This window comes from Nothoprocta perdicaria, unplaced genomic scaffold, assembly GCF_003342845.1.
Source record: "Nothoprocta perdicaria isolate Ctin4 unplaced genomic scaffold, notPer1 scaffold_16, whole genome shotgun sequence".
Taxonomy (NCBI): Eukaryota; Metazoa; Chordata; class Aves; order Tinamiformes; family Tinamidae; genus Nothoprocta; species Nothoprocta perdicaria.
Window position 1 is genome coordinate 2,792,411 of NW_020454760.1, and position 72,089 is coordinate 2,864,499.

The 72,089-nt window shown below is 42.3% G+C and overlaps 1 protein-coding gene across 1 annotated transcript; it reads right to left on the reverse strand.

The window, feature by feature from the left end:
• Positions 1–23,563: 23,563 nt before the first annotated feature.
• Positions 23,564–49,504, reverse strand: RAB12 (RAB12, member RAS oncogene family). The gene is made up of 6 exons (XM_026035396.1): positions 49,264–49,504; positions 35,795–35,855; positions 29,567–29,705; positions 28,945–29,034; positions 27,067–27,171; positions 23,564–25,612 (listed from the first exon to the last, which is right to left on the reverse strand). Exons 1-6 carry the CDS (start codon positions 49,502–49,504, stop codon positions 25,499–25,501), a joined length of 750 nt encoding a protein of 249 aa, XP_025891181.1. The 3' UTR covers positions 23,564–25,498.
• Between the last annotated feature and the right edge of the window lie 22,585 nt (positions 49,505–72,089).

Sequence of the window (72,089 nt, forward strand, 5' to 3'; positions counted from 1 at the left end):
CGCCCGGCTCGCCTCGATGCGGCTCAAGTTGTGATGCAGCGCGCAGGAAGGGGGAAAATCCCTCCCTCGGATCCGCTGCGGAGGGCAGGTCGTGCCGGCTCGCTCCGCTCATCCCGCCGCTGTCCCCATGGCCCCGCGCTGCCCGCCCGGCCCCGCCGCCTCCTGAAGCAGCCGCGGCCGGGGCCGCTCCGCTGCCGCCCGCGCAGGAGCCGCGCAGGAGCCGCGCAGGAGCCGCGCAGGAGCCGCCCCCGCCGCGCGCTGCTCCGCGGGGCTGCCGCGCTGCCGGCGAGCCCCGCTCCCGGGAGCTGCGCACCGCTGCGCGCCCGCCTTTATTCCGGTTATTCCTAATTTTATCCGCGCAGCTCAGCGCACGGAAAGGCTCTCGCTCCGGAGCCCTGCAGCAGCCGCCGCGTTACCGCGCTGCTCAAGGCGGGCAGGGCGGCAGCAGCCGGGATGTTGGCGACTCCTCCGCTCGGCTACAGCGAGACCTTGGGCGAGCTGCGGGGCTCCCCGGCGGGCTCTGGCACACGGACGTGGTATAATAAGCGCCTGCTTATCTCAGAGCGTCCCTGGGAGGCTTAATTCAGCCGAATCGCGGAGCTCCGAATGCCGTGGTCGTGCTGTGCGCCGGGCAAGCGCAGCCCCAGCACCCTGGGGCGCAGGGTCTCCGAGCCTGCACATGTAGGYGCAAGGCGTTACCCCGAAGGGCAAAGCCCGGGCCCTGCTAAAGCCCAAGGGCACTGGGTGCCCTCACGGGAACACAGGACGTGGGCCGAGGGTCAGAGCACTGCCCGGCCTGGCGAAGGGCTCAGAGCCCGTCTGGGGGCGGCAGCCACRTGCGATACGTCGGGGCCACAAAACGGCCCCGTTGGCCTGGCCGGGACAGGACGGGGGCAGCGCTGCCACCCCGGCACTCCTCCTCCTCCTCCCAGCGAGAGGTTTCRGCGGGCGAAACCGGGTGTGCTGCCGAACGGCAGCGCAGAGGCTGCCCCATCAGCACGCCACACGTAGCCATTAGCCGTAAAGGCTGCAGGGGTGAAAAATTATTCAAATGGCAACTGCATTACAGGCCCCGGGAATTGGGAGCAGCTCCTCGGCACCTCCCTGGGCAGCTGGCGTGGGAAGCGGCCGCATTGGAGCTTGACCGATGACAGGGTCTGGGCAAGTGCCAGCCCTTCGGCGGCCACCTGCATCCCGACGGTGACACTCCGTGCCTGATGCCGGCCCGGCCCCCGGGACCCCAAAGTTGGGAATGAGCTGGGGCATGTCCCGGCTCCAGGATCCTGTGCATCCCCTCATCGGGGAGCCTGCTGCTCCCAGAGAGTGGCACGGTCCTTCCACAGTTTTCCCTGCCAAGCTGTTGCAGGTTTTGTTTGTTAGGCAGCCCATTACTGGGCAATCTGAGCAACTCTCCTCTTCCTAAAATTCAGTGTGAAAGGGATGATGCTTGCTGAACTTCATCCTAAGAAATATTAATAATTATACATGTCACTCCAGATGATAGGCATAAGAAAAGGGTGTTTGCCATTGCCACTCTCACTCGACATTTGTTATAACCTTTAAGGGTAGACAGGAATTCTGGCTTCATCTACCAGATTTTTTWAATGTTTTCTAGTCCTCTCATGGAGAGTAAGGGCTCGGCCATAATTTATGAGTGCTCTGTTTTGACGTAGTTGCTCCCTGAACACAAAAGTTCAATTCAAAAGGAAAATAAAAGGAAGAAGAATGGCTCAAGATAAGCCACTTTCCTAAGAACAATAGCAGAGGGACAGTGCCAGGCTTCTCTGCACTGGAGGGAAAAGACTTAGGAGGCTTGAGAAAAGAGCCCCTGCACAAAGAGCTGGCGGTTATCTGGGGCAGTTAATCTGCGAGCCTGGGTGCCTGGCAGAGCCCCCTTTGCCTATGTCACCCTGCAGACCTGACATCACAAATACAGGCACCCAGGGTTGTTTTTGTGTTATGTGAGGACTCTTTTTTTTCTTCCTTTTATTTTTTTTCCCCACTGCATGTTTTGCTTGCAGCTACTAAGCGCTTTGCTTTAGAGACGCCTTGTTGTGTCGCTGTGCATTCCTGGGCACGCGTTCCCAAGGGCAAAGGCGAGGAAAGGACCGAAGCCGGGGCAGCCCCCTGTGAAGGTGCCCTGGATAAACACAGACTCTATCCACCAGWTAACTAAAGGCCCAGGAGCCAGCAGGGCCACCTTGGCCTGGAACGGTGGCCCGCGGGGAGCAGAGGCCTCTGCACGGGGTTATCTTGGCGCTGCGTGGGCCTTCCTCCCCCTGACCCACGCCACGAGTTGTGCCGTCCTCTGCACGCACGGGCAGCGCCCGCTCCGCTCCCCATCGCCACGAGGGACTTGTTGACATCGGTCCTCAGCGAAAGCGGCAGTCGGGCTGCAAATGCACGACAGCCAAATGCCCCGGGACCGCGGCCCGTCGCGCTCCGAGCCCCTGGCGTCGCTCCGGGGGCAGGGAGGGCCGCACAGCCGCGCGGTGTCCGCAAGCCTCGCTGCGCCCGCGCCGAGCCGGCTGCACTCGGCAGCTTCCGTGCTCGGAGCCCAGCTGCAGGCTCTGCCCCTCCGGCACCCCCCATAGCGCCCTTGGGAGGCCCATCCTTGGGGGGCCCAACCTTGGGGGGCCCAACCCCACCTTTGGAGCCCCCWAACCAGGCGGCGCTGCGAAGGGGCATGGTGGGAATGAGCCCAAGACCCCCGTGTGAAAGCCCAGCGCATGCCGCAGACACCTCCGCGGGGCCGGGCAGATGCCCGCCCAGGAACACTGCTATCGTGTTTCCTATTTATTTATACCGAACGGTCCCTCCCTTCCCACCAGGCTCGCCAGCGGCTCACGCAGCGCCRCGCTGCCCCGCGCTGCCCGTCGCCCTTCCCCTCGCTTTGCCCTCCCGTTCCTTCTCTTTGCTTCTAATGTTCGATTGTGGTCTCTTATCTTAAATTCCTTTTACAGCCCTGGTGGGGGAACAGTTCCTTGCACGCTTGTGCTGCTCTTAACATAATAGGACGTCTGGGTGCTGGCTGAATAATAYGGATAATCAGACATAACACTTCTACAACAGATTTATTTTGGCAGTGACGATGCCCTTTGTCTGATATATGCAGACGTTTGATAACCACGTTGTACTCACACAAATAATTATGAAAAGTAGATGCTAAGCCTGACTATTTAGATTAGCTTTCCAACCTTTTACAAAGCATAAGGCACGGTTTGGCAGCACAGGGCTCCCTAAATTCCTTTCAAGGGCTGAGGCACAGGAGAGTTTACAATTACTTAGGGATGATGTGAAGAGACTCAATCTAAATGTAAATTTGTCCCTCAGAGAGCCCAGTTTACAGTAAGCTAAGCCTAAGCTGTTATTTTCTGCTGTTCAATGGGATCTACTTCAATGACACCATAAGAAGAGCTGTCTGTAATGKCCAGGCTCCGAGTTAGGAGGCAGCGCCGATGTTTAGGAATTGAAACAAAACAGGAAGCGTCAACACAGAAGTTCCCACGTGTGCAGATAGAGCAGCACACATTGGGTTGATTSCAACATTTTTCCCCCTTTATAAGCTCCTGTGTGGCCACGTGGTGCTCAGTGGTCATATGGTCCTGGAGGGATCCTCAGCAGGGCCAGCGGGCGGTACAGGAGACAGCAACAGCTTCACCAGAAAAACGGGTGACTTTTCATGCTCAATCTTTACACAATCTCTCCCTCAACCATTACTTCTTCTTGGAATCACAGAATCACAGAATCACAGAATCACAGAATCACAGAATCACAGAATGGTTGAGGTTGGAAGGGACCTCTAGAGATCACCTAGTCCAACCCCCTGCTCCAGCAGGGACACCAAGAGCACGGGGCACGGGGAGATCCAGAGCCCCACAGTCCTCATCCAGGCTTCAACTCCTGGTCCCTTCAGTTTGGCTGGACTGTGATGGCTCGTTACCCATTTGTACCTCAAAAAACCAAAACTCCCCCAAAACAACACATCAGCYCACCAACCTCTTGCACGTACCTGGGATCTTGTTATCAAACCAGGTAAGCTGGGCTCTCGGTGGCACAGCACCACCTACTACTCACTTCTCTGCTCCCTAACTCTGCAGAGATTAAACACCAGGTCTTAACAAGTCGGCCTTTCCAATTGGAGTTGACAGAGCTCTTCTATTTCTGGTTCACTCCTACATGCTACAGGTGTGRCTCAGCCCAACCAAGCACTGCTGTACGAAACTGGACCAAATCAAGACTTGCACAGCCATGAAACACTTGTCTGGTTTGAGCATCTGGAGTTTTGGTGACGTTTGGAGGTTCAACCGTCAAATAAGTAGAGAGTTGCTGGCAATCGAAGGCTGGCTGGACCCAAGAAATGTGCTCTGTGCCTTTCTTGTAGACACTGTGGAGTCCACGTGGAACAGGCGCATAAATCTATCAGATATTCAGGGAGGAAAGAGGAAAAAGAGCTYGTGTACTTGCTAAACACAGATGCTTTTCATAGATTGTGGCAGCTGAAACTGATATGCCTACTGGAATATGTTGTTGTAAGTTACAGTTTGATACTGCCTCAGCACCAGAAGTATTTCATGCACTTATGAAACATAGATTTTAAAAGCCTAGGAGGCAGATTAATAAGATGACCGCTGTCTGGCAGTGTTAGTTTGGATATTCTGCAAAGGAAAGTGTCATCTACACACTGAGCAAAAAATCAATCTTATAATATGATAAATTTCCCATTTCTAATGTACAGTTGGCTGAGGAAAGCTGCAGAAAATATATTCTACACACACAAACACCTCTGATAACTAACCAATATCCAAATATAGCAAACATTCAATAGGATTAACTTCCTAGATATATCCATGCCAAATTTAGCAATTAAAGCTTCAGTATTTTTCCACAGTTTCATTCCCACTGTATTATTGTCCCTGCCCCTAGCACCTCTTCAGCTCTTTTTCTGACCATGTTTATAGGAGACAGATCCCAGGAGAAAATAAATCCTTTTTTTTTTTTTTTTTTTTTTTTCATTCCCACTTCAGCTCCTTCAGTTCCTTAGATTCTGTATTGTCTTTGAGCAGATTTACTGTATTTTTTTTTTCCAGAGATCTATTTCCAATTGATCCTAAACCTTTAGGACCTCAGACCTTAGGGCTGGTTTCCCACAAAGATCTGGCCAGCTTTGAGTTGAACCTGGCTTTGGAGACAGCTGCTCCCCTGCTTTTGTGTCTGAGCCAGCCCAGAGCAATTGCTCTTGCCCATGTCCTGACTGAGACAGGTTGGGGGTGGCTCTGTCCTGGGCACCTGCTCCTCCTTAGGATCCAGGGAGCCATCGGAGCAGCTCTGCTTCCTGGACAGTGTCTCCAGGTGGAATTTCCTGTCCAACGCTCCCACTGGAGCTTGGGGCTCTTCACTCCATGCTTGGCGCACGGCAGCCAAGTGCTCGGTGATGCAGGACCTTGGCACCGGAGTACGTAGTTCCTTCCTGCAGCCTGGCCTCCTCGGAGCTGGCTCCACAACCGGCTGAGAAATCAGTGATTTTTAGGGAACATGTAAACTCACCCCCACCTGCCAGTGACTGAGTGCTGAAGCATAAAGGCACAKAAGACAGGAACCAGGAATGCCTAATTCCCAAAGAGAATTCTTGCAGGGAGAAGCAAATGATACTGGCTTCCGTACCTCTGCAGGATATTTGGAAATGGATCACTGTTTGAAGAGGAGAAGAGAGGCACAACGGAGCTACAATGGTGTGTAGGATGCACAATGTGCCCAACCAGGCTCCATACTCTCCCAGCAAAGAGGTCATTATTTACTTTAATTTGCAGATTCAAACCAATGCTGCCAACAGCTCCTCTTCAGAAGCCAAACATTAGCCTTGCTTTCTTTACAAACTTGTCTCACRGTTAATACAATTAATGCAACACTAACAATACTTGCAGCATATTGCAATCTTTATGGGAGCTGTGGAGGAACCAATAATGTCTGTTTTCTTTTCATCTGGAGCAAACAGTTCAGCAACGAAGCTTTTCACTAAGATAGGCAGTCAAAAGTCCACCAACAATATTTCAGATCAGCAGAACATTTGTTACTGTACTGTATCGAGAAAGAAGTGTCCTTAATACGTATACTGATTGAATAGCATTCAAAAAGAAAATTAAGTAATGATACTACTGTGATATCTTTTCTGAACTTTGCCCTATTCTGATTTCAGGATGGTTTGAAGCAGTTAAATGGCATTTAGCTTACATTTATAAACGGAATTGCTCACATTTTATAAAAAATAAGGTACAATCTGATAATTAATTAGTGCATCTCAGTTTGCAGGGTTCATTTCAGAAATACGCTGAGGAGGGAGAGTGCAGGAAAAYGTGTATTTATCTTACCTTGCTTGAACTCTATTCTCCAGCTCCTGAAAGCAGAAAAAGCCTTTTTTCTTTTTTTTTTTTCAGTTTCTTGCCTGGTAGTGGAACTACAAGCCTGAATATTTTCTATATATAATAGTGAGCTTACAGCATGGTGAAAACACATGGATGTTAAACCTGTCGGAATGCCTTCCATAGGCATAATTACTCCAGTATTCACACAAAGACCTTTTTTACATTCAAAACAAAACAAAAACGGAGATTCTTGGATATGTGTCTTGGTCTGGGAGGTAATCACAAGTTCCCTGAACTTTCTTATACTAACATTGGGCTAGCAACTTCCCGATCTAACTGAGGGCTGAGGAGAGGCCCCTTGTGCAGGAGCGTGGGTCTGGGAGCCCTGCTGCCGCCCCCTGCGCCGTGGGGCGAGCCTGGCAGCGCCCAGGGGGTGACTCAGCCGCGGCTCCCTTGCAGGCGCTCGTTAAAAACAGCAGAACGAAACCAGGGAGACTTCCACAGAATGGGTAACACGCTCCTAATGTGCCCAGAAATTTATGAAGTGCAAGGAAACAGCAATTGCCACTTGTTTTTATTTTATTTTATTTTATTTTATTTTATTTTATTTTATTTTATTTTATTTTATTTTATTTTACTTTACTTTATTTTATTTTGTTTTATTTTACTTTATTTTATTTTACTTTACTTTACTTTATTTTGTTTTATTTTATTTTATTTTATTTTATTTTATTTTATTTTATTTTATTTTATTTTATTTTATTTTACTTTATTTTATTTTACTTTATTTTATTTTATATTTTATTTTACTTTATTTTATTTTATTTTACTTTACTTTTATTTTATTTTATTTTATTTTCTGCGGCATTTTGATAAATCTCTCTTAGAAACTCATCGACAATCTTTCTGGTAAAGATTTGAAAACTGACTGCACGGTGAGGAGTTTGTGGGGATAACTGGCAAAGGTGGGAAGTGGTTAATAGCGGAAATTTGCCAGGAAATATTACAATACAATTGTTATTTTCAATCTATGTATTAACAATTAAGACGTGAATGAAGGAGCAGTAAATTTGCTCAAGTCTGTCGGGCTCCAGGAAGATCTTAATGAAATTAGCTAAGTGGCCATTCTATAAAAAATTTTACTTTAGGTCTGTGGAAGACAGTAGATAAAGCTGAGTGACTAATTTCTAAAATGTGTCAGCTATTTTTAGCTTCTGTATATGTGTGTAAATCACTAAAGATGCACTTACGGTTTTCCAAAATTCATTACTTACTTCAATTATCTTCTATTCATAAATTGTGTATGTCAAGTTACGTCCACTGGAGCAAACAGGGCCTCAAAACTCGCGCCCTGATTCCTGCTTCTGGGTTGCTGGAATCTGGAAGCAGCGACACACATTGATTTCTGTGCTCTTAAACCCAGAGTAACCTTCACTTATGCACTGATTAACTATGACAGAGACTTCCAAATGTTTAGAATTAGCTTCATTAAGAAAAGTGAAAAAGAAATGCATGATAGAGTAGAATATGTAATGACAAGACAAGTAACATGAATTATTTCTTCTTCTCTCTTCCATTTTGTACCAGAGGGAACTCCACAGAGTTTTAAAAAACAAGCTGAAACGTATACTCTACCCCATAGCCTCAGCTCCAAGGAAAGCTTGGTTAAAAAATTCAAAGGAACATTTGGGGAATTACAGGAGCAATAGTGAATTGGGGGAATAGATAATTAATAATAATAAAAATGGAATTGTGACAAAAATTCATAGAAAGAATGCAGTGAAGCTCAGACAACCTGTAGGACTCAAGATGATTGAACAAAGATCACTGGGGCAATTTTTTAGTGTAGGAATTTTGTCAGGATTGTCAGGGAATTTTTCAGTAGTTAGGAATATAACCTTAGTTTGCTTTAAAAAGGAACTGCTCTGTGGGTTAAAAGTAAGAAAATTGTGTTGGGCAACACCACCTAAAAAAACCCCAGATATTCGGGAATCTTAAAATGTGTGTGCTGAGAAAAGTTTGGATATGAGAAGTTTGCCAGCCTTCTGTCACTGTGGAAAGACCTGAGCTTGAGAGTTTTAGCAGTGTGTAATACCTGCTGCCCATTTCAGTGCGCCRTCCTAACAGACCCATCCCACACATCGCGGCCTTGGTCGCACCAGCACTTTGTGTCTCTCTGCACTTTATGTTATCGGAGGAAGAAGCCACTTATCCCTTAATGGGGAAAAAACATCATTCCAAAGAGCACCAGCATAATGTGGCATTTAATGGGGAACAGGGCACTGCAGCCTGATTTTAACAACAGCAGGTTTATATTTGTTCCACTTCTCATTTTTAATTCATTGTCACAAATGCATTAATTTTGCATCGCTTGCATCATGCATGAGGCCCTTCCTGTAAAGGGAACACTAACAGTCCATTATTTTTATCTTTTTTCCCCCTATTCTGTTTCAGTGTTAGKCACTCTTGCTTTCCTCACATGAATCAACGCTGCTTCTCCCCCAGAATGAGTGCGTGGGACTCCTCAGGAAAAAATGCCGATGCTAAAATTGGGGCACTTACTTCCCTGTAGTGCTGAACCCTGAGCAACAACGTGAAGCAGCACACACGGGGCCCTCGCTCCAAGAGCAACACGCACCCGACCGACTCGCTCACCTCTCTGCTGCCTGCCACAAGTGTGGGGTCCACGTCTTGCCCTGTTTCTGCGGGTCACACGAGTTCCCCCCTCATTTCTTTCGGGCTCTCGCAGGAAGGAKCTCCAGTGCCGCCCTCCAGAGAGATACACCAGTTTTTACACCACTTCTGTTCTCTGCTGAAGCGCAAGAAAAGTCTTAAATGTCTGTTAAGGTGCCAGTTCATCACTAACCATTTCTGAGCTCATCATCCCTTCTAAAGTTAAAGCTCTGTGCAGTTGCTTTTCTTGTAGATTCTGCACACTGTGCTTTTTCGACTAATGAAAAGAGCTTATAATCTCAACAGGCAAAGAGACTGTATTCTGTATTATTCTGTATTTGTATTATACATCAGAGATATATAGTCTGCATTATTTATGTATGTATTATTCATTTTCTCAAAGAGACAAGAAAATATGAAGCGAATGCTGCAGTGTAGGCTAACATTTAACTGCGCTAAGTGACCTCATAAAAGAAAAGAACATTCAGCATACAGAAAAACCAGACTCCCTTTGGCATAAGGTTTATCCTCCTTTACTGCTTTTTCCTTTGAGCATCCCCYTGCCTTTGTTATCTCTGCCTCCTGCTTTCTCATCTCACCCGGCTCTTGTTCGTTCACTGCACCAAAGCCACGCTTGCCCTTTGGGCCATGGGACTGCTCTCTCCAAATCCTCCTCCTTGCCTGCAGTGTATTTTTTAAGATCTTATCCTATCATCTTTGTGGGTTTGCTTCTCTCCACACATGAAATATGAAAATGCTGTGCTTCTGATCAGCAGGGGAGGACGCTGGAGGCCTGTCGAGTTTGAACCCACTATGTTTAAGTCTGGCACTGGGTTAGGACAGAAAAATACTGTGCAAAGTTGCATTGGGGTAAATTGGGGTAAATATTGGGACCGCATAAGCCACCAGTTGAAATCTTGTTGTGATAGAAGCCACAAAATACACCATTAAAAACAGAAGGACACAACACATCGCTTCAGTGTCAGAAATGTCACATTTGGGACACTTGTCCTTTCAGAATTTTCAAGGAATGTACTAATTAGCTTGATGTATAAGTATATAAATACTAGGAAGCATAGCATTTTTATCAGCATTTACGGCTTCCTCTTTAACAATGGAATAATACCTGCCCTTCGCACTTGGCAAATATTAATTTTATGGCATGCCCGGGATAAATGAGGTTACAGCTCTGCTGAGTTATTCATGGCTCCCGCAGCTAATCCCTGCKCTCGGACACACTAGGACAGGAGCCGCGGTTAGGACAGCTCCCAGGAAGCAGCGGGTCCCTGTGGGACGGGGTAAATCAGCTCCTGGCTTTCCCCGGGGAGGTGGCATTGTCGCTGGTGACTTCGGGGACCGGGGCCACCTCCGCTGCAAGCCCTGGGGCTCGAGGCCGCCCGCTCTCGCCTGTGTCCCTTCGCTCCGGCCCCAACAGCCCTGCGGCCTCAGGAAGCAACAGCCAAACTACAGGCGGAGTCTCCGGTTGTGTCTGGCCTGCTTGGCAACRCGCTGCATCCGTAAACCTGGGAATACAGGAGAAGTGCAGAGGGTAACACAAGCTGCGAGGAAAGCRCTACTGGGCGGCACGCTTCGTTTTGGTTTATGTTCTTGGCATCTTGGTGAATTTGACCATCGGGGTTGTTACTTCCAAGCTTTATCTAAAAGGTGGTGCTAAATAATGATACTSTTCTTATTTTTTATTCTCAGTGTTCCAGATTTGATATTCTACATTGTTTTAAATGAATACAATTCTCCAGGCAAAGCTAGCTAGTGTAAAGTTAAGAACTGAAGTCCACGTTGTTAACTTGAGGCTGCGACACACTAAAAAGCAAAGCCCTTTACAGAATACTACAACATATATTACAGAACTAAGCTTTTCAAATCAGGATATTCAGGATTAATGCAACATTTAAATCCAAACATCATGAATGGAAAAAAAAAATATGGCCTGGCATAACCCCCCATCTGACTGCCTTATCCTAATGTTATGTAAGAATGTACATAAGGAAAAATATCATCCCTTTTGTCCTGTGGTGACATCAGGAGGGAAAAAAGCTATTTTAAAACATTAAATCATTTTCAAATTTATATCTTTATCTCATCTGAGATCCTAAACACTAAAATACTCAAATCCAAACTGTATGGCTCTAGTTATCATCATAGCGGAGAGCTCCTTTTGTTGGGATCCTCAGTCCTGCATTTTCCGTTTTGGCACTCGCATCTTAACTGACATCTGAACTCTCACATTTGGCAGTTTGCACCTTTGGAGATGCCCAGGTCCGTGACCCTTCTGGAATAACCACAGCCCCGCTGCACTGTATTTTGTTTGTTAGTATGTGACAGATATTCTCAATGCTGGCTCGGTCTTGAAGTTATTTGCATTTTGGGGCAAAAATGCCAAGATCATATTGTCACATGAGACAGCATCTCCTCTCCTTTGTATGTCCTGTGCCTTCTTTGTAACAGCTCAGCACAGGGACYGTGTTTTACACAAAGCAGAGTGCGTAACCAATGCCCTTATTTAGGAATACACCACGTTCCCATTCCGTCCGCCTGCAGTGCCCCGCAGCAGGACGGGATTTACTGGAGAGCCTGTGAGTGGCAGCACCACAGCCTCGCACCCCAGAGCACCCTTGGGATCGCGGCCCTTCCTGTCGGAAAGCAAGAAGGGGCCGCTCAGAGCAGCCCCGGGTCTTCCCACCCACCTCCTTCCCGGGATGGAGGCGCGGGAGGCGTCACGGCATCCTCAGCTCCGCTGCTCCCATCCCTGCCCAAGCTCCYGGAGAAATGCGCTGCCTTTGAAATGCATGGGCCAGGATATTATTGAAGGACTGATGCCTCCCGACTCCTGGCGCGGTTCATCCCGCTTCTTTGTCTAGCTGGCAGGGAGAGGGGGGMCTAGGGGGATGCTGGATTATCCTCAAAACCCAGCAACAAAAGCCAGAAAAGCTCTGCCTTAGGCATTTCATAATCCACATTTCTAGAGAATTACTAAGTATGCCTGAATTATCTCCGGGAAAAATCTGGCCCGTTTTAAAATAGTCATTCATAAAACTTGCAAAACATTTCACCTCCAAACAGTTTCAAAGCCAACAGGAGTTTTAGTCTGATCTGGTACCTGCTATGGCCTAGCAAAACAAAACTAAAAACAGCAGGCCACTGAATTAGTAGAATTAGCTAATATTTACACTCCCTAAAGCTTTGTTTTACAATCATCTGCTTTACCTTTACACCACTAATGCTACACAGATAAAACTAGTATCTAAGTACTACTAGAAGCACTATGATGGAAGTTTGGACAAAAGGAGGGAGAAAATACAAGTTTTTGGTCAAGTGAATAATTATCTTTTAATACGAAAGACCTTTACAGCTGGAAGAGAACTAAGGAATTTGCTTCTATGAGTATAACACGGGAGAGAGGGATTTGGGTATTTGTTTATTGATTTATTTACTTTTAACAAAGGAAAACAACTAGCTAGTCCTTTCTCCTGCTACCAGCTAGATAGCATGCGATGGCTCAAAATGCTGATGTGCTAAATTGCATTAGTCCCCTCCCCTCCTGCTAAGGGAATTCAAGCTTCAATGGCAAATTCAACGTCCTAATGGGATTACGGGGTCGTTCTCAATAGGAGCCCGTAGGGTGGCAATAAGATGGGCGAGGGAGCCCCATGTGTCCTTGGTGAGTGGCTGAGTGGTTAACGCCGGCAAGGGAGGGTGCAGGGAGACATCAGTGTGAGGGACAGTGCTCCATCCTGCAAAGTCCAGCTGGCTGCTGAGCGAGGCATGAACAGTGCCAAGCGGYGGCCACGGGGAAATTGCCCCGGTTTTAATCTCTGTGCCTTCCAGCTGGTGTCAGTGCAAGGGGGACAGGACAAAGGACCTCACGCTGAGGCAAAGATCATTAAAATGAAATGTCAGGAGGCCGTGGAGATCACTGTGCCATCTATTAGATATTATTTTCAGTTGAATGCAAATTTTTTTCTTTGTTATGCAGTTTGATACTACTATTATTATTCGACCCTTCATCCACTACAYGTCCTTCTATAGCTTGATTCCCTTTTTATCCTGCTTTCATAATGAAGGTGCCTTCTAGTCATCTCCACCAGCTAATCAAATTGCTTTCTCTTCATTACTCACATGGAGGCTTCTGAGGCTAGCTGAAATATATGATCTGGACTTGAATCCCATGGAAGAGTTGAAGCTATGCCAGAAACAAAGTGTATTGCTACGTTATTCTTGCCGTCATACTGAGACCTGATGACACATTTCATAATAGCAGGCATTTAGTCACAAATACACTCAATTACTATACATACTATATATAAGATGTGTTTGTTCTTCATACACTGACTTCAGTGAAAAATAATAATAACTTTTTATGTCACTTATCCATCCAAATTGTGTCCACTGTAGGGCCATATGAAAGAGAGAAAGTTTTTGAATGAAGACAAGAGTTTGTTTTATACAGTATTTTTTCCAGGGCAAAGATATTTCTGAGCCAGAGGACAACACCACCCATTTAAGCAGTCTGCAACCTGCCTGCGCTGATCCTCTGGGCCCAGTTTAATTCACAGCAGTTCCCATCCAGAGGATTTCCATCGGAAGCAGTAACATCAGACTGCCATGAAAAATGTTTACACAGGCAGAAGGGCCCACAGTGCCCTGAGACTGCTCGTGTGAAGCAGGACAGGAGAGGCGAGCCCGCGCCTCAGGTTGAACATGACTGCTGCAAACACGGCCGGAATGCCAAAGTAAGGGAAAACTTACCTGGATCAGCGGGTATTGGTGGTGGCTGCTTGTCCCTCTGGCACTCGGCTCCTGGGATGGTGGCACTGCCGTGTCCTGGTGCAAGGGGAAGAGGGAAAGGACAGACCATTACAAAATGAACCCAAGAGAAGCAGCTTCTAATTCCTCCCACACACTCTAATTCAGTACAACTGCGAGCGCAATCAATGGCTTAAATCTTTCCACTATTTCTAAGTCTTAGGGAGCACATGGAAATCACATTTTAAAGGGAGAAACTTAATTATGTTTCCTCAGAGCTAGTAATTTGCCAAACGAGAAGCGACAAGGTCAGGTCCACATTCCTTACCTCTTTCCTCATCCGTGAAGGTTTCTGGTGTCCACTGCTGGCCTGTCAAACCCAAGCTCCATCCCAGCAGTGTTCCCTCTGCTCTGGGTCAGCCKGTGACGGCTCCTGGCAGCTCATTTCGACACAGCTGCTCACGGAGTTCAAAATGGAAAAATCAATGGGTTTCTCGTTTTGGTTTGTGTTTATGTTTGTTCTCCTCGRTGCTTTTGGGAGGCCTGTAATTCCTATAATCACCCCCCGACCCCGGCTGCCCCGGCGCTGTGTTTTGGGAGCGCAGGGCGCTGTAACTGGCGGCACCAGCAGCGCGCGGCTGGTCTCACGGAGCCCCGTCCCCATGGAAGGGCTCCCGCAGCCATGGAATGGCCTCTCCCAGCGCCTTGGATGGCCTCGGAGAAGGCGGGAGCCACCTCCCTCCCTGCATTGGGCCCTCACAACGCGGCGCCTTGGGGCCTTCGGCCGCTGACGAGGTGCAKGGCCGGGCTGGCTCGTTAGGCYGGGCTGGCTCGTTAGGCCGGCCTAGCTCACGCAGGTTGAGAGGTCAGCTCCAAAGGCAGCAGTTACTGTCGAGGCTGTCGGGCACATCTGCAGCTCATCCTTTAGCTCTTTATTTTCCTTTTCTTCCATGAGAAATCATCCTTCTCTACTTTCTTGAACTTTGTTTGTTGTTTCTTATTTCTCTGGAGCCCCAAATAAGACATCCTGATGTACTTGTCAGCAAGTTCAGCAGGTAAATAAGTTAACAGCTTAGAAAGTTAAAAGACTGTGAAGGAGAGAGAACCTCAGGACCTCTTTTGCTTTTTCTTTTTTTTTTTTTTTCCTTTCTAAGTATTTTTCTTTGATACAAAAATTAGAAGCCTCTAGACTCTTTAGACTCTCTAAGAGTGAAAGAGAAGAGTCCTCCTGAGAATGATTTGATGTAGGAATCTAATTTAGGCATCCAGATTTGGATGAGTTAAGTATATGATGCAATGACTCCTTCCCACTCCTGTTCATTTTTCCACTACTCACATGGGTAGGAAATTCAGATGGACGATACTACTTTTTTAGCCACTTGATGCGACCCTTTATTTCTAATGAGAAGAGACTAACCTTCTGAAGTGTAAGGATGAAATTACACTCTGCTCAGGATTAGAGCCATGAGCTAATATAACCACATATAGCCTCGGAAAGGCCTGTGCACACACCAGAATCCCAGATCTGAAATCTGCGCCTATAATGACAAAAGCAGAACCTGGGCTATTTAAACGGGCTCAGGATCACAATCCCAGTCAGGCCTGATTTGGCCAGGAACAATGAATAGCTGGAGAGCAGGGATGACTTTTCTGTGGGAGAAAAGTCACTTTCCGGGCAGGTTTGCCATTGGATAATCCTGCAAAGCCAAGACTTTTGATTGTCACGGAGGGGCCTAAGAACWGAAATAATCACTTAAAATGCAGCACAGACCCTGTTTGGGTGTGTAGCATGCACTCATGACAGCGTTTGGCTGTACGATGTTGTGGCCACAGCTGCAAGCGCTTGTGCAGCCAGAARAGCCCTCGCAGTAATGGAAATATTACTAGAATTACTAAAAAAAATGACCACTGGTCATCAGGAGGGAGCACCTTCCTCTGACCACATGCTATGAGATGAACTGTGGAATAGGGGTAGTATTATCTGGAAATTAAAAAGAAGGGGAGGGTGAAAAAAGGAAGGTCAAGATAGTGCTTTCTGGTGTTATAAAGGAAAATGGAATAAATGGGATAAAACACTGTGATTCCAATCCTGAATTTGGGGAACTCCTAAATTATGGCTCTGTGCCAGAGATGAATGGTCGAGGGCACTGCTTTTCTGACAGTCAGCAACATTTTCAAAGTATGAGGYATATGCCTAGATACTTGTGCATCCACAGGGGAGGAATAAGAAGGCATTATGTAGTGGCATTAAATAGGTTTATTCAATGTAGAAAATACTTAGCTATATTAATCCATCTCCCTCCCTGCCGGTTGGGCATCAGATGGGATGCCGAGTTAAATGTTGTAAGGTCAGAAAAGCAAGTTTTGCTACTATTATTGCCACAGATTGAACAGAAGCCAAGGTACAATTTCCTGCTCCTCTAAAGGTAGCCCTATATATATATGTACGTTTCCCCGAGAGCAGCGACTCACTCACATTTTACGAATGACTAAAACAAACAAAAGCCTCATGTCGATTCGAGGGGAGACCAGGGCCTAAGTGGTGCTGGATTAGAACTGCACACCCAGTTAACCAGCGCCGGTGCCCGTGCTGCACCRAGGGGAAAGCGAGGCGCTCCCTCCAGAGCTGCTTGGACGTGAGCGGGTACCTGGACGCAACTGTCTGGTTTCTGTTCAAGTCAAAACCCTCTTTCCAGCCTTTTCTCCCTGCCAAACACTAATATTTACTTACACTGAGTTGTGCAAAGCATGAAAGGTTATTACAGAAAAAAGGAAATTCTCTTTGTCCTACTGACCTAATTGCATGGGGTTGCCATTTCTGGGAGAAGAAAGGTTTAATCGGACAGGACAGCTCCCCATCTTCCTACGGGTTCCACTTACAGTAATGTTTTCAGTTTCAGCAGACACCTAAGCTTTCTTTAGGGGCTCAGAGCTTAGCACAACAGCAGCAGTTTCAATCTGCCCTGCCCAAACACATTTTATCCTGCAGTGCTGCACGACCTCAGGGGACATCAAACTAAATTCACTCATTAATCCTGGCTTCTTAAACTTGCATGTTGSCCCCTGGACAGTCAGCTTAGCTGCATGCAAGAGGGATACAAACGTCACCAGTTACTAGATCCTGCTAAAAACATAACCCGGCCTGCTGACAAAAACTGCCCACAGAATTCAGAGAGCRGGTAAAGCAAACAAGGAAAGAGCAGTAAATGCTGGGATTAAGGTGACATGAAAGRCCAGAATCACAGGAACATACATCTGGGATGAGCACAATATTATATTACCTTTGGTTTACAGTTACAATGAGTACCCTGCAATTACTACTCTTGCATTGAAATGTATTTCCTGGGCGGATGTTTTCCCAACAGAACTAGCTCTCTTGCCCCTGCCTTTGCTTTCTAGAGTTAATCYGACATGGAAGGTRGCATTYTATATAGTCTTRTCTATAGTACTAGACTATACATCTTATATAGTCTTGTCTATAGTACTAGACTATAGTCTATTACACAGGTAGGTATTTTATATAGTATAAACATTTTGTCCCAATGGTAGCAGGAGGGATGTGACATTACAAATGAGGACGGGAGGCAGCAAAACRAGATCCAGCCTGAAGGGCACTTGTCTTTCAACACTGCTGCTTTCCACATTTCTTTTCTCCTGCTGAATCACAAGTGTGCACTTTTCCAGWCTTTTGGACACTGCTTCTGCATTTTTAAGCTTGGCTGTAGATGACCCAGGTCCCTTCCAGCTTTATTTTCATATTTCATCTTGGCCCTTGCACACTTGGGTTCAGGGCACTTATTAYGCACCTTCATACTCCTCTCCAACGTGCGCTTTGCTTGCTTGCTACTCCTGGTCCTCACTGGTTACCCTTTCTTTGCTAACACAGTGTTCTCTAGCACATACAGAGAAACACTTAGGAGCAGCATAATCACCACCGCCCATAATCACCACCGTTCCAATCCAATTATACATATTATACATATTATACATATTATACATATTATACATATTATACATATTATACATATTATACATATTATACATATTATATAATATATATTATATATATATGCCTACATTAGTGCTTTAATTGAATTAGGATCACCTCTTCTTCCTGCACTTTGGTTCATGCTGTGGGATTGTGCTGGAGATGAAGAAGTTGATTCTTTCCAGAGCAAACTCAACCAAATGACGACCCTCAGGAGCACCATCAGCAAATCCCAACTGCCGACTGGCATCGGGGCCTCAGGGCCGGGCCAGGACTATCCAAGGGCACCTCCTTCCCTACCGGTGCCCCGTGCAGGTCCTCAGCACCGATCTGGTTCTCCACACCTGCTTCTGTGGGGCCACACGACTTCCTAACGTTGACAGGACTTATGCAGCATGAATAAGAACACACAGATTTGTCCTGTTCTAATTTGGTAAAGCCTTGCAGGGACCTGCAGAGGAGTTACAGCTACCTGTAGAACACCCTGATCTTCCTTTTTCATTAGTATTTTTTATTACAAATTGTCTCTTTAATGTGCTGCTTGCCTTACTGAAGTAGTTGCCCYGTTCTCCTCTTCCTTCATCCTCCCTAGAGGAAACCATGGATGCTGCSTTCCAGGACCTCTCGGGTCCTCAAGCATTTTTAAAGAGCACTTATGAGTGATTAAAGATCACCTGCTTTCTTTCCTATAAGATCATCATCTTCCCAAGGCACTTCATGCATACATTGGTTTGCTAAGCATTTTTATATTTTGTTTATTAATATACCTTCACACAAACACACTCCAGTTTTCCTGACAAAAGACAACTTCTCAGGGCAGGGGGAAAGTGATCATTTGGGATACGTTTTCTAGCATTTCTTCATTTTCTTTTTCATTTTGAGACTTTTRTTTATTGCTCACAGAGTCATTGTGCATTTTTTGCTTCACCTTTCTGGGAGGACTGCTTCACTTTCCTTTTACACCTTTTGCAAGTAATTGCACTAGTTTAAATAAAGCTTTGATTTTAGACCATTAAATCAGTAATGGCTTGGCAGCCTGACATTGATATTGGCTAAATTGACAGATACKGTAACCAAAGGATTGAATGCATACAGGAAAATATTGGGAAAACTATAAATATACATGATATCCAGGCATCAAAGAGCACACAAACAGGGAGAACTAGGTGCGTCTGGYTAAGTCACCACTTAAACTATGCAAAGCAATCAGTAGGTCTCAGTGTCTTGTCTTCTGAAAGGAGCTGGGTTCCTGCTGGAGCTCTGACACATTCCGGAATGTTCTGGAAAAAGAGCAAGCTTGTGAGATGACAACGTTTGTTGACAAAACCACGCGAAAGACAAGCCCCAAAAGGAGCTGACAGTCATGAACAACCAGGCAGTAAAAAAACAACATCGGCAGATGCAGATTAACGCACCTGAGGAAAACCAGTCCTAAGCTTTCACACCGCGTGGTGGGCACTGGACTTTCCTCACCACTTACTCAGGACAACATGGAAATACCAGCTCAGTGCTGAGCAGCAGCGATAGAAAAACACACAATATTAGGCACCGTCATGAAGACCACAAAATCTTGAGTCCCTCAGTTATTACACTATTGTACTAGCGTGCAAAGCTATGCTAAAATCACATTTTTAATATTTTAAATACTGCATGAAGTCCTGGCTTTCCTGAAAAAGAGAAGGCGATGGAGCAACATGCAGAGAAGGGCAACACAGATGCCTAAAGTTACGACGTGTCTTTGACAGCAGGAACAATTGAGAAGAGCAGGTCTTGCCAAGCCTGGAAAGGATGCAACCGATGGAAACATCCAATAAAGGATGCCAAAATTACAAGTGCCACAGAAAAGGTAAATAGGAAACAATTGTTCATTGTTGCTTCCAGTAGGAGAATGATGGGGTATGGAACACATTAGGTTTGAAACAAAGGGAAGCACTTTTTCCRCTTAATGTGTGCTACAAGGAAGGGTGAAAAATAACTTACTTGATTTTACATTTGCCTAAGAACAGGCAAGTGAGTTTAAAGGGATCTGGGCAGTCCCTTAGGACTCCTCTATTCTTAGCAAACCAAACCAGCCTTGGAGCAAACAAAGCGTGGATCTGCGTGGATCACAGGCTGGAGCTRGATGTTTTCATCTTCCCTTCGTCCCTGTGGTTATCGCAGCTCGTTGCATTTGGTATCCCAGACATGGGAACGCAGGTTCCTCCAAGGAGACGTGGCTGCAGTTGGGATTCTCTAATGCGAAGCCAGGCATTTCATGGGCTTCTGTTGCCCTGCTGAGTCCCTCCTGCTTCTCCTACAGCCTTGTCCGACTCTGTGAGCTCGCYGTTTAGGTGCCTAGGGTGGGTTTTGCACCGGCGTCCCTGAGGAGGACGCCTGCTGCTTCCTCGGTGCTAGCCAGCTTGTAGGGACGGCTGGTTGGACTCCAGCTAGGGGAGACGCCTGGAGCCGCGTGTGCGCTAGCGCCAGGCTCGTGTGCCAGGTGAGCGAGCTCCAGGGCAGGTCACAGGGAGCGCTGGGGTACAAGAGGGGGAAAAAATAGGCACAAAACCAGCTTAATCCCCTCCTAACGAGGGAAACTGTTGCCAAGCCAACCCGGWTTTCGCCCTTCTAAGAGCCACCAGTCACCTACAGTAAATGCAAAAGAAAATTATAAATAAAGAATAGCTAAATGCTTCATAACTACCTGCCGGGATCTACACGAAGTGGGATTCTGCTGCTAGGCCTGGCCCTTAGGTGGACTGAACATGAAAATTTGTTCTAACAGCCTTGATCCCTGTAGCTGAACAGCACCTCTTGAATAATCATGCACAGAATGGGACTTCCGAAATACTGAGAATGAGATCCCAAACTTACCCAGTGATTTTAAGGAATAAGGTATACCTAGCAAAGATTATCGTGTGTATTTTGTCCAGAGTTGGAAGGAAAAAAATTTCACTCAAGATCAGCTAACCAACCAATTACACAAGGAACAGATTTTACTTGGCGAGTCTAAGATAAAACACTGTTATTTTAAGTTCAATAAAGTTTAATAAATCACATTCAAGCTTGCTTACGTTTTGATTCATTTATTAGGAAATGAAGAAGGCCCAGATAGAGAGTTAGTTATTTTTGAATAAGTTGTAAAGCTGGGTCCTCAGGTCATACAACGAAACAAACGGCATCTATGACACAGATCACTGAAAACTCCTTAAAAACATCCTTTTGCCTCCAGAAAGAATATTCAGGTATATTCATACAGAGAAAGAGAGTTTACTTTTAATCCTTCAAAGAATTGCTTCCTTGTTGCTTCAAATAATTGCTTCCTGATGCAAAACATGCTAGCATCTCTCTTCGGCAAGGTTTTCGGTGTTCACAGCTACTCGCCGCTCCTGCATTTGAAACCTCTGCTTTGCCAAGCGCAGCTTACTCGCTAGGAAGGAAGGAATGCGAAGCAGTTTCTAACGCAGCCGGGCACCTGGTGGCTTCCTTTCTGGCGGCGCTGCACTGACCCCTTATGGACGACGTGCACCAGTGCACGCACCCTCCCTTAAGGAAAGGTTTCCCTTAAGGAAAACGGCAGATTCCCTGGGAAAACTGGCAGGATTCAAATCTGCTTCTTTGAACCTTTGGCACTTTGACTTCTCGTCATGAAATAATCAAATACCAGCAGCTCRCATTCAAGAGACTGCAATTATTCGGCAGCCACCTTCATACTTGGATCTCCAGAAATTAAGCTGGAGGAAGTGAAAGACGACATTTATAAACGAATGCTGTATTTAATGCATCAATTCTGACAACTAGCTATGATGAAGAAAATTCTTTTTAATTATCTTTTTAATGGGTCTTGACTGAGTTTGCGTCTCTTCCTGAAAGAAATGAAAATTATAAAGAAATGAAAAACATAAATTCAACATTCTGCATGTGCCTTCTACGGTTTTTAAAGGAATATTTGTGTTCAGTATAAATGAGAGTCTTTCGAAAGTTATTTCAAAGACCCATTGCCTCAGTAAAACTACTACGTTTTCCACTGAACGAGGAACTACAAACCTACAAACGTGTGGGAATGAGCTCGCGTGACGGGAAAGCAGGAGTCCAGGCTGGTGTGGTCCGCCTCCCGTGCTCGCCTTTTGGAAGCGGATCCTTCTTTACCAGCTTGGTTGTCCTGGTTTCCCTGGTCCCGTTTCCCACCCGCCTCAGGGAGGCTGCTGCTCTAGAGCTCCCTGGCCCAGCAGAGTCGAGGTGCCCGCACCAGGGCTGGCAGCACAGACCCTTCGGGCAAGGATGCGGCCGATGAGACAACAACATTTGGGGCTAATGGGRCTAGAAAATCCTCAAAATCCTCACTAGAAATCCTCGCCGAGTCAGAGAGAGCTGCTGAATTCCCTGTCCTTTTTAAATCTAGCACTCTTAAGCACTGATCAGCCTACTACCTATCCCTCTCACCACTGGCAAYGATAAAGAAGCAGAGCCCATAAGAGGGTCACATCCTCCTCCTCCTCCTTTCAGTCTGTTGTTCCTGCTTCCACGCTCCGCCCTGAGGTRGCATCCATGAAATCCCTCGTGTGCCTCTGCTTTGAAGGGGGCATCTGGGGAACAGGAGGCAGCTGCAGCTCTCCAGCACGCACAGCATGACAGAGGCTGAGACGCCTTTTATTTCAGTCAAGGCATGCAGGTGAGCTAATGGTTTTCAGCTTCTCCACATCATTTCCAAGCATATTTTGCTTTTTGTAACATAACTGTTACAGAAGGCAAAACAGGCCTGGCTTCCTACCTTCCTTGTGGTCAGCTATAACAAAATGATTTGTTAATAAACCCACTGGTTAAGTACACATGATGAACAGACCTCAAACACTGTGGGGATGACACTTCATCAATCTCTTAAGAGATGAACTTCAGGTTTTGTAGACGACCCTGCAACCCACAGCACCAACAGGCCATGCCCCCGAGATCATGGCATTTTAGGCATCAACTAGATTTAATCCTAACCACACTGAAATTGGCAAAATCACCATTCAACAGACAGGAATTATTTCATGTATCTGTAATTTTTTCATGAGAGTCATTAAGAGCCTGTGTATTTTCTCCAGCATTTTAAAAAAAAAAAGAAAAAAAAATTAGAGGACCCAGCATCACTTGACAATTCCTGTGGTAAAGCACATTGAGCTCAGGTGTAGAAGGAAACAACCCCAAGAGACATCCTGAAGACTGGAACGGGCTACTCCTAACTGGGATATTCCCAGAGAATGATGCTCAGCTCCCACAAGTTAGGAGAGGTGCGGAASTGCAGACTGCCCTTTTCTCATCCTGTCATCTACCAGTGGTTGTGCAGGCTGCTCCAACAGTCCGTCCTTAGGAGCTGACAAGGCTTGAGCTGGCAGATAAACTTCCATAGGAGGCACTGGAACAATCACRTTGAACGTACGTATACAAATAGATAATTTGCACTTTGCCCCTTTTCCAGAAGTGCCAGCTAGGTGGAGCAAGGATGCAACTGAGCTTCTTTTGGACCMTCTAAAAGTTGCAAAGAAAAAGACAGAAGGCAACACCTTCAAATCCATAGCACAACAGACTAAAGCAAGCAAGTTTCCTGAACTTTGTTTCATTTCCAGTGAATAACCAAATACATTTAGGCATTCTTGCTTAGAAACATCTTTCTCAAATTCATTTGTTTTCATGTTTTGGTAACAGAGACTGGGGTCCCAATCTACTTATTACAAACAAACAGCACAGAATTACAACAGGAAAGTTTAGCTAAGTCAGGTTTCTTAATTTTTATTAAATTCAAAAACTTCAGGAAAAAAAAAGTCACAAGTTTCTAAGTACATACAAAAACAAATCTGCTAAAATAAAGTGGTTGTCAAGTTAAAAGTCATTTTCCATAATTTTTCCRTCTTTGCAAATTGCCCACAGTACTATCAGAAATCCTAAAAGTGCTTTAGAAATCGGTTTTGTCTTACCAATATGATAGTAAACTGTAAGTTTACTATGTAAAAAAGCAAACTGCTTAGGCACAAGGTGGCAGAAGACATAAGCACAAATATCAACCACGCTTCTTTAATCAGTTAGTTGACATGAGTGTGCTACATACCAACATGGTATTTTACCCAGAATGTCCAAGCTTATTCCATGAAATAAGGGCTCAAAAATTAATTTTACTTTATTTTTTTGCATGTTAATAATTCTTTGTCTTTTTTTCCTTCAAAACAAAGGAAGCTGCTTAAGCCAGYGGCATAACACACTGGTCAGTAACCACAGGTTATGCAAGAAGGGTGGCAAAAGTGGCACAATGGGTGTCCGCACTGGGGAATGAAAAGTAGGGGAGGTATAATCGGGAAAAAAGAGGATAAATTCATATTTGCATTCCCATTGCAATCCATAATTTTGYAACCACCTGCCAAGGCAGCATGACAAGCAGCCCCATTGCTGTTGAGGGTAGCGGCAGGGCTAGGCCATCCCATGAGGCAGYAGCGGGAGGAAACAAGTGACTAAGCCCAGGGGAACTGTTACACTGAGAATCAAACCATAGAAAAATTAAAGCAGGAGTTGTCCATACAACAGATTTTACCTTTTGTCCATCCTTTGATTTTTGCCATTCTAATAACAGGTGCAGTTCCACTGTCATTCATAAATACAAAATTTTATTTGCACTTCATTAGTTTAGAAAGACCACAATGTTTTTCAATACCACAACATTCAGGACACACCAAGTTTTTCAAATATGTAACTACCGATTTACCACAACTAAACTAAACAGTGCATTTTAAKAAAAGATATACCAAAGATATAATTCACAAATTCATTATCAGACAAAAACCTAAACACAGTATATGCTCAATGGGAATAATTTCCACTCTTAGGAAAGAAATCATTTTACCTTAAGTTTCCCCCTCCCCGCCCCAATCCTAGAGATGTCCAGACAAACACACATATATATTCCTTAACACAGGAAAATGCATTTTTTAAGATGAAGAATTTGTCTAGGACAGCAGCATTGCTTTTTTAACCTTCTTTTAGAGTTAAATACATCTTTGTTTTTATTGAATCTTAATGATTCTTGCAACCAAGCTTATGCTTAAGCAGAAAATTATATATGCAATTTCAGRGTGCAATCTCAGACCTGCACTGCATGTGATGTCTTAGTACACAAAGAAAAGGTTTAGCATTAAAAAAAATAAATAAGAGACTGCCAGAAATTAAACTTAGCTTTTGAATAAATCCAGTCTGCAGAGGATGCTACAGCCAAAAGTGTTTTCACTACATTGAAAGGAAACATAATGCTGATCATGGAAGCTTTGTACATAAAGTCCTCTGTTTTAAAAAAATTCATCTTTAAAATAGTTAGCAAAGCACCATATACTTATCTTCATACCAGAAGAGCTTCTGCCTGCCTGTTTATAATAACAAGAACTATTACAACATTTATGTCAAGAATAGGTATAGATTTCATTTTCCTCCTCCTCGACTGGAAGTGTGGTAATTCCCCACAGACTGTACAATATTTATAACACTGGGGCAATAAATGAAATACAATTGTGAGGGAAAGGGGTAATAATTAAATGTTATAGCTGAATCCTACACAGGATTATATATTTGCATATTTACAAGTTAGTGTGTAGCTCTGACTCAAATAACAAAGTGCAACATGAAACTGCCAAATGATTGTAGTGCAGAGTAGTAAGGATATTTTCTTTTCCCTCCCACTCCTATTTTCCACTCTGTATGGAGTAACAAGTCAACAGCAACGGACATGTGGCCTTGGAGGAGGCAGTTCTGGTGGGATTTCTGGCTCTGGCTGCAGGGACAGGATACTGTTGGACAATTCAGTTCTTATAAGATCCAGTGGCATCTTAAAGAAAAAAAGAATCATCTATGAACAATCATCTGCACAGAGCTCAGCACAAAGGAGACAGCTTCTGGGGGTCAACCAGCCAACACAAACATAGACCTTTCAGTTCTTACTGCTAAAATACATTAGAATAGTACATTAAGAATTCCTTGGAAGAAAATAAAAGTTATAAAATTGTGCTGAAATGAAGTCCCTTCCTAAGCACACAAATAACAACAAAACTGGAATAGAAGAAAAAGTTTCACTGAAGTTTCCACATCAATTCATTGCGTATATGTCTTATTACTGATATGCAGGAGTGATGAGCATGAGAAGGGGAATGTGATTTATTTGATATATTTGAAATATTTTGATATTTGTTTGAAACAAGGAACTCTCAAGATCTAATTCCAATTCATATCTGAAAAGAAGTGCTTGTGGGCAAATGGTTTATTCTTAGTCTATCACTCCCTGAACTATAAATAGCCAATAATCTTTAACTATCGTTTAAGTAGGATTTTGCATTTCTCAAATAGTTACTCATTTACTAGACAACTATTAGTAGACTTTCACCAATTATAAGGTTGAGATTCACCTTTAAAAAGGTGAATCCACCACATCTTGGTGKTTTTAATAAGGTACTGTTAACCCTAACACTATTTTTATTAGTTTAGTGCCAGGATAACATAAATGAAACTCTCCCTAAAGAGGAATGCAAAGAGCACTTTGGTTTGCAGTCCCAAATGTGCAATGTAATTTTCTTACCAGTCTTCAGCAGTTTAAGAGTGTGTAAACAGAGGACAGTTAGAAACATGCAACCAGGTGGTTCATGCATCACTTAAAGTGACTAATACTGAAAAATGGTTTCCAATAATAAACCACTCAATGAAAATACTCAACACAACAGGACTCCAGCTCAAAACTACAAAAYGRTACTTTTCAAATACGGTAACATAATGTCTCATCTAGRCATGGAACATATACTAATAAGCTAAAACATGAATCCAAGATCAAAACCAGCATCTGACAACTGAAAAYGAACTTCAGTTCTGGTGTGGTGCTCTTCCAGCTTGCACAAAGATTGCTGCTCTGCTGCCTTGGACAAACCAAGGCCGGCAAGTTGCTGACAGTTTGCTTCTCCCCATGGATCTCAACTCTCATTCCAGTCTGCCTCAATACAAAGCAGATTTTTTTTCCCCCAATAATATGGTTGTAGATGAAAGCAAAAATGCTGTCAGTTGCTGATGTAAAATGAAGTGGTGGCAAATAGGAGCAGATGTATGTTAAATTCAATAGCAGCATGTATGAACTGAAACACAAAGCAAACAGCCCTGCCCACTACATACTAGCTAAAAATTTATCTGTACAGTGTGTAGCCTGACTCTACGTCCTCCCCAAAGATTCCTGCAACCATTCAGTACTTAAACCCTGTCCCCGTTTACACGGTCACAGAAACCACCACCTGAATGTTTTACCTTTTTCAGAATGTCATCAACAAGTTTTAGAAATATTTCATCCACGTTAAAATTATCCTTGGCACTGGCTTCACAGAACCGCATCCCAGTTATTTGCTGTGCAAACTGATGGAAGAGAAAATAAAGTAACTACATAAAGAAGCAGATATATACTCCTCGTGCAAGCAGATATACATYCTTTACAAGACCTTTTAAAAACCTTTTCAAATCTGCAGGTTAATGGTAACTTAACTAACAATACTGAATCTCTGGGGTACAGCAAATACTTCCAGGCATTAAATTTTCACTTAAAAACAGTTGATCAGAAATGGTTTTCTGGCTGGCCTGTATTTTGACAGACTTCAGTCTGGTAGGCTTGTGTCTTCCACTGACATGAATTGGTGCAGACTGCCTAAGAATAAGATCATTTCATAAAATTTGATTTCAATTAACCACCTTCTTAAAATGCAGAAAATGAGACTAAAGTTAATCTTTGCATTTTCTTTGCAATAGCAAAGGCCCAGCTATTCAAAGCATCACAGGTTGCTGTAGGGAAACGTGCATGCATGTCCATAACAGCAGTGTTTGTTCGAGATGGTGCTAGAGACTCCTGCTAGGCCATATTCTTTTCAGTGGTGCTACCACTTCTGGAGGGGCAAGAAGAAAGGAGGCACAAAGCTGAGCCAAACACCCAAGCAGGTCTCTTGCCCACCCCAAAATGCATGTCCTCTATTTGTGATCCAAGACTTCACTAAATCCTTCTCCAGAGTCTCTTTGCAAAAAAAGGGGTAGTAAGATATCACAGCAAATGAGGAAATTCCAGGTGTATGTCAACCTGACAGCTTCACAAATATTGCTCTATTTTTTTTCCCCTCTCCAGTCAGTAAATCCTAAGTAGCATCTGCTAGAGCCTCTCATGGTAGCTAGCCCGACACTACTCTCCAAACTTCACGTTCATGGACTGGGCACTTTTTGATTTGAGAGTGCCTGAAAGCAGCAGAACCTCAGATGAGCACAGGAACTTGTCACTGAAGCATTTGTTACACTGAATCAGACCAGGACYGATGCAGTTGTTGCAAAGGCTACATTGAATCACATACATGTCTCAAACTACAGTGCCCATTAATCTTTAGTGACACCACATGGTCCTCAATTACTCTGATTTCTATATATGTTCAAAGATCCATCTTAGAGCTAAAATCCCACTGTTGTACACTACATGACAGACAGCTCTACACCCTTTGCTCTTCATTATTTAACACTGATCCCTTGGGATTTTCTGCTACCCCAGCTGAGGAAACAGCAGCCAAATTCCTCAGTCAGTGTTTAAGCCTTGTTCTCTCTGAGGCACTGGCAATCTAGAGTAGTGTAAGAAGAAACTTCAATCTCTGTAATTTGGTCAGCCTTCACAAAGAGTTCCTGGCTGATACCAAGTGGAACAGAACAGCATAACACAACACTTCTCCCTAATACTGTAGGGAGTGCAGTGGAAGCCAATTATTCCACTTTTAGTTTCTTCATTCATTAGAGCAAAGAAATACAGTTTCCATAATAAATAAATACATATTCTATACAAGGCAGTAAATATCACACGGATTTTGACAGAACACCACACTCCTCAATACACCCCTGAGGTGCAAGAGCCTGGCCAAAAGTAGCCATGGACACAAATAAACTGCTAGCAGCAAAGCCACATTTTTCTTCCTAACAGTAGCTGGATTCTAGAAAGTTTCTATTTACTAAGCTAATACTGGAAGTTCTCAATCTGAAAGATAGTCATGTTTATAACTTGCACCAACTTGAATCTGGGTTTGTTTCAAATATGGTTAACTCACCTGAATACAACCTCCTCTCACTGCCACCCAATAAGGAGAACGATTTGTTTACACCTGTTCTTACCTTTTCTCCCTGCTGTCGAGTAATCTCTCGATCAACTTCACAGTCCAGTTTATTTCCAACTAATAGAAGCTCTGCATCTTCTGAAGCATACTGCAATTAAAACTTGGAATTAACTAAACCTAAAATGTTAGATTTTGAAATGCTAATAACATATGAAAAAAGGCAATTCTGCTAGCAAAAARAGGAATCATATCTACACAGCTCATATCAAAACTTTTCCAAACGCTGCTTCAAGAATTCTCAATGCCATTTTCTAAATTCTATTTTAGAAACATTAGTTAAGAACTAAGTGCTCCAGTTTATCTAAGAGTGGATATAACGGGTTAATYCCACAGGCAAGAAAAAACATTTTTCCTCCTGCACATAGAGAGGTGTGTGAAGTTAGTGCTCCACTGATACTTTATGACAACTTTAGTTGGGGAGCAACAGTAAATTGTCACTTTGTATAAAAGCACATGAATGTTAAACCCCTGCTGAATGAATCCAGTGAAATTTAGTAGTTAGTAGTTTAGTAGCTGTATAACAATGCTATTTAAAGTCTTACAGAATCCCTTTGAGAAAACTTAAATAATTTGAAAGCAAACAAAAAACTACCCCCCATACCCAGGATGTAAGGGCCTACCTTATCGATCATTTTCATCCATTTTGGTAAATCATCAAAAGTCTCCTTCTTGGTGATATCATACACCAATATGATTCCCTTGGCACTTCTGTAATAAGCTGAGGTAATGCTGTTGAATCTCTCCTGACCTGCTGTGTCCCTAAGAAGCAGCAGCAAACATTGGCACAAGTATTTCACCAATTCACACATTATATTTGTTTATATTTTAACAAAGACAAACCCAGACTCATCAGACATCCCATACTCGACATTTCCTTCTGTGTGTGTATGTATGTGTATGTGAATTGCTAGCAAAGCTAAATGGAGCGGCAGTTTCCATTACAAACTTCCGTGAGAGCTACTTATCCCATACCTACTTCACTAAAAAAGGCCACCAGACAGTTCTACACATGTCTGAAAATGAAGCTGCCCCCATGAGGACGTATCAGGAGATGAAGCTGCTTATTTTTGTTTGTTTGTTCGGTGATTGATAGCAGATCCCTACTCACATCTACTAACCCAACACGGTAAATAGCATTGTCATTCTCACTTTCAGCAGGCTACAGATTCACTAAGGATGATTCACATGGGACACTTTTTCACCACTGCTACTAATCTGCTTGTACTAGCTGTGGTTTATTTTCCAGAATAGTTGGGACAGAAGGGTTATTTTTCACTGAACCATGGAAACCCCCTGAGCTGCTTTTAATCTTATCACCATGCCTACTCATGGAAGTTTTAGGCAGGTATGCTAAAAAAGAGCAGATGGACATCCTTGTTCTTAAAATGTGACTAGTACAGTAACTGGAAAATAAGCTAGAAGGTGCTCCAGTAAGATCAAACAGTAGTTTTGTCAGTTCAGCCCCCAGATTCMATGGATAATTTTGAAATTTTATTGATAGAGTAAGGCAAAAGCTAGACTCATTCCTCAGCGGGGGCAGAAGACAGTAAGTACATGTGCATAGGGACGCTCAGAATAGAAATTCAAAAGGAACTCTATTCAGCAGTCACATTTTAGACAAAAGGAGGATGAATTTGGGGATGAGGTTAACGATGGAGAGCTAAAACACTTCAGCAAAAGAAAAAAAAAAGGAAAAAGAAAAGGTCACGTGTACAAAATGACACACTGATCATCCTGAAGAATTCATTCTTTTAAATAGCATATTCACAAACATAAGTAGTAGAATAAACTACCACAAACCTATCTTCACAGAATCTTCAGGGACCTATTTGATTTAGCTTGCCTTTCTCCTGAAACTGTGACAAGGCTACGAGAGTACTAGACCGCATCAAATCGTTACGGGGATTTTGCAAAATAAAGCACTGATCACTAGAAAAAGATTTGAAGTATCTGTTTCATATCCTGTGGATAAGTATTGACTACTATTTCACTGAAGGCCAGCGGTACTGTAATATGTGACATGGAGTAGGGAGGCAGAAAAGAATGAATTCCTATCACTTGTATTTTTATTTTCATTTCTCAAAACACATTCTCTGCAAAACTTAAAAAAAAAAATCACATTCACACAAAACTTTGGGACCCACAGAAGGTGAAAACAAGGATCTGATTCAATAATGTTGAGCTCTAGCAATATTTAAGATCAGTTTTAGAAAATGGATAAATCACTTTCTTGTCACTAGCGAAGMATTTTTTTCAAACAATACAAGTTTGGCAGCTGAAATTACATACATAAATATTATTCAAGAACATTAACTATTTTCTCCTCTGTTTCACTTCTCTGCTAGGGTCAGATGTAYTTTTTGGCAGATCCTCTGGAAGTGCATCTCCTGAGAAATTGACRGACTCTTGTATGAACCGTTGATTTTCCACATATGGATAACATGGCTCCAGGGCTCCCGAGCAGACCTCTCCGCAATCTGTCGCTAAGCCAGGATCGAGGGCATTGGAGTGGGGGGGATCCCTTCACGGCCCTGTCACTCCACAMAGACACGGCTGGATGGCGGCAGGAAGGGCACAGCCGCTGCAGGGGAACGCGCTCCGTCTAGCTGCAGCCACACTACCGGGAAAGGTTGCCTCTCGTTTTGCTGGCCTCCTTCTCTGGGTCCTTCTCAAACCAGAGGAGGGGGGAAAAGGAAAAACAAGAGGGCCTGTCTGCTCCTGGGGAAGCGCTAGGTGCCAGCCCCCTCACAGAGCGCCTACGTCTCGCACGGAATCGCCCGGCACRTGCACATCCAAGACCATCCAAGGGCAACAAGCGCGCTCCCGTGCAGCCCACGTGGCTCACAGGCCAGCGAGGGGGCCCACTACACTGTGCTACTCTGTCCACCTCTTCCCCCCCACACTGTGTTTTTCGAGCGTGCAGTGCTGCTTCCCCCGCTCTGTGTGATACAGCAGCCTCTCCTCAGCCCCCAACAGCCCGGGAAGCTGATTTTGCACCTCTGGCAATATCTAAGAACTAAGTATTAATCACAGGTGGGCAGCAAGTTTAGAAAGCTACTCCAGGCTATCGAAATGAGCTGCAAGTCTGAGAAGAGATCAAGCTGACCTTGTGCTTGCAGACTGCCAGATATCTCATTTTCTGTCTGGTGCTATCTTCTCTTTTATAAGGTGCAGTAATTTCTTCTAATAACGAGAATTAAAAGTGCCATCCCTAGAACTAAAAGTATTTCTGCATTTAAATGGCATTTTCTATGATAAGGTTTATTATGTGTTAGAGTAATTCAATTTGCTTTTCTATACTTGATTTACTGCACTCCAACAGTGGAGTTTTTTGTAAGGATAGCTGTCAAAGAACYAACAGAAAGCTGGAAGCTGAGAGGAACATAATCCAACTGCACTAACACTATGCAGCTTTGTGAATAATGCCATGTACTCCAATATCAGGTCATTTTCATTCAAACTCTAGAAGTGCAAACAACAAGTTACTGCAACTTAATCCATAATTGGGCATCACTTCAAGGCATAACAGGAGCCTTTCTGGAATACTAAAAGCAGTTTTCCGTCATTGATTCTCCGAGAACTTATTTTAAATGGAAAAACAAGCTTAACACCAAACAGTAATCATAAACACACAATGTACATAACTCCTTGACCATTTATCATTGGGGAGAAAAAAAGAAAAAAAGAAGAAAAAAATCTCAAAGCCTCCAAGCCCTTACTTGCCTCTATTTTTCTATTTTAGTAGCAGACATCTCTCTAAAAATACAAACATTACCCCCAGACAAAAGCAAATTACAAAACTTCACAAAACCCATTCTCAAATATTATTTAACTGTTGACTGGAGATAGTGTCTCTATTTCAGAGTGCATATAATACAATATAAACACAGTTGGTCTTATTTTAATTAACACTGGATTAGGTTTGCTTTATATAAATGTTCTTGTGTCTACTGAAAAGAGTTGCTTGAAGCAAACACACATAGACTCAAAACTATCCTTGGCTCTGAAGTTAATTTGTATTTATTATTTAATATTAAATATAAATACAAGTCAACACAGCTGTAATAATTCTCCACACTCCGTGCTTATGCATAACAAAGCAATAATTTGTAGATATGGAAGACTTAAAAAATGTTTTAAATAATTCTAATCGAGCCTTTTCCTCCCACAAGCATATAGACTGAAATATATATTAAAAATGTTTGAATCAATAGACTAAAAATATTGAATTATTTATGAAATAAGTACTGAACAGCAGGGACTGCACTTTGTTATATTTGAAAGTGGAAGACCTTTTCTCAGATTTCTCATTTTAGAAATGAAAAAAAAAATTAGAAAAAAACAGTAATTTCCACGTGTTCAGATTCACTTTGACACTTCAGCTGTTTGATGGTTCTACTTTATTTTCTCCCTCAGCCCAAGCTGAACGCGCACACACACACACACACACACACACACACACACACACACACACATCACTTCTCACAGAAAAAAAGCTTGTTTCTCCCAAGAACTGCACCAAAGTGAAGCACGTTTACTCAAGCTACTGCTTTGGGCAGCCCGAAGGTCATTACTACTGCTCTGGGTGGGAAAGAAGATAAACACATCGCTGCCCTCAATGCTGCTCTCCTGTCTCACACGCTGAGGAGCACGACTCCTGGAAGGCTGAGAAATACAGGGAGAGAGCCTACAAGATGGCAGTGACTGGATAGGAATCCATCGGCTAGGGCTAGGGCCAAGAGCAGATGCCTCTGTGCTCTTCAGCACACACTTGCTCACAGTAACAGGGATCCAGAAGCCAACTCCAACTTGTGGGCTCCTCTACTAATAGAGGATACTAATACTAATCTGTGAAATTTGCTTTTCAAGCGTACTTGGTGCTTTGAAATGTAGCTTTAGTCATTTTAAAGCCACAGAAATAAACAAACTCTAGAAGGGATCTATTGACTGAACAATAGGGGATTATATAGCGCAGTTAGTGCTATCAGGAAAAAACCACCAAGAAATGCCAAGCAACCTGAATTCTGGCTCCCTGCTGGTATGGAAGCAGAATGAATTAGGATCAGCCAGGCAAATTAATTCTGCATTTTTAAACTACCACACTTTTGATTTTCAAAATGGCTTTTATTTTTTAGTCTAATATGAAGCTAGAGTAAGAGTTCACAGAAATCAACCTACACAGCATGCTTCAAGAAGCTTTAAATTAGTAAAAGGAGTGRTTATCTACTCTGCTTTTCAAAAAATGTACATGTATTGCCAAGAGAGTTTTAAGAGTCAGCTACAAGAAGAGCATCTTAACAGCAAATGTCCAAGMGAATGTGTTGTTTGGGGACAGGAAGCTTTATTCATGGATTTTAACCTATTTTAAAATATTTTGTCCTTGCATCGTGTTTCATCGATTTCATCGGGGTTTTGCACGGAACAAGGGTCACATTTTAGCAACGAGTCAATTCTTATTTTAAAAAGTTTCCTATATCCTACTAGCATATTCTCAATATGTGGAAAATAATGGTTTAAGCACGTCTTTATCAACAAAGCATCATTCCTATAAAATATTTATTCAACATTAAGTTGTTTGATAACCTTAGCACACTTCACAGTAAGAACTCGTATTAGGCGTACAGCAACATCTCCACAGCAAAAGTTTTTGTTACCTCTGTCAGCTTCAGTAGACCCTGGCTAACATTTGCTGGCTCAACTGCCAGCCTTGTGGTCACAGGTTTCCAGACAGGGACACATGATGGATGAAAACATGCCAGTGACATTCAAGTGTTAGGTGACTGATGACACCAAAGATGAAGCAGCAGTTAACTCAGAGGGAAGCAAGACAGACACATGGTGCGACAAACAGTTCATGGTGACCTGCCAAGAGGAGTTAGTAAGCCGAATTCACTGCATCCATATAATTAAGAAGGAGAAACCACCAGAAAATCCCAAAAGTGCAACAAAGAATGTATTTAGAGCTTCCCCCTCCCTTTAGGGATTGTTAGCAACTTTAACAGTCTAACTACAATGCTCATTATGTACTGTTAATAAACTGAGGCTAAGCTACTACATAGTAGAGTATAAGATTAGAATAGGGCATATTAATATAGCTGGTTTATTCTCTCATAATAACATTTATGTTTTGCACYACTCTGCAAAACAAACTCAATGAATTCTAAAGAACACATTTTTTCATCAACCATTGCCTTGGAGAACCATTATCAGGAAGCAGGTAATGCGTTCCAGAAAGGAAAAGCTTGTTCAGACTTGGAGCCTTCCACAGCAGGACATCAGTACCTACTGTGAAGGAACACATATGTACGGGATCATTTTACTTCTCAGTGCTGTTCTGTGGATAAAATTCACTTAAAAGTGAACGACATCCAAGATTAAGTTATTTAATACAGTGTGAAAAAAACAGCACTGCCTCCACCAAATCTCAAACAAGCAGTTCAGAAAATACTTCATGCTTACTTTATAAATGCAATTAGAACAATGTCAACTTTAAATGATCAAGAAAATAAAACCATAAATAGTTTCTCTAGTGTCTTCTATTTAACCTGTTCACCCTTTTTTGATTCTAGAACTTGTACACTACTCCATTTCTCTAGGAAAAAAAGGSTTTGAGATCTGTAATGTTTGAATATTTGAGTAATTACACTTATGTCCCTTTCAGAAATTAATATTCTTCTCCTCCTCCTTTACCCTTACAAAAATCTAGCAGACTTGGGAATGGAGGAGAGGAGCATAAGGATAAGAGCTAAACCAGCTTATAACAGTTAATAGTATTAGACAAGCATATTAATTCATGCTAGAACATAAAAATTAAAACATATTGCTGGTTGCACATTTGTTTTACTTACCAGATTTGTAATCTAATTTTCTTTCCTCTTAGCTCTACTGTTTTGATTTTAAAATCAACACCTATAAATAAAATACAGCAAACAGAAAAGGAGGAATAAGAAGCAAAAGTAACGAGGGTGTAATTACTACTGTTTTTGGACAGGTATTTTACAGCAATTGCAACAGTCTGAGGGAGCGGAAGGGTTCACAGCACTACGGGCCACCTCAGGAACACCATGGGAATCTGACGAGCATCATATAGTCTGTGAGCTGCCCTACTTGGCAGCCTCACAACATAAATCCTCCACTTTGTACAACATTCTCGTCAGCAAGTAAAATCAACATAATATTAAAACAGTGTGGGGCATGGCACTTTCCCCTCCCGCCTTATTCACACATTCACAATTGTCTAGGACAAGTCTGATCTACTCTCAGCTGACACAGATGCCCTGGAGCACAAAGTGAATCCAATTTCTCCAACATCAGCTTTGCTGAGCAGGAACAACACTCAACTCACGAGCAGGCTGGTGGGTAACATTTGGGAAGGAAGTGAGGAACTGTGGCTGGGCTTACAGGATTTGTCAGTACTGGCTTGCTTCATTCTTTTAAACTGTTGAGAGGTTTTTTTTTTTAATTGCTGTTATACTTGTATAGAACTTTTTGCTATCGTCTTAAAATTTTAGCCACATTTTGAATGAATGCTAAATATTATAAATAAAGCCATAAATACAGTAGGATTTTAAATCTATTAAAAAACAGTGCTGGCAACCAACACAGAAGACATAGTATGGTCAAACAATACCTACACACAAAAGGATACTACTTCAAGTACACGGGTTTAGGAGTCCTAGCAATCATAATATTTGTAGRTTTTTAACCTGTTCATTTCACTATATGAAGGAAGATTTTTGCTCCACTTCTTCCTTCTGAACACCATTCCTTCTAACAGCTCTAATCAAGAAGGGGTGAAATTAAAAGACACAAGAACACAGTTCAGACTAGCACATTTAAACTCACACTGCAGTGCAGAAGCATACTGTGTAGGAAACAGTTTTGCTACTTCACATACAAGTGCATACCAAGAAAAAGGATGAGAGTGAAGATAAAAAGAAAAGATTTTTATAAGAAAATATAAATTTAAAAAAGTATTTTTCCCCCCAATACTTAAACTGTCTCAGTTGACCAATTTTATTCGTTTACTCATTAGAATCAAGAGTGGACTRTAAGTTCTACAGAAAGAATTGAGTTTGCACCTTATGTAAGCTTATGAAAACTCCTGGAAAACTTAAGTGTAGTTTGCACCTTGAAGACCACTTGCTCATTGTTGCCTTCACATTTATTTCAAAGTACTTTTAAAGATAATCACACCAGTAAAGTTGCTGGTAATCTGTTAATTATTAGGAACAAAATGAACTAAGTTAAAAAGAATACATTTTAATAATGGACATACAAAGGATACCTTCGATTCCATTTTTAGCTTGCAAAGTAGACTGTCACTGTTTAAGTAGGCCAAATAGGTGGTAGAATTGCCCAGTGCCATTCCCCTACACAAAAATCCCTTCAAACAGCTTGGAGTTGCACACTACATAGTGATAAAAGTATTACTACATTTATCCTTCCCGGTGCTCCTTAAAGTGCTTAGCATACCTATTCAGCAATTCTTAGAAAGCTGCTCAGCATACACAATGGTCACAAGCTGCCTGCCAAAACATTGTTCCCACTTGTTCATCAGTAGGATCCTCTGGCAGTACAAGCACTAAGTACTAAACTTATTTGTAGTGTGCAGTACACAGTTTTGATAGGAAATTTCAAGTATTCAGATTGAAACTGAAAAGATCTATTTTAGTGAGTGATAAAAAGTTCACAACTTGCATTAATCCCAACCTAAAAAAAATATATTTCTACATTCTTGAAAAACTACTCTGYGCGAGTACAAACGCAGAAGAAAGTGAAATTGGCTGGTTATGCTCTATTTTACAAATTGTGGCAAATAATAACAGAAAAGCACCAATTAAAAAGCAACAACAAAAACAAAAAGGCCACTAAATGCCCTTTCTCTAGATGCTTCCACTTCAAGTATAGAATGCAACTGTTTTAAAGGTCACAACTTTGTCTACAATAAGTAAACAACTTTCATCTCTAAGGAGATGATGAGTGTTAACAGAGCCACACAAAAAACTGGTTTTAAATCTCTCCCTTTCCCAAGAAAGTCCAAATACAATTGCCCCCAACATCTCAACTTCAATTCCCAATCGTGCTACTACATCTTACATACTACCTACTAGACAAATTGCCATTTAAGAACTAAAAAAAAATCTASTTTTTACCCCCCTCAAATACATGAATAATAAAAAAAAATCTTACAATGCTTATACAGTTATACACTTGCCCTATGCTAATAATTAAACTTGTAGAAGAGCTTGATCTGAGCAACAAGTCAGCAAATACAATTCTCTGTCCTCTTGTCACAGGAAAAAAGTATAAATCACCTCTAATGTAAAGTTACATATTACAAATTATCATGGAAATTTCATATAAATTTTGTCAACTCCATTTAAAAAATGCTGTATTTTTAAAGATTTATACACAGCTGTCTTACATAAATGCAGGAATATTATTGTTAGAGGAAAATATATAAACTAGAGAGAAAAAGAATCTAATAAAATAAACTTCAAACTCCAGAATTCATGGAACTAACAGGCACAACCTATGTGCTTAACTGAAGCAGTGAAGGAACTTCTGTATCAAAAAAAAAAAAAAAGGATTGTTTCAAAATGAAAACTATGCCTATGGTGTTATTATTTTGGGGCAGAGATTTCTATACACAATCTTAGATTCATATTATGAAGCACTTCTCTGCTTTTAGACAGAGTTCATTCAAAGAACAAGGCGGTTCATTCAAAGAACAAGGCAAAACAGCAGCAGTTTTGCAAAAGAACATTCTTCTACAGAACTGTTTGAATTGTTTAGCAGTTTTAAATCAGATGCCTTGCCAAAACTAAGCAGAGGTTGCCCAACTGATTTTTAGAATTATTAATGCTCTGCAAGCATCAACACAATACCAAATGCCTCATGTCTGCCAAAACTGAAGGCAAAAAATTGGCAACTTTCCCCTTGCACATGAAGAAACATGTAAGTTCCTATGCTTTTAAAGATTCATTGCCATTATGATTTACCATAGGACAGCCAAAGATAATTGCTTAGACAGAAATAAGTAATTTGATAAAAATAGCAATGAAATACCACCATTTGTTTTTCAGTTTTARTGTTAAAAATAATCTCATGTTAAAAGTTATTAAAACAAACAATTCAGCCTGAGGTTAAGGAAAATATCTAAATGGGAATTTTTGCTATATATACACAATTGCTTCAGCATTAAAAGGAAGAAAAAAAATGGATAATATTCTCCAGAAGTTTATCGGGAAATGAAGAGTTTACACCACTGCAGAAAATACACACTTTTTGGTCTCACATCATGCTCAGAGGCAGACAACTAGATCTTTCCATTCAGATACTAAGTATAAAGAGCAGTCTTATAAATTCTTTATGGTTGTAGGCGTAGAATGCACTATTTGGATCAGTTGCTGAAACTTCGTGTTCATCAGCAAAATAATTACACGTGGTTCTTTTAAGCCTCTCTTTTAAGCCTTTCTGTTTAACATAGTCTGTCTAGCATTAAGTCTGTCTGCTGTTAGAAAATGGTGGGGACTTTCTTGGGGTTTTTTTGTTTGTTTTGTTCATTTTGCTTTGTAATAGCCTAGTGTTGATGCTGGCAGTAGTTGATTAGTTATTTCAAATCCTTGGTTTAACAAACATGTAATTGATAGTTACTCGCTGTAGAAAGTGCCTTTTTGGGGGGTGTTAGACATAATTCTAAGACCTGTTCGGGACAGGCTCTGGGAATTCCTTCAAGTTTCACACTGTTTGCAATGATATCTGTGGTGCTTAGACAGTTGCTTTGTATGGCAGATCCTAAAAAAATAGAGCCCAAGTTTATGAAGTCTGTGCATTAGTTCCATGTGTGTTCAATCCTGTTGGAAGTGTTGGCCTTAAGTGAGAAACCCCCCTGGAAGGTTGTGTAAATTGACAGACAGGAATTATTGCCCTGGCATTACACCCTACTAGCACAGCTACACGATACTCTCCCTACCGAGTACACCCAGCCATGACAAACACCCCTAGGAAGATGCCAACAACAGCTAATGTAAACAAGTCACTTAATTATGCAAATACAATCCTGGATATGGATTTATATAAGCTCAATAAAGAGAAGAATCAATACTGTCAGCAATTGCATTATATCTGAACAAGGCTTTTAAAAATAAAGGATTTCAAAAGGTTCTTTTGCTCCTGCAACATTTGCAAACCACTTGTAGAGATCTGTGTTTCACCAACAGAGCTATCCAGTAGCAGCACTATTGAAAACAACCACTTGGATGCCCAGCCCTGATTGCATTTTAAAAGCCCACGACCAATTTATTCCCAACAAGAAATCAAACACACATGTGCCACAGAAGCCATTACGTGCACATGTCCATGATTATTCTGAAGTATGTCCTCTGCCACAGTGCAGCGATGTGAAGGGAACCAAAAGGCCGGTCCTCCTCCTCCTCCCCAATGGGGGGACAACCTCGCCCCACACTTCAGTCGGACAGAAACCACTGGCAATCATGCAGTCAGTTTTCCTTAAAATAAAAACATCTGCACAGCAAAAGAAACAGAGACAGGAAGAATCTCGACAGTCTCTTCCTGCATTCAAGCTGTGCATTGTGGAGGCCAGGTTCTAACATCCATTTTGCTCTTGCAAGGCCTCCTTTTCTTCAGTAATCCAAATGCACAATCTATAAATAAAGCGAGTTTCAAGAACAAATGGAAAAAGACATTGTGCACAAAAATACAGATCTCAGAGTCTGGTTTGGAATTTAAGTGTTTAAAATTATGCCGATTCAACTTGTCTTRTTGCTTAAAACACCAAATGAGTTTATAACATCCCCCCACCAACGGGGATGTAAGTTAGAAAAAGCATTTGGGTAGAATACCACCTACTTGGCTTTTTGATGGCTTGTAAAATTTTGAAAATATTAAACAAAAACTTTCATAATTCTGGTTAATCTTAAATAAAGGGTAYGGTGAGGTTTTCTGAAAAGTAAAGTAACACAGATGTAAGCTTTCTGCATACCTTTCAAAAATAAGCATCTCTAAAAGAAAGAAGAGACACTCAAAATAAACGTGCCCTAATGATGTTCTAGATAAGGGCACTTTRGCGAGAATGCTGCATCTTCTCTCCRAGCCAAACCCAAGAYTGTTCCAGGCTCCCCCCTGCCACGTCTAACTCAGACCAGATTGAAGTTAACTTTTTATTCCTGTGTGGGAAGTAATCTAATAAAGCACACAGTGAAACACACACAACTGGGGCTAGCTTCTCTATTTATAACTAAAGAAATTTTCTTAGAAATAAAAAAAAAAAAAAGGTTGCAAAGAGATTTCTCTTCTCATAGCTTCTGTATTTAGGCTTTCATTAAAAGTCTGACCTAATTATTTATTTTGTTAAAGCAGCAGAAAAAGGAAGCGGAAACTGTTTGGCTGGAGGCACACAAAGTGAGCTTCAGGAGGCCAAGATTTCCTGATCACAAAGTTTAAGTAAAAGCTGGGAGAAACAAAAAAAAAAAAAAAAAAAAAGATGCAAGCAGARCAACATACACAAACCTAACAAAATCAGTTCCTACAGACTACGTTTTCATATGTCTATTAGTTGTTTACATCAAAGCAATTCCATCAGCAAAAAACAATCAGAACACAGAGAAAAATGCTTGGTTTAAAAATTCAAAGGCTGAATACTTACTAACCAGCACAACCAGCATATAATTCAAAGGCTATGACAGTTTGTGTAATTTGGACATCTGACAGCATTATGCAGGCAAACTTCCTTGCTTCCCCTACAACCAATGATTGAGATAATGTGCTTCTCTAGGCAAGAACCATCTCTTACTAGGTTGTACAGCATCTGCTATAATGAAGTCCTGGTCTGCAACTAAATATTTAATAACAGCACAAAGAGTTATGACTGTAGTATTCAGAAACTACTGAAATCAATGAAAAGATGCTCAATGACTTTGATAGTCATTTTACTACCTTGCGTAGGCAAGGGAATGAGAACTAAATAGACAAGACCCAAGCTACAAAAAGAACGGGGTGGGGGTCTGGGGGGAGGGGTGGTAGCTTACAAAAAGCATTTAAAGAAAAATATAAAACATCATTATTTTATTTGAAGCTGTACAGTATGCAGTTAACTTCAAAAACTGCTAAGGGAGAGATACCTCTTTCAAGGTACACATTATAAATTTGAAGATCAATAATAATAATAATTGGAAGCACTAAATATTATTCAGACATGAGCCAATTTGAGAATTATTTTAGAGGCAGGTAATGCAAGTTGTCCATAAAACTTCTGAGTGTAATTTCAGAATGATTAACATGCAGAAACTTGAGACTGCTTGCTTAAAATAAAAGCCTACATGTATCTGAGCTGGCAACTGTGCCACAGACAAGTATGAAACAGACACATCAACAATAAAAAGAAAGGTGATATACGTGAATTAGCTACATCTTAAAGATGTAATTTTAATTCATTTTTAGAAAACTGGCTGTTTTTTGGAAGTACAATGATACTGTTTATAACGATTTCAGATGCAGTTTGGAAGCCATCATTTCTTTCCTTTTAATTGACAGTATCGGACAAATTATGAATTCACAGAATTTAAACTTTAGAAACTTTTTACAGTGCTAAATCCAAAGTCCAATCAAAAATGTTGATAAACAGCATGAGCCTAAAGGAGTAAATGGATGAATAAGATTTTCTGGGACCTTCTTGAAGAAAATATTTTTGAAACTCCTGTTTACAGAACAGAAATAAATTAGTGAACTACCATTTTACAACTACCCAAACTAATGTGATTGAACTTAAAGAACTGTATTGGACAGATTTTAAAGCTATTTCAAATCAGCAATTTCTAACTGAGGATCTACTTTAAAATCAGTATTGAATTTGGCATTCTATTTTGGATACCAAGTTTCCCATGCCTTAGAGTATCAGAAGAAATAAACTGAAAAAAATGCTGTTATATGTTCTTAAACAGCAGCAAACTCAAACAATATAGAGGATTACTACTCCTAGTTATTAAGGACAGCCTAGTGAAGATGCTTTACAAAGATTTCTTCTCTTTTTATTGTGGTGAAAGGCACTCTAAATTCTATGCCTTCCATTTTGTAGTTTATCTAAAAAAATGCAAATATTCTGCAGACAATTAATGCATTATTTTTATTAAATGAACATTTATGCCCATGATTTCCAGACAGAAATATCAAAGTCCATAACTGAGAATCATATGCCCTCTACATTTTTTTTTGTACTGCTTCTGACACTCTCAGCTGTTCACAGTCTGGACTGAGTTTGACAGCTGCATTCCACTCTCCTTACAAACAGACCTCCTCCATATTTGATGCCAGTTAAGTGAGCTCTACATTTTGTCACTTTTATTTGCATATTCTCATCTGTGCAATCACCGTGGGCTACGAGCTCTTCAGACAATCCCACATCACTGATATAACCCAGCATCTGAATATCTCTATCAAGTCATGATAATACCATCATGATGTTTACAAATGAAGGAAATAATGTGAATTTCAAATTTACTCATCTGAGTAACCTCTAGGTAATTAAAGGAACAGCACAGCCCAAAACCCCATTCCTGATGCTCGATGATTTGTTTCTTTTTCCTAGTATGTTTTCCTATTTTAAAATGTAAGTTTATTACTTTCTGAAACGACTACATATAGAACAATTGCTGACTACACCTAATGCAGTAAGATATGCTAAGTTAGGCAACTTTTTTAGATAAAAAAAAACTTTTCTAGATTTGTTGTAGTCTCTAGTGTCACTTAGAAGTGACAACACTGCTAGAAGTAGAACGCTGTTTCTGGAGAACACAGATTTCTGCTTAAGCTCCCTTCCCTGAGTTTACAGTTACAGAACTGAAAACAATTCAAGTWAATGCAGGCTCCTTTCGATTTCTGTAAAATCAAGCCACTTCCTACGGGGGTTCCAGTCCCTGATTTCTACTAGTTGTTTGTCAAGGAACCTCAGCACCTCATTAATGAAATATTTGCCAGTTTTATCTATACTATTCAGCAGTAGCTAAGAAAACAATACCTAAAAACAGACATATTTTAACCTACTGAGCACGGGGAGGTAAGGGCTTATTTTGAATCATTGATTCTTCCTTTTTCTGTGCAATAGCAAAAAATCTCAGTCAGCGCATTGGTTTTGATTTTGCTTGATTTTAGGTATAAAACAAATTCATGGCACTGTTACTGGCATGTTGCCATGAAGTAACAAAATAGCTATTTCTACCATTACTTGTCTACCCTGACCTCCAGAACTAGCTTTTTAACACCATCACACTGACAAGGGGGTCTGGGGAACCAAACAAAAAAACAACATCAAAAAAGGTTAGACTTGTAAGAAAGAGTCCATGAGTACCGACAGAAAGGGCAGCAAAAATCGTAAAATAAGTAAAATTGTTTTTCTGCTTGATGTAGGTATTTTCCTGAACATTTTACATAGATTATTCTTCAGCTCAGATCAAATCAAAATACTGGATGTCTTTTTTTCTCTAATGCAAAGTCATTTAAAACATAAAACATAAATTTGAAACATTTTGCTGGGAAATTAGTTTTTAAGACAAGTCACATATCATATTTACACTGGTTGTGAGATTAAACACTAACCAGACAGCTACCTAAATAAGGAATAGCTTAAAAGATAGTTCTGAAAAAAATGTTGCTTTATAAAGTGAACAGCCTAAATCAGAAGCTGTTAACCAGGTTCATTACATTTATTGTAATTATAAAATTATTTCTATTACGATATRAAAAAAATATAGAAATGACCCATAACATTCACTTTTTAGGATAAGCAGAATTAAGAAAGGGTCTGTACTGTAACAAGTAATAGTAAATAATATCTCTCTATACACAGTTACATAGTTTAAAACAGAATCTGCCTTACATAATACTTCTCAGCTAGAAGTTTCTCTATAGAAGCCTGAAGTTTCCACCATTCCTATTGTTTACTTGACATTGATAAGAAAATTTGAAATAAGAAAAAAAAAAATATTTGGAAGAAAGATGCTACTGAGTTTTGTGAACCAAATGAGTTTCCAGCTTGCATACTTTGGTGTTACTGTGAAATGGTAAGTCAGAACGAGGTCAGAGACCACTTTCTGTGAAGTCAAAAGCAATCTTCCACCACAGTGCTTTGTATGCTCTCCATCTGGATCACACAGACTACAATTAGTCCAAATGGATCACAATATTCCCATCCTGGTTGACAACAAAACTTGTCATTTACAAACTTAGCTGAATAGCTCTGCCCACGATTTCCCTTGCAAACCAGGGCTGAAGGAAGCTTTAGTGTTCACAACAAGTAGCAGTGTAGTTCCCTGTGAAGAGCTGCTAGAGGAGCCAGCACCAAGCCTGCAGGGAGCACCTGAACTGCCCTTGCGCTACCAYGGGAGCAAGCCCTGCCTCCGGAGGTGCTTTCTTACCTGGCAGAAAGAGTTATAAGACTAAGCCTCAGAAATGAGCCGGCAGGTAAGGGTAAAGCAGAGGAGCTCACCTTGATTTGAAGGAGCAGGAGAGTCATGGGGCTTAGAAATGAGCAAGTGCAAGACTAAGATGCAGAACAGAAGGAGCCTCAGGCTCTGAGATTACAACTATGGCAGAAATAGAGCACCTGTGCCAAAACTGAATGAACAGGAAATAACATGGGAATTTTGTTGATCTGTCGTGGAAGTTTTAAAAAGAATCTGGGAGGAGCTAAGATTTACTGGATAGGAGAGACAACTGTGGCACTGAGTAGTGACTGGGTGCCAAAAGCTGGGAAGGAAATCGGCTTTCTGACAAGCAAAAGAACTCAGGAGGAGGAAGGACTCATACYAGATTTTTCTTTATAACTAAACTACAAAATTACCGGATCTCTGTAATGATCTTGGTATCTCACTTCTGGGAGAACTACTTTTTTGGGTAAAAAAGAACGCGAGGGAGAGCCCACCTTTGAACTTTCTCACTAACATGGCAGAGTCTTTACCTTTTAGAATGATAAATTTTTAAATGCCTAATTTCACATACCTGTCTCTAACTGTTAAGAATCCTAGCAATCACTAAGCAGAAATCCTATATACTAATAAGCCCATGGAGGTCAGAAAACAAACCAACAATGGAGATTAACTTCTATTTTTTTTTCTATTTTGTGGATAAACCAGTATAATATCCAGTATCATCCCTGCATAAACATTCTCCCATTAAAGAAAAAATGTTACTAACTACAAACAGGTTATTTGGATTTAACACTGGCAGAACAATTTTAGATCACTGCAGTTAAAAAAAGAAAATTTCTTCCCCGAACAAGTTTAACCTAACACTAAGAACAAACACTTAAGCACGCAAAACTGTAAACAGCAACATCTATTTCTCAGTTGACACCAGTGCTCCAAATCAGTAAATATTTGAGCATATTGAGTATTCTCAGTACTATGTAAATAGCAGATTAAGTAGACACAATATTCTATGCAACTAACTTATGGCCCAAAATAAATACTTCAAAAGCATTTTAGATCAGGAGCACATCATGTGCTGCTATGAATATTGTGTTGAAATCTGCTGAGCTATTTTTGAACACTTTCAAAGAACTAGAGTACTTTGAGAGGARACTGAAGACATGTTGATTTGTTTTTGTTACAGAATTTTCTTTTCCAATCTGTTAAAGTAGTCTTGGTAAATTACTGCTAAAATATCTTCATTTTTTAATTGAATCCAAGACTGTTATCTTCATAAGAAACACTTTATTTTCCAGTAACTTAGCATTGCTTATCCTAAACACCTGGAGCTAGGAAACAGCCAATACCTTATAATGAGTCTTGGATATCCAAAGTTTTAGTCACATTTGCAATTCTTCTGCTACCAGAGAAAACTTCTAAGTAGCCTGTACATATTCATATAAAAGATGAAGATGCTAAATGTTATTTTGTTTAGCCTACACTTCCCAAACTAATAGCTTAAAAACAATACAAAAATAAGGTTGAAACTACTTATATCAAGTTAAGGAAATAAACACATATTCTAGCATTCTATTTAAAATTTAGCTTTATGGTATGGCAGACAGAGCCAATAGTAACATTCTTTCAGTTACGCAGTCTTTTCAAATATTTCGAAGTATATTCAGCTATACAGAACTTCCTCTGAAACTGAATCACTCACTGGGTTCTCAACTGTGTTTCAAAACACAATCTCCATTTACAGCTCCCAGAAACCCAGTAAATGGTTTGAAGGGAAGAGCTCTGTGATTGGAACTGCAAATCAAAGTTTGACCTCAGCTCATTTTGGAGTATGGATTATTTTCAGTCTACATAAAAACATCCAAACTGAAGGTTACTCTTTCTTACTCCAAAATGTAAAAAAAAAAGAAGGGTARAAGCTTCCAATCATGAGTACACAAAGCTCGTTCATTTGGCTGTCAAAAGAGCTGAAAGTATCTCAGCAGCTCACAACTTAGAGGACCTTGAAAGAATGCTTCTACTGTCAAGTCTCTCTAAATGCATCTTGGAAGAAGCCAATTTCCCTGTGTTGATTCCATGCTGGCACACTTCAGACTCAAACATTAAGCAATCTTCTGTCTAGCAACACACTACCATTTATTTCCTGTTATCTTTTTTTTTTCTTTCTAAAATAAGGAAGCGTCTCTGCTTTAATCACTGTCTCACTTCTCTAGCAAATCAGTTCCGCACACAAGGCACCAGAGTGGAAGTCTGGACGAGTTTTATCTCCTCTCACTGCTCAACTTTTGCGTCCGGACAGGGCTGCAGCGAACGGCCCAACCTCGAGGATACACTCAAAGCAGGTCAACTCAAAGAAGATGCATATAAGTTTAACACAACACACGTAGTCCCCGGGAATTTACGAAGAATGCATCCCCCTATTAGTTCTACTTCYTCGACTGTATCGTATGTTTAATTAAACCTGAAGCTGTCAGCATTCCTTCCTTCTAACACACCACTCRCAGACGAGGCCTCTAACGCACTATCACTACCTTTTTAACTTCTGAGATGTTAAGTTACAGACTTCAAAACAGAACTGTACAGTCACTAACAGCTGCTGGGAGGAAAAAAACATAGTGCTAGCAAATTTGCATTTTTAGAGGATCTAGGAAAGGATGAAAGAGCTTGCAACATACATATTAAGATTAAAATAAAGGCAACTGTGTTATATTCTATCATTGAAAGATATCTTTGGATTGTAATAGCTCAGTTTCTAAAATGTGATATAATCACTTTCCATCAGCTTTACATTTTCTTACATTCCAAGCTAAAATTAAGCTAAGCCCCTGTATTTTTCAGTGACACAGATTTAACAACCACCTTGTCGCAACACCCAAGAGTTCAGCTTCAAGAATAGGCCTGTAATAACAATGCAGCATAACTAGCTTGTTTTCCTCTCTTTACACATTCATCGGCTCAAAGACAGCAGGCATTAAATAACCTCAAAGACCCGTACGGATGACTAAACCACAAATAACCAGCCACTCTGCCAAGCCAGGAGGTGGCTCTGCAGTTTGTTGTATGCTGAGGAGCAAAACACCTCGTGTGCTCAACATACTCCAAGAAGCGAGACAAGAACTTCCCTGGATTTAGTATTACAGAGGCTTTCCTCAAGGAAGAYGCAAGAAGCTGGAGCTATCCAGGCTATGGCCTGGAATTTCAGCAACCACTATGTTTTGGACACATCGGGCAAGTCTTTAACTCCTGAAACACTAGCAAACACATTGCATACAACTTCAAAGGCCTCAGGGCGCAATGACGCGTCTCAACAATCATACCTTTTGTGTTTTGTTGGCAATGATATTTGTCTACTGTTAAAAACAGTGAAACAGGACACCGAGCACCTCTGAAAATATGTGAAGATAGCTCGGACCCCCTTAACCTCTTAATCAAGAGCTGAAAAACTTGACACCACAGACTCATTCACCATAAACTCCATGAAACTCCCAGCATGCGTTTCCACTGTAAAAAACAACTCTTCTGGCCAAAACAACCCACCCCAGGATAACGCAGCCAAACACAAAACACAGACAAGTGTGAGGCCAAGAAGAAAACACACACACAAGTGCTCTAGAGGGAAGGGGGAACTAAAGCCTCACTTGTCCCATGCAAGAGGGGGTGCCAGAGGTCAGCACAGAGAAGCCAGAGGGGCCCAACACAAGGAAAACAACCCGGGAGAAGGTCCCAGAAGGAAGGCCCCCCAAGGCAGCCCCCACATGCTCACAAGTAGCACGGTAAGGCCGGGCACGGCAGCCAGGCCCAGAGCCTCGGGGCAGGGCTGAACCTCTCCCTCGGGGGGGTCGGGAGACCCGGGGGCGCCCGACGGGCTCCCTTACCCACGGTGGACTTGCAGGCCTCGCAGAAGGTGTCGTCCGTGAAGCGCTCCATGAGGCTGGTCTTGCCCACTCCCCGCGAGCCGATGATTATCACCTGCAGCTTGAAGTCGGCGGGCCGCGGCGGCTGCTTCCTGCGGCGGGCCTGGCCCCCGGAGAGCGCCGGCGAGCCGCCCGCCGAGCCCGCGCCGAGGTCCAGCCCGCCGCCCGCCCTGCGCTGCTGCAGCCCCGAGCCGGGCTCCATCAGCGACGCATGCGGCGGCCACCGCCGACCGCCACACAGGCCGCAGGCCACGGGAAGGAGAGGGGCAAGGGGAACTCGCGCCGCGCCGCACGACGACAACCAGCGCCCCGCGCCGCCGGCCGGGCCGCGAGCGGCGCCGCCCAGCCCCGAGCCCGGCCCGCTCCGCGCAGCGCCCTCTGCAGCGCCGGAGCCGCGGCCCAGCGCCGCAGTGCCGGGGGCGGGGACACGGGCGGCACCAACAGCCGCGCCCGCCTCAACGGCCGCGCCGCCCGCAACGGACGCGCCCGCCCCTAACGGACGCGCCCGCCCCCAACGGCCGCGCCCGCCTCAACGGCCGCGCCGCCCGCAACGGACGCGCCCGCCCCTAACGGACGCGCCCGCCCCCAACGGCCGCACCACCCCCAACGGCCGCGCCGCCCCCAACGGCCGCGCCGCCCCCAACGGCCGCGCCCGCCCCCCAACCGTCGCGCCCGCCCCCAACCGTCGCGCCCGCCCCCAGCGGCCGTGGTCGATCGCAACGGTCGCTCGTCGCGAAATGGGACATATTTGACACAATTAGGTCCCATTTTCTAGACTCCCTATTTGCGAGCTGCAAACCAAAACAACAAACAGTAGAGGAGCACAGAGGGAAGCATGGCAGTGGGCTTTACCGTTGCCTTGCAGGAATGATAGTTACTCAAGAGTTACRTTTCTTGAAGCTGACAGATTGAAGGTAGGGGTACAGTAACAAACACAACGTAGTAAGAGAACTAGCTTAACATATTTTTTCTTAACATTTTTTCTTAATTTTAGCCATTTTTTTCACCAGAATAATTAGTATTTCTGCAAGCGAGTAGAAAGGTTTAGACCTTTAAAAATATTTAACAAATCGTTCCAAAGACATCTCCTACCCCACCCTCATCATAGTGGTTACCTGTAATGCTGCCAGTAGGTGTGCGCATTCTGAGGCAACCAATTACAGGTTAACCTGGCAAGTGAAGTACCATAACAAGAAAAACCTTTTTTGCTCTTTGTTTTTTCCCTAGGCCCTCCTGCTAGAATTAAAATGTTCTCCAAAATCAGGCGCTTGCAAAGACCCCTCTGTAACTCACATAGATGCTCAGGGTTGCTCAGCTCTCCATAAATCACACAGACCACCAGGGGCTGTGCAGCCTCTTTCCCTTCGTTCATCATCACTCATTAACAAGTCCTCACCCCACATGCTACATTACATCCTACCAACTCGTCAAAGGTAACTCGAGCAAATCTAGSTTGACGACTCTATTTCTGTATCTGCACAAGATGCTCAGCAACATCAATATTCATTTTCAGTCCTGCGTGAAATGAACTGAACTGTGAATATCATGTTTCCTTTGTGTAGCCTTGAGGGATTTGCCTGTTTTAGAGAGTTCTGTTCTGCAAGATCTCTTTTTTTTCCGCAGCTGTAATCAACAGACACACTGAACCCATATATACTAAGTGAATACCTTCATGCCTCCAATCTGTCATGTGTATCGTACTTTTGATTCGTCTCCTGCTGTTTGGAGGGGCAACCTCAGCAACCATATGATTTTTCCACCTTCGCTCGTTTATAGCATCAAAACTTATCCTTGAGCACCTGCTTTCAAGTTTCTCAAAGTGATGGGCATGCTCAGCTACTGAGCACCGAGATAGATCTCTCTTGTCAAGATTAAACTCCAAACCTCAGGTAAAACAAGAATCATCTGRACAGTCAGTTCTGCAGAAAATTGTTTGCCCTTCCTTCAACTGTTTTACTACAGAGCAGAGCAAGTCCYTTCTTGGAAACTTTCATTGTTTTTTCAGTACCTGGGCTTCATTTCTCTTTTAAAAACAGTATAAACAGTAGTCTCATAGAAAACAGTTTTAGACTTTTAAAACGTTTTTATATCAAACGTCATTCATCGCTTGGAGTGTAATATTACTCCTTTTCCGAGGAATCAAGCCACAATATTAGTTTGCTGGTTTTAGTTGCCACCTCTGGGTGACCTGGTTGATGTTTTAATCCCTCTGGCTATAAGAGGTGGGAGGGAGTTGAAACCTTCATCTGAATCCCTCCCTCTCCCACACACATCAAAAAAGTGCTTATTAAAAAGAGATTATTATCAAAAATATAGTAAGAGGTGACATTTAGAGACTATAAAGTGTGATCTGTGGGATATATGAATTATTCTGAATTAGGATTAAACAGAGTTTTAACTTCTTCTGTTCATCTCAGRCACGTCTTTAACTTTTTAAGTTTTAAAGGTATATTTGATTTCAGGCCAAAAAAGGCTAGGGTCTGCACAGAATTATAATGTGGATTGATTTGACTGAGAATATGATTTTTTTTGAATCAAGAAGTTAAACCATTCCTAGTGGGAATACAGTTTTATTAGTATATCGGGTATATCGGTATAATTCRTACACTTTTCATAAATGGGAACATGTATTCAATATATTAAGTACATGTGTATCAGTAGAAACCATCTCTATACTAGGATACACCAATATACTTATAAAAAAACGCACTATGCTATATAAATATATTTATATTTTTTGTTAAAGCTCTATRTTTTTAATGGATACCCAGGCCTGCACTTCAAATCATTTTATATGCACACAGGTGAAATATGAACACGGAAAAGAAAACCATGAAAAACTAGCTGGAAACCAAATGRGGGCTCAGAAAGAGATGGGATTTTGATTTCCTCATAATTGCTCAGTGAGCAGCATTGATCTGTTAGGAGCAGTTCAGGCGGAGGTGCCTTGTTTTCATTGCAAACCAAATGGGTTTTGGCCAGCAGCCTTTCGCCTGGGGGCAGAGCTCGCAAGCTCGGTACAGCAGCAYGGTGGAAACAGGACGAGAGCTTCTGACCTAGTAAAAATGCAAAGAAATGCACACAACAAGAGCCCCCAAGCCTCACTTTTTTTTCCTAATATGAAGAAAAAAATGTTGCTTTAATACATTTTCAAACTCTATATCATTCTTAAGGAAACTCTTACCTCAATATTCCCATCCCGCCTATAAGTCCAAGACCTTCATAGTGCAGCGAGCACATGTGTATATGTTTATAAACGTGAAATGAGACTTGCTCCAAAGCGATGAATTTTTTGAAGCTGTCATTTTGGATCTGTACCAATAATTGCCACTTTACAGCTTTTTTTATATATCTCCTGTTATCTCATAGTTATTTTTTTCATGCAGTTTATTTTGCCTTCTTTTATGTCTTTTTCTGGTTTGATCCAGACTGACTTTATTACAAAAGAAATATTTTTAAAAGATATGAATTTTTTTCGGGGGGGGGGGAAGGTTTATTGTTTAGAGAAAACGCAGTCTCTCTAAACTTAAAGGGTATTGATGGAAGATTGACTGGCAGCTCATCTTTCCAACAGTAGGAACTCTTGCTACTCAGCTGTATACAACAGCAGTTAATTTAAATGTCTCCTTATTCAGCCTTTTTATAACCCTTTCTGTGATGCTTAGACTTTATCTGACCAAAGGTTACTATTGTAATTCCTTCTCCTTTTAAATATCCATTTAAGGCACCGTTTGTCCACTTGGTACATGGAAACTTCGATACTTTTGGTTGTGTGCAATTTTGGATGGAGAAAAAACAAGAAGGTTATTTTCTGTTTAAAGCTTTGAGGATTTCCTTCATAAACTGGTTGGGACTTGCTGATTTGTTAGGACTGCAAGGATATATGTGCATGCCAGCTGATTACAGCCTAAAATGAATATTTCTAGGTCCCTATTGCAGTGTATGGGAAAGGTTATAACCTGAGAAGGCAAATCTGAGAAATAATCATCTGGAGATATTCAACAAGAAAAGATAAGCATACAGGTGTTTACAGGTGATGTGTCTTCCCTGCACGGTTCGAAGCTTTAGCTGGCTACTTCTGGATCCATCAAGGAATCCAGAATTTCTCTCCTAGGTCTTCACCATGGGAGCCCTGGYTTGCATCTGCTCTGCAGCGAGCGCACTAGCCCCGGATGATGGAAAGGGTGTTGGAACCTGTTGCCCCATTTTTTCAGTGAGCACAGTGGTGCTATTTAAGATAAATTTATTTAAATATGAACAATTTAATCTATAAATTTATTAATTATTTTTATATTCATTTATTTGGTAAATCCATTTGTAGTCTCTGTATGTGTCGGTAATCTGTCAGATTAGAAATAGGTAACTTCCATTTAGGTTTATCACTAATTCGTTGTGGGCAATGCAGAGGCAAGCATCACCCTTGCTGGGCCCTGCTTTCTTCTTTCTAAAGAGCATCCTGAATCCAGGATCCTCCAGGGGAGCGGGCTGCGCTCCAGATGTGTGGCGTGGCTGGCCTGGGAAAGAGCCTGCATTGTGGCACCTAACTTGCTGATGCTAAATGTTCTCTTGGAACGAAATCTGAGTGCTTAATAGACAGCCTTGTATCAAATGTGAGTAAACTCAGTGAGCTCTATACAGCAAGCCTGGATTTTGTTAGTGTCCTTGCTCCTGTTCTGAAAGTTTGCTAAAAGATGTCAACACTTGATGTCTTTAAGCATCTTTTTTAAATTTTATGTTTCTGGATATAAAGATGTACTTGCTTTTGTTGCATTCAGGATCTTCATCAGGTCTGAGTGTTTTTCTTTCAGGGGTGATCAAATATGATCCTCTTGTAAATTTGTGACATACTTTTAAGTGTTTTTTCAGCTGGAGAATAACCCCCCTTTTTCTTAAGCTTATTTCTTTCCAGATTTGAATATTTTGCTTACTTTATAAGCAAGTTTACAAAACCTTTTTCCTAGCTTGTCAGAACCCATTCTCACATTTGAAGAGAGAGCTATATTTTTACGCCTTAGTATGCCCCCCCCTAAAAAATCAGTATTAACATAATTGTGTCCGTATTGTCCCAATTTATGACAAACTCCCTATATGCACGGGGTATTTTTTCATCCCGTTTCCACATGTCAGACTGAGTATGATTAAATCACAGAAGAAAACAAACAAAAATTAGAAAATTTCCTACTGTAAACAGCTCTGCAGGTTCTTTATTGCACTATTGATTTGAAGCAGGTCTCCTCATTGATTTCAGCTGGGAGTTTGGTTAAAAATCGATAGTAGGAGACAGCCTCTTGATTGCACCTTGGAAGTGGCACAGAGCATTGCCGGTGTGAGGGAGAGGGAGCGTGCGAGGCAGCGGGCTGCATTCGGCTCACACACACTCCAGAAACGTCCCGTGGCGGAGCTGGAAGGAAAGACGTGGGGAAACTGGAGGAAATAAGGGATTGTTTAGGTAAGGGGTAGGGGAAGCAGGCACTCGGTCTCCCTTTTCCAAGTGCAGATGGAGAGCACCCAAAGCACGTTAGCTATCGGCGTGGAGTTGCGTGGTCTGCCAGAGGAACTTGGTTTTGTGGAGGTGGCTCCCCATGCCAGTGCAAAGGTCTCTCAGAACAGCATTTAGCAAGTTCCCCAGCTCACRGGAATATATTTTCATAAAGGAGCAGCATCTTCTCGTCGCTGGCCTCAGGGGAAGGGAGTCATAGCTACACCGTGGCTTTGGGACTGGCCTTAGTGCCATGCTCGTGCGCTTGTGCTCATGCAGCTTCCCAGCTACGTGTATGTCTGAAAAGCAGTGAGTGAMTCAGTAAAGGACATGAAGTGTTGAAAACTTCAGCATGCATCTAAGAAATATAAACGGAAATGCCATCCATGCATCCATGTAYGAATGCCAGCAATTCCAGCAGAGGGAGAACAGGGAAGTCCACCCATGGGCATCAAGTGCTTTAACTGTTTCAGCTGTGTCCCCTTTTCTTCTCTTGGTCCACCCACGTTGTAGTCTGTCAGGTTAGCCAAAGTGGGAGCAGCGATTGTGCCCATTGACAGCTGTCAATCAGAAGGGATTCAAACTGCTGTCTACGTCAGTTTTAATAAAGTACCATGTACTACTATTGTATCGTATTGTATTGGTTTGGTTTGTTTTTGTAAATCTAAGCTTGGAATAAACCTCAGAAGGACACTAAAAAATGTAAAAAGCGGCTTTGTTAATGCAAGCCTATTTACTTCAGTGCTATTTATAGAAATGCTTCAAATAGAAATAATATACTTGCCATTGAAGTGAGAAACTGCGCAATCAGAGAGCAAAACCAGCCTTGCAGATAAGTAGATGTACTGGCAAATTCTTGGATGGGAATTAAAGCTAATGATCGTATAATCTCTGACTAATGATCATGTAATGCCTTATAATATGGTAATATAACATGAAAAATACCTTTGAAGGTGCACTATCTTACAGAACTTAGGTTGCTACAATAAATTTAATTCATAAAGCTCCTTCCTTCCTTGCTTTTCAAAACTGTAGCCTTTTCTAAGTAATTCTGGAGAGCTGTTGGYTGGATAGTTTTCAAATCCTTGATTCATTTTAACAGAAATGAGCTCTGTTGTTTGACAGGTGGTACCACTATTTATTATACTGCTAATAATACTATACTAMTAATTATTATCATTTAAATCTGAATTTAAAATTGAGAGGTCAGAATTAGGTGAAAGCAATCAAATACTTTACTCACAGCAAAAAGTAATAAAACTTTTGGAAAATCCATTGCTTTAAAAAACTCTGAATTTGTTTTCTGTCTTATCTATGTCTGAGAAAGATGAAGGGTAAATTCCATTACGCTGAAGACCTAAAAGGCGTATCAAGTCAGAAATCATTTTATTTCACTCACACAAGGTGCACCCACACCAAAACGAGCCCTTGCTTTTAGTTCTTGAAATGCTTCAGCTAGGTGCTGCCTAGTCACTGGAGTATAACAGAGCCTACACGGCCTCGTAGCACGTGCATTACTCRTAGCATCGGACTGAATGTTCGACCTTTTGCTTTCCACTGTAGTCTGTGGAAAGCTCAGAATAAAGCTCAGATTAAAGCTAAAAATAAGGTAAAGGGCTTATGTTGTATAATTAGGGAAAGCGTTTCTTCTGCCACTTACTCTTCAACCTTCAGTTACTGAAATGGTGAATAAAAAGATATCAAGAAAATCCTGCTAAAACCCCTTTGAATGGTTTAAAAGAGGAAAATACACACACACAATATTTCATATCCTGGCCCGACCGGCGTAGAAGGGATTTACTGCTGTGCCGTTACCAAATACTGCAAAATGCAATTAAGGTTCACTGGAAAGTTTCTAATCTCCCTTAGCTCTGCTGCTCATTATCATCTCAAATGCGACATCCATTGTTTTTTAAATAACAAGTGAAGAGCTGGGTGCTTAGAGTCAGCACTCAATCCTTTCTAATATATTCCATTACCTGCTAATTCTGTACTTGTAATTTCAGATTAAAGATGGGCAAGAATGGAAGAAGAACGTGTTTTCTTTTATTTTTTGGCATGTTTATAACAGAAAGGTAATACAAATCTCCAGCTTCAAACAAGCCTATCCCTAATAGTTGTAATTGCTTACAAGTGAAATGGCAGCAGCAATCACAGCATGTGAATAGCCTGTTCATAGGCGAGTTGAAACTCAAGGCTGCATGAAATGGCTCAGGAACCCTTGTGATTCTGCAGTACTTAATAAACCTGTATTCTTTATCTTCCAAAAGATGGACTAGTTTGAGAATGAACATGAGACAAGAGGTAGAAGTAAAAGCACGAAGTAAGCAGTATTATCGACACTGTCCTTATTCCTAGTGAAGAGGAGATGACTTCTYGTCCTGCCTTTAACTCAAAGAGAGAATTTTCTTCAGTAGCAAGAATAGCAGGGAKGTGAAACTAGTGTGGAAAGGCAGACGAGTCATTAGCAAAAGTTTCTGCAAATATTTAGATTTAGTTCAGTTTTAGTTTAGTTTAGTTTGTGCAGGACATGCCAGTGGAATGACCCCAAGGATGAAGCAGAAACCCATGTTGTTTTCGAGGCCTGGCGGGGGAAAAAACAATTACTGCTTGAATAATCAGTAAATACAGTTTTTAGTAGCCTAAGTAGAGAGATTAGTCACCCATGTAAAAACCTGGCTATTAAGGACTCAGGGATAGACCGTCTCSAGGGAATGTGTGCTCGTGTTACAGAGGGCCCAAGGGAACAGGCTAAAAGGGAGGCTAGGGCAAAATTAAGTGTCCACAGAAACCTGCGTGTCCACCTTCCCTCTCTTTCTGGAACAATCTGGAAATTACCTATCTCCAAATGGTGCTGTGACCTGGCAAATATCATCTGCATCAAACGTGCTCCRTATTGCTCAGCTAGAAGTCCCAGCTCCGTTTCAGCTAGGGGGGAGTTGCTGTTTTCCCCTCGGGTCGCTGCCTTGGCTGGGTGCTCACTTCGAGCGCTGGATAACCGGTGCGGTTGCTGTCGGTGTTTCCAAAGCCCAGCTTCTCACAGCCAAGGCTTGGGCCGTGCAGCCCCAGCTCCAGATGTTCCTCCTGCCTGCAGAGCAAGGCTTGGCATCACCTCTCCCTGTTGGCAGTGGCTTTTACACGAGAAACCCGCTGTGTGCCCCTTCCACGTCACTATTTCACTGCAATGCACACTTTGCTTCCCAGCACTGAAGCGGAGCGYGATTTGGGGAACACTCAAGTTGTTTGCACCAGTCAAACACATCAGCCAATTTGCTAATCCCAGGGGATTAGCCGGAAAGCAAACAAACAAATCCCCCATATAAATCATGTCTAGGATACTGAAGGGGTCCTGGTGGCAGGGCCTGTCCCCGAGAACAGTGRCCGCCTGTGTAGTGTCGAAGCTGGAAAGTCCAAATTCCTGAAAACCCTCCAGTTAGCTTGTTATTTTCGGTTACAGATGGCTAGCTTGAGCAAAGGGCCTGCTTACTAAATGTCACTGTTCTGACATGGGCATGTAAATGCCAGGCTTGTGTCTGATCAAAACCTTGCTCATGTTGCAAGGTTTAAGCCTTAATGGGCAGCAAATCTGGCATCTTTGTGACCGTGATTGTAAGATCACTGCAGTGAACATCTAATTTTGTGGGGAGATAAGAATATTTACTGTAGGTGAGAAACATCTGTTAGCACCGTTTAAAATTAAATATATTTATAACAATGATATTTTTGAGATGATATTAAAAAACACTATTTTTCACATGACTCTTGGAAATCTGAGGACATTCCAATTGGGGTAGCCAGCATTGTTCTAGAGACRGTGAGGAAGCTGCTGAAGAATCTATTTATCTGCTTAGATCTATTTATCTTGCTTAGACACAAAATTAATAAAACAGCCAATTCTGTTTAAAATTGTGTCAGTTCCACACTCCTTCCTTATTCTCTAGGGGCAAATTTGTTCATGAGCAAACTTTGTCTCCCTTCAACACTAATTTATAATGCAAAACAAAGGCTATTTAGGAGGTGGAAAAATAATGCAGTAGCYTCTTTCYGTGGCTATGCTGGTTGCCATCAACTCTTCACCTTAGAGCAAGCACTTTTATTTGGAAGTTTAGAGCCAAGCTTTTTGACTCTTCCWCCGCGTGCAAAAAAAAGCAGGCCAATAGCACTAAGATATCATCTGTTAGGTGTACTTTGGTGTGCTTCAAGCATTTTGATTTCCACTTAAAAAGGACCAGTTTAAACAGCAACATTTTACCCAAGGAAGGAGATTTTTAGAGGCTGATAGAATAGGACTTCACCCTTTGACTAACAAGCCAATCATCTCTCCGTTGGTGACTCATGTCAAGCTTGTGACCGAGGGAGTCCCTCTCCCTCCCTGGTACATCATACATGGGTGGAATGACCAACAACAGCTCCTAAGCTCAAATAAAAGGCATCACAGCCTTTCAGTATACGTCCTTCCCMAATGAAAGGGCTTCAAGTTTTGATTTTATGAACTAGAAAGGTAATTTTATATATATTTTGTATAGAAAAGCTTTTGTCCAAATAATCTTCTAAAACAAGGAAAAACAGATTGCTGAAACATGAATGATCATATTCTTGTTTACTCAGAACCACAAATATAAAAATCTACTTTACAGGACTGCTGTCCTTGCACTTTTCTACATCTTTTCTACACAGGAGGCTGTTTCCTCCCCTAYTCACCAGCCAGCGGCCTGCAGGCAAGCCATTTCTGTTGGACTTAGTTCCTTAAGCTGCAAACTGTTTCCTTCACCTTTCCTSATCTTCCTTGACCTCTGGGCCCTCCCTATAAAGCCTTTTTTTCCCCCTTTTCTGTTGACCCTTGGTCAATACCTTGACCACCAGGACAGTATCTTGAGTGCCTCTGCCAATAGSAGAAGTGGTGACCAGGGTCTCTGGTGGCCCCTCTGCTCAGGTTATTGCCCACTACATTTCAGAGAGTTTGAAAGGAAGGCGAAAACTTTCCTGCCTGTATCCCATGCTCAGGGCTCCACGTGGAGGGGACCATTCAGTAGCTGATTAGAAAAAGTCCAAGCTGAAATTCCTCAGCACTCTGAGAATCAGGTCTCTCCCTTTCTGTCCAGTCTGTCCCAGAGTAACTTTTCAGAGGTCGCCCTTTGCTTTCCCTTCTTTATGTTCTCCCTTCCTCATTCCTTACATGACCTTCATCTTAAAAGCTCCTTTTTATGAAAGCCTACAATCCGCATAGAACAAAACCATCCTTTTATGAAGGCCTATGATCCACCTAGAACAAATCTCCTATGAGATGAGCAAAGATTAACAAAAGAAGCCCTGCAGAGCCACTTACACAACACTATGCTTTTTAAATCTAAATCTGATTTTTTAAGAAAAAATATTAATTACTGTATACTATTCTAAGGACCCTCTATAATTAYATATTCATTTTTACAGACTCAACCGATGGCAGAGGGTGGATCCGTACTGATCTTTGGCTACATAGTGCTTTTTTTTCCCTTTTGATGAAAGGACAAGAGATAATTATAGGACAAGGGAAGAAATACATACATACAGAAAAAAATTGTTAGCATCTTGCCTTAAACAAAGCTGCAGAGGGAGAACGTTCAGTGTGTAGGCTCATTTTCGTTTATGAAAAGATTGCTTTTTGTTTTTCCTCTAAATACTAGCTCTTCAGAGGCTCAGAATTATTTTGCACGCTGCAGTATTTAGTTGTTTAGCACCACTATGAATTTGCATCTTATGGGAGGACAAGTCTGCCAAAATTCAAAGCACTTTCTGAATTGTTTTATCAACTCTGTGTCTAAGCCTTTATAAAGGGTGGTTATAACCCCTCCAGTTAACTACAGATTTGAAAAACTAGAATTTTAAGTCCAGTGTAAAAAATATCAACTGCTTAAAACTCCTGTGATCTGCAGCAATTCCAAATGACATTTCAACATTTGTGTTTGCTATTTTTAAAGATCTTTTTTTTATATATAACTCCGGTGACAATGGGTTTTATATGAATTTAAATGGTTTCCAGACTTTTTAATAAGTCTTGTGGCTGCAAAGAACTATACTTATCACGTTAATAAAGCTAGACCATCTGCCTTCTGCTTTGATCAATACGCTAGTTGTTAAGGAAGGGATAAATCTGTGCTGTAAATTGTAGCTATTTCTTTGCACTCTAAACCCTTTCAATTCATTTTTTTTTTTAAAAAAGCAAAGAGAACTATGTCCTCCTCCCCAGTCCCTGACAAATATTACTGTGACTCAGAAATGCAATTTGAGATTGGGTTATTTCCATTTCAAAAGGCTCTTTGAGAAGAACAGATATGTGGAAGATGCAAAGCCACTCGAGTCTTTGTGGACCACAATTTCTGAAGTGAAATAGACTTTTATTTTATTTATCGTTAACAAGACGAGCCACGAGATGGCTCTCTAAGAACAAAAATACGAGGAAGGAAATACCCAGAGCTTGTTCTGAAAACAGCTGTTGAGTTGGGAGCCAGCTTGCAGGCCCAGGCCTCTGTGCGGTGCTCTTGGAGCTGAGGAGAAGCCCTTTAGCCACCCCTCCGATGCCCAAAGCATCACTCGCTTTCCTGGCTGATGTTGCTGGCTTGCAGGAGCAGCTCGGATGGAGCTGCGCTGGCTCAAGTTGCCCCAAGAAGAGCTGTGTCTGCCCATGACAAGTTGGCTGTGTGTTTATCATGGGGAGGGCAGCACGCGAGAGCACAGGAGCTCRGTGGCAGTGTTCACTGAGGAGTATTTTCAGAGTAATCTCTCTCCAAGCTAGGGAAGAATGAAGCATTTGCTCTTGGTTTATGCACTTTTCTTCTCTGTTATCAGTTTGAAAGGGATATAAGCAAGTTCCAAAAATGATGTATGCAACTATTGGTTTGCCAGTGTCCCAGTTTGCCCGTTGGAAAAGGAAACTTGACTAAGAGTAGGGGTAGATTCTCATGTGAAAAATAGATTCCCAGTAAAAATATCAACCACAACTTGTGTATGGTAGAAGTCTTAAGACTCGCACCGAGGTGACTAGTAAAGGCAGTCTCCCAATAAACATCTTGCTAGTGATGAAACACAAAACCTTTATATCCTTGTGCTTCACCCCCTGGGTTATTGTCAAAGAATTGAACATCCCAGACTGTTGCAAGCCTGAAAATAAACTTCATTTCTTTAAAAATATGTGGGGGAGACTTGGGGCCGCCTCCACAGTTCTAGCATGGGAGCACACAGCACGTTCTTGAGGTTTAGTTGCCTGGACATCCAAAAAGTAGAGTCTAATATTATTAGTTTAGTCTAGCTGAACTCCTCTTGGAGTTTAAGTACCAGTTCAACAGGACAACAAAATATAGGCTCACCATCTCAGACTGAATCCCCAGTTCTTGCTGTGTGGATATGAGCAAGGCCAGGGTCCGACACTTGGAACTGAGAGGAAATGTCCAAAATTATTCTTAGGTGTTGATCATCCGATAGCCATGGGTGCTGGCTGCGGCTGAGTCATTGCCAGCATGAGCACGTCTGTTCTGTGTGATGACAAAAAATCATAAACTCGCCTGTTTGAATTTGCCCTGAGATGGAGCATGTGTGCCTTTGTAGCCAGTTACCAGCTCTCAGCTAGGTGCTAATCTCAGCTAGGACCTAATCCATAGCAAGGCAAAATAACAGGTTGGTTCAAACCATCTTCTGCCGCTCGCTCAGGTAGCATGTATTGAACCAAAGTGCTCACAGAGTCGGGCACAGCAGGGGTGTGATGCTGGAGTCTGTTTTCCCTACCCTCCCAGCTGCTAGCTGTGACTTCAGAGTCAGTACCTGGCTGCAATTGTGTGAAGAGGCTTAGGGAGTYCTGAAAAATCAAAGGTATGATTTAATGTGTTAGTGCATGTGCTGTGATTGAGCTTGGGATAGAGAGCTTAGTCACAGCACAGTGTTATTATGGCTCTGATAGAGACCACAGAGCCTTGTGGTGCGAGTAAATGTAAGAGGATTAATGTTTTGGACAGAGATGTGTATCTAGTCTTCCCTGTTCTAGTAAGGAATGGTGCTAACCTGCTTAAGGCAGGGTCTAGACTCCCCAAAGCTTAGCAGGCTTCTCAATGGAGACTGTGGCTCAGCAAAGGGTCTGTCAATGCACAGGCCTGTGGAACTGMAGGCTCTGCCCCAGGCAGCTCCCTGTGAAGCAGCCCAGCGGCTACCCGGGTAAAAGTTCTGCCTTGCGCTTTCTCAGGCCTGTCCCCTTTCTTCTAAAGTTATCTGGCTGCCTGGCCATGCAGGTTTATGTGGTTTAGCAAAGCCTATGAGGCTTTCTTARACCTGGCAGTCCTCGGGAAGGTGTTGCACCGCTGGTCCGTGTTTTCTTCCAAGTGGGAAGCTGATGTTTCCAGACAGCTGCAGGGGCAYAGAAACCTTTCTGTTTGGGTTTTTATATCTGGAGAGTGCCACTGGCTGATGGATGCAAACACAGGCGTAGGTGCCGTTTTAGACCAAGCAGGGGTGCCATGTTAAAGCCATTCCTGAAACCTGGTAATAAGCGGATCAGGAAGAGTGTCCTGACCACTTCTGCACTGTTGTGCCAAGATTTTTCAGGAGTTCTTTCTAAATCAAAGATCTGTCAAAATACCGTTAATACGTTTAATATCTTGGAGRTGTTTTCTAGTGGAGGGATAGTAGCCATTGGCTTAGGAAGCAATCAATAGGTTAGAAAATCTAGAAATTTRGAATTAGAAATTCTAAAGAATTCTAGAAATTTCTAATTCTAGAATTAGAAAAAAAATCTTCATCTAGCAACAATGTCTTTGAGGCCGGTGTGCTGCAAAATGCACTGTGGTGGCTCTTCTAGTCTTGTAAATATGCAGTTYCTTCATCCTGACAAACTCTGGTACACCTACTCCTATGGAAGAAGTTGCTCACTTGCCCTAGTGCTTACGGGACTTGGGGGTTCTGTATTTGCATCAGAGAGCTGCAACCACCAAGTTTAGTGGCGTACAAGTGGTTAAATTCTTGCTTGCAGGAGWTTCCTTAGCAYTGTGGTGGAAGCCTGTGCATTGGTCCAAGGGATTGCTTTCTACAAAATTCTGTGCTAAATTACAGTAATAATACTTTATTTGCTTAATGTGAAGCTATCATCAATCCCATGCAAATTGTTAGCTTAGCGACAAAACATCGAGTAATTGTCACTACAATTTTAAGCCTCAGCAGTCTTGATTTTCAAAATACTAGTTCATCAATAAACCATTGTAAAGATTTTGAGCTCCGACAGGAATGTGGTAAGAAAGCTCTTTATCTGCAATGTCAATAAGCTGGGTTGAGACAAAGAGCTAGATTCATGTAAGTGACAAGTGGATATATACATTCTAACTATAATGAATAAATGACAACCCTATTAATCATTTATCTACTTACAGCTTTAACAAACAGTTCTAGTGATAGTGACTAAATTTTTTTTGCATTAGAAAGTAAACKGACACATAGCTAACATAGTTAAAAGTTCCTAGTTCGATATTCATAAATGCTAGACTTGTGTGTGATCGATTCATTTCATTTTTCAAATGTAAATACCTGGGAATGCCATTTAGTCATTACTCAGGATTACTTGTTATCGTTGATGAACTTAGGCTGTGCCTCCATCTGGTACCAGACCTCATGCTAATGCCAATCAAGAGAGTAAATATGCAAAGAAAAAGAAATGGGAATGCAAATTTTAAATGTGCCTGGTGTCATTTTCGTTCTGTTTCCATGAAGCAGAGACTGCAGAGGCAGCACCCTCTTTGCAAATGCTACCATTGGGGCACGCAGGTATGGCACTGCTCTTCGAGACATCCATCTCTATTCTTGTGACAAGGAACTCACAGTAAATGGATATTTTTCCTCTCTCTCAGTCCTTAACACTTTTYCCCATTCTTATACCAATTTCAAGCCATTCACCCCTACCCTGCACATCAGTGCTGGTCATAACACACCATTTATTTATCTTAGGGAAATAGGCTGCTTCCCCAGTCAGACATTTTATGGAAAGGGATCAGTTTCCAGTGAGGGTTTTTTTCTGTGAAGGTTGGAAAGAGAGAGCCCACCTCCCAGCACAGCGCTGTGAGCGCCAGCAATCACACAAATCAAAAAAATTGAGTCTAAAAACAGACTTTTCAGCAYAGTTCCGTTTTCATGCAAACACCAGAAACGGCTGGATTTCAATCTGGTACAGAACAACAGCAGCAGCAACAATAAATGTCACAACTCGAAGAACTGCCACAAAACAGAAATGTCACCCTCTGGTCAACTTTTGAATACATTCAGTTTGGAAACACAACTTGGCGTCTAAGACAGAAAAAATGAGGTGGCTGTTTTTGTGCAATCAGCTTTTATTTTTTCCTGTAATTATGGCTAAAATAACTTTAAAGTTTTCCTGTAGTGCCTGTCACTCTCCCCTCTACATATTGCGGAGGAAATTTTCCAATACAAATATGCAATAAATAACATTCAATAAACAGGAATGTCACAGAGGCAGTTATTCCTATTTTTGTTTTAGAAAATCCCTCACACTAAATCATTAAACATCCCTGTTTTTCTCTACCCTAAGAACATTTACCCGCTGGGAAGCAAATGCTCTTTCCACGTTATGGATCATTGTCACAGTGTTGGTTTCCTCCTCTTTTCTGCCCGTTTTTCTCTAGATGACGCTGCTCCACAGCGATCCCAGCTGGCTCTCCACCTCTGAGGAGCTGGGTGAAGCGTTTTTAGCCTTTCATACTCCTCCCTGCTATTTGTTCAGTCACAAAGTTCAGCAGAGTCACTGCAAAAGCGGGAGCAAACGGGGGCCAGCCCTGGAGCGGGCAGCGGCGCTTGGAGAGGGGCAGTGTCAGCAGGGCTGCCAGCAAAACGCCTCTTAACACTCGCAGGCCCATTTAGACCTGAATTAGGCTGAGCTGGCACTCAGGGATCAGCCAGGCCGCAGTGAGAGCAGGACTTGCTGCTGCGTTGCGTGGTCGGTGTCTTGCTGCAGCGAGGAAGGAGCTGCTCCCTCAGCACCCTCAGCTAGTGCCAGCCAAGGCAGCACCGTGCAGGGTGCCAGTGCTGGCTTCCTGAACACAGGCTTCCCTTAACTTATTCCTTCTATTCCAACAAAAGCACTAATACAATATATTTTTTTGAACTGTTACACATTACAGCGAATACAAATACGTTCTTATAAATGAGCACAATGCGAAAGCTTCTTACGTTAGGGTCTGTCACTCAGTCTCAGCGGAACTTTATCCCCTTCATAAAGGCTTAGCATTTTCAACTTATATAAATATAAATCAGTTCCCCATCCTAAGTCACTAAAGTGGTGCTTTGCTTTGTTTTTATTCACAAAAAAAGTCAGATGGGATTCGGATGGCCCTCACGTTCTTTCCCAAGGGGGACCTTTTACAGAAAGTTCGAGCAAACAGGGACTGGCCTGTTCTGCACTCTCACTATCCTCAGGTTTCAGAAACAGTGTGTATGGGCCATTTTACACTGAAATAAATAAATAACAGTTTCCTACTGAAGACCCGGGAGGTTAAATGGGATTTGTTGACATCTCTGGGATTCCTGCTGGGTTGAGGTCCATGGTCTGGAAGGAGGTGTTAATAGCATCTCTGTATGACAAGAAGACACTCTATAGAAATCTGAATGATGATTCAGCCTGAATGTGGTTTGTAACTACACTGTGCAGCACCTCTGAGCCTCATCCATTCTTGACAAAATAAGAGGCAGAAGAAAATTTATTTTGGTAACCAAATGTTAAAAGATCTTTTAAAGTGAAGTTTCTACTCTTTTGCTCAGATTTTTCTTTTTCTTTTTCTTTCTTTCTTTTTTTTTTTTTTTCCATGTCATAACACTACAAGTTAAGAAGGAAATGTATTTGATTCTCCCCTGCCTCTTGTGGCTCTCCCTTCTCTCTGCTCCCTGAAACGTGCTAGTTGCTGGCCACTGTGTCCGAGATGCTCTTTGAGCTGCCAGTGCCCAGGCAATCTCTGGGAAACAACTTAAGGGACGGGCAGAAAAGTTAGTTGCACACTATTTGTTCTCCACTTTTTCTCTTCCACCCCAGCTACATGCAGTACATCCTTGACTACCTACATTAACAGAGAGTTGAGATTGCCACATGCTTTAGCTTAATGTGATTATCAGATAAGAAAATCACTGGATTTTCTAGTCGCTCACCCAGCAAAGCTCCATAGCAAGATTTAAGTCACTGCATCACAGAGTGGAAGAGGTTGGAAGGGACCTCCAGAGACCATCTAGTCCAACCCCGCTGCTCAAGCAGGGATCTGCGCCTGTGCAACTAAAGACTTAGTCAGAAGTAGCTCTTTGCTAGCTATTTGGGTGCAAAATGCGATCAAAGTTGAACTTGTAGTAGGAAAACATCGTAAGATGAGTATTTTGCCTCTATATTGCAAGAATTGTCACAGTGCCAGGTTTCTGACTGCTTGAGCTCTAAAAGGGAGAGCTGCAAATCAGAACCAGCACAGACCTCTGCACTGCTTTTGTTGTTTTTGTTGCTGTTTGATTGTTTTTAGTTTTTTTTTTCTCTCTTTCTTCTTCCCATCCAAGTGCTCTAGTACTCAAGGCCCTGGACAGGTTTATGGTCCTGCACTTAGGCCTGTAGCACCATAGCTTCATATGCCATTGAACTAGTAACATGAAAGATAGCTCAAGGATGTCTACAGGCTGCACTCGGAGCCCTCATGGAATGGTAGGTACACATTATGGCACATTACATGGCAGCAGCACCTTGCAAAACAAGTGCTAARTTTTCCAGAGGTGAATAAACCATGGAATGTCCGAAGCTTCTTTCCTTTCCACATGCTTGTGCTGCAATCGACTCTCACATTTTAATGGGAATGTAAACAGCAACCACCCTAACAATTCTGCTTCAAACCTGCCACTTGAAAAGCTGAGCTTGCAAATTATTAACCCCATGTTGCAGCTTCTCTGTGAGCTCCAGAAGAAAACAACTTTTTACCCATGCTCAGCAACGAGCCACTGCAGGTTTTAGTTGCTTGATTATCAGCAGTGAATGACAGTACATGCAATCACACCTGGTGAACACAATTTAATGCTTCCATGTGAAACATTGCAGATGCTTAATGTCCTGACTGAGAAATAAAGGACCCAGGACCACGGAGATTACAGCTACTACAGTTTGATGAACTCTAAAATCTAGCAGTAATTCATGGCTTAGTTGCATTATCAGTATTTATGATGCTTTACTTGCCTAGAAAGTAAAGTTAAAGAAATTATTTGACCAGTGTGTGTAAGGACATCAAATATGTATGCAAGTTTTCTGTGTTTATTCTGTCCCAGTACACTCCAGGTTTCAGTGAAAAGAAAGACGAAATGCTTTCTCTTTAAAAAGCTGTCATTAAAGAACACTGCTGGAAATTTGTTCAAGTTACAAAATGACTTTGTCATTGGGAAAATTAAGTATTATTCTATTGGGTTACAAGCAAAATCTCTTCTGCTTTGTGAAAAGTACTCTGGGTATGTCAAGGCAACAGCTGAAAATTCGGGGATATATTTAGTTACAAATATCTACCTTTGGGAGAGACAACACTAAGGATTCTTGCAAAAGTAGGACTGCAACCATTGAATCGGGCTGAAATCATTGAATTCTTCATGTTCTACAGGCCACCATTTGCCTTGAAATCTGAGGTCCACTGACTCCCACCGTATTGCAGTAGAATGACTGGAACAGAGTTGCATACTCTCCCCATGCTCCACAGCTATTAGAAGTTGCCTTTTGGTGAAATCAAACTGTAGCTAAATAATGGCAGAGTAAGGAGAAAAGAACTCCATAAATATGTAGGAGAAAAAAAATCCTGAGAAATAATCTGTGCACCCCTGCAAAGACCAAATTGCATCACCCAAGCTAGATTTTTTTGATAGAAATACTAAATTAATAGATGATGAGAATGAAATTGATTAAACAGTTCTGAGCTTTCAGTAAGGTGTTTGATATAGTGTGTCACAAAATCTTCTGTGAAAAATGAATATCCATCTCTGATGGAAAAAAAMCCGTCACGAGAGTTGAAGATTGAATTAAGGGCTTAAGCGGGTTGGGGAAAGACCTGTAAAAAATAAATAACATGTCAAGCTGGAAGGAGGTGTAGGCTCTGGTCTTTCCTAGCCCTGTATTTATTTCGTTTGTTTTTCATGCCCTAATAGGGAGCTATTAATCAGCGGTGGAGGTGGCAGTAAATTAGGAGCTGTGAATACCTTAAGAAGGCAGAAACAATGCAGTAAGTTTCAAGGGTTAGAAATCTCGGAGGGTGTTTGTTCAGAGATGGGAATCCTGCAGCAACCTGCGGAGACGGGAACCGAAGACAGAAAAAAGTAGCAACCCAAACACATATAGCATGAAAAAATAAAGCTATTTTAAGGATTATGCAGGACCATTTCATATCACTTCACAGGAAGTTCCTGCCTGCAGAGCGCTGACGAATCCAGGCTTCAAACACAGCTTTGCTGTGCTGCTTTTACTAACATTTCTATGTCTTTTTCAGTAATAAATAGCATCTTCTTCCCACCTCACAGGTAAATTATGCCCTTTAAAAAGATCCCACGTAAGGGGATCTTTGCTGTGCCCTTCGCYGCACGTAGCCCGCGCTGCTGCCCAGTTACAGACACCTTGGTGCTGTGCACACATCTGTGCTGCTGGCTTCCAAGCAGTTAATAAATAGAGCAGGTAGGATTTTTCTCGGCATCTTATATAACTGGAGAAATATAAGGTGAAACAGCCAAATTAAGGACCAGCATGGGTCTGTGGCCAAGCCCAGGAGAGAGCCCTGAGCCCCTGATGCCTGGCACTGAGTGCTGACACCAGCTTCTTCTCTCTCGTATTATAGGAATTTATTTCCCTCCCTCCTCCACGGTATTAACATTTAATCTGCAGTTTGGCTGGCTATAAACATTTGTAGATCTGCAAAGTGCCTTTTATTCCTTGATAAGTGTTTTAGCAATTTATATTCTGAAAGCCTTGGACCTTTTGCGACTCTTTTTTTTTTTTTTTTGGGTGGTTTTAGGGTTTTGACTGAGCAGCAACTGTGAGTGAGAGCAAAGCCTTGCCCAAGACACAGCGGGACAGATATTCCACCGTTATAGACATTGATGTTAGTCTTTTTGGACACGAAAGCAACCTCTCGGCCTTCCTTCCTCCCCAAACTCAACCAGCCAGCAAAATTACCACTTCTATCACCTTTGAAATAATGCAACTTAAGTCAGGATTACAGAGAGAGAATTTTGAATTTCTTGCCTTGAAAGGAACCTTCAAGTTCTCTGAGGCACTGGCGGGTGGTGGCTCCAGGTGTCTGGTCTCTCCTCCGTCTCTCCTCCGTCTCTCCTCTATCTCTCCTCCATCTCTTCTCCATCTCTCCTCCGTCTCTTCTCCATCTCTCTTCCATCTCTCCTTCGTCTCTCCTCCTTCTCTCCTCTGTCTCTCCTCTATCTCTCCTCCGTSTCTCCTCCRTCTCCTGCACCGCTGTGCTGGCTCTGCCAGTGCTAGCCGAGCAGCAGCCATGGGCCTGGCCCTGGGGGCTCRGGCCGCAGAGCCGGCCCTGCCACGGCAGAGCTGGCTCCATAAACACCCGCGGACGGAGCCAAAGGCAGCGAGGCCGGCGGCCCTGGCAGCAGCGCGGCCGGTGGCCACCCAAACTCCCGCCTTGGGAAGGCACCACGAGGCCCTCTCTGAYTAAATCCCTCACCTCCTCCCGAAAAAGCACTGCTTCCTCTAATTTACCCCTTCTGGTTATCAAGCAAGTAGCATGGCACCTGCTAAGCGCCTGGAATGACTCTGCGTTGTAAATTAAGCTTTTTAATCGGCTGCAGTTCCTGGCTCGTGGTGTTTATTGTGCCGAGCCGCATGTGCTTCCCACACGAGGGCCGGGCCGGCTCCCTCGGCCATCACAGCCAGCAGCCTGGGCGGACGGGCGGATGGGTGGATGGATGGATGGATGCATGCATGCATGCATGGACGGACGGAGTGTGAGGGAAGCCACTAACTCCAGACAACGTGATGTCAGTGCTGTGTTTTCCCCCATGTTTGKAGCCGTTTGGTCGGTGCCGAGGGACGAGGCCTGCTGCAGCACCGGCACCTCCGGGCACGGCGGAGCGCTAACCAGCAAGGTGCTTGGTGCCCTCAGCTACTCCAAAACACTCCTAAAAGCGGGAGCCCAATGCTCAAGTTAATCACGGAATCACAGAGTCACAATGGTTGGAAAAGACTGTCAAGATCATCAAGTCCAAGCATGAACCCATCACCACCATGCCTGCTAAACCATGTCCCTAATGATGCCCTTCTAGCTGGGTACGTCACTACGAACTGGTTGCCACAGAGGGAGGCAAAGTGTCCTCACAAGGCTGGGTAGTTTCGACCTCTCTCCCCGCCTTTGGCTAAAGGCTCAAAGCTACTTAGCCTGTGAGATAAGGAATCAGAGAGGAGGCTATTACTGCAAACGCGCTTCACTGGTGAAGGCYGGGCTTTTGAAGATTGATATCTCCCTGAAACTCATTAATACAGTGAATATCTGTGGGAAAAATATTGATGGCTGGGTCTCTTCTTAGGGAAGACGAACTCCCAATCAAGTAAAATATATGCATTAACCAGTGATATTTTTTACAAGGAAAGTCGTCTATACTACATCCTTGCCATCAACATTGAAAAAAATATATATATTCAGAGTAGCAATTGCTGCTTACTCCTCCTAAATTAAGGAACTGTTCATCTCAAAACRTGGGCCCAGGGCTCAGCGGGGGAGTGTACCACATCTGGGAGAGGATTAACATGAAAAATGTGAAAAATGTAGGACAAAAATTAGACAGGAAGTAAACTGAGACACAGAAAGACACCGCTGAGGAGTAACAGTCATTCAGAAAGCTGGTTTATTTAGTGGAAAGCAGATAAAGCCATAAAATGATGGTTCCAAAAGGAGACACATGCACACAGCCTTCACTGAGGGTGACACCATACACTTGAATTGATTTTGTGGGTCTGTTGAGCAGAACAGTGCAATTAGTTTGAAATCCTAGGGCAAAACAAGTCTTTCCTAGTAAACAAGAACCATTAAACATTTTCTGAAAGGTGAAACAAATAGGAAATAAGGGGAAAGCACATACTTCCTCACCATGGGAAATATATTCAGAGCTACACACCTGTGAGTTATAATAAAACCATGCTAACATATACAGCAATAAGATATGATTTGTGATGTTAATCACTTTCCCATATATAAATTTACTGACAAAATATATTGCATAATTTATAAAATTGCTTTAGTGCTCGAATCACAAATGATGTTTCCTGATTGGCTAA

Coding starts and splice junctions, on each gene's coding strand:
- RAB12 (XM_026035396.1), bottom strand. CDS start 49,504: ATGGAGCCCGGCTCGGGGCTGCAGCAGCGCAGGGCGGGCGGCGGGCTG. Junction 29,035..29,566: donor GGATGAAAATGATCGATAAG/GTAGGCCCTTAC, acceptor TTTTAATTGCAG/TATGCTTCAGAAGATGCAGA. Junction 27,172..28,944: donor CTCGACAGCAGGGAGAAAAG/GTAAGAACAGGT, acceptor CTCTTCCATCAG/TTTGCACAGCAAATAACTGG.